At 42.7% G+C, this 60,948-nt stretch overlaps 1 protein-coding gene across 1 annotated transcript; it reads right to left on the reverse strand.

Annotated features, from left to right (window-relative positions):
- Positions 1-27,627: 27,627 nt before the first annotated feature.
- KIFBP (kinesin family binding protein) lies at positions 27,628-60,741 on the reverse strand. The gene is made up of 7 exons (XM_032841543.1): positions 60,242-60,741; positions 53,117-53,215; positions 40,562-40,641; positions 40,062-40,245; positions 37,379-37,463; positions 33,136-33,251; positions 27,628-29,037 (listed from the first exon to the last, which is right to left on the reverse strand). The coding sequence occupies exons 1-7, from the start codon at positions 60,665-60,667 to the stop codon at positions 28,162-28,164; spliced, it is 1,866 nt and encodes a 621-aa protein (XP_032697434.1). The 5' UTR covers positions 60,668-60,741; the 3' UTR covers positions 27,628-28,161.
- Between the last annotated feature and the right edge of the window lie 207 nt (positions 60,742-60,948).

The following is a 60,948-nucleotide window of genomic DNA, read 5'->3' on the forward strand; positions in this document are numbered from 1 at the left end:
ATATCAAGCTTCAGAAATGTGTGAGGAATAGTGACATGTTGCCTTTGAAACTTTTCTTAAAGTGGTCTTCATTAAGGATGAGCTGTTTATTTATATCAAAAAAGGCACAGAATTTGTCTACTGCAAGGAGCAAGGATCCAAAAATACAAGTTTTGGAGATTATATATATATATATTTAAGATTTTATTTGTTCATTTATTTTAAGGTAGAGGGTGGGCGGGGGGGGGGGGGCCGGGGGGGGGGGCAGAGAGAGAGAGAGGGAATCCCAAACTCTGCTGACTTCAGAGGCTGACTAGGGCTGATCCCACAACCCGAGATCACCACCAGAGCCAAAACCAAGAGTTGGATGCTCAACTGACTGAGCCACCCAGGCGCGCCTTTATATATATTATCTTATAAATGGTTTCTCATTTTTTCCCATGGCAATTCCAAGAGGCAGCACCTATGTGGGGAGGGTTATTGTCCCTGCAATCTCGTGTTACCTGAACTTCTTGGGGTGTCAAAAAGAGGCCCCGCCAGCCACAAACTTCATGCCCATTTTATATTCAGAGGCACTTATAAACCAGGAGAATTTTGCACAGAAGGAACGCCCAAATGTAATTTTCGACTCAGAGAAATCTCCCATTTTGGTAGGAGAAGATATGAAGTTCAAGTTTACTTAGCAAACCCCTGAGATAGAGTGAATGAACTGTGCAAACAAGGTCAAGTGTGTGTGCTGTGTGGGGGGCGGGGATGGCGAGGGTGAGGTCGGGAGGGCTTTATGATTTAAGAAAACTTTTTTTTTTTAAAGATTTTATTTATTTATTTGATAGAGAGGAGGGGATCACAAAGTAGGGAGAGAGTCAGGCAGAGAGAGAGGTGGAAGCAGGCTCTCTGCTGAGCAGGGATGCGGGGCTCGATCTCAGGACCCTGGGATCATGACCAGAGCCGAAGACAGAGGCTTTAACCCACTGAGCCACCCAGGCGCCCCTGACTGATGAAAACTTGAGAACAAACTCTTCTAAGACCCCAGTATGGTCAAGGCACAGGCCAATTATAAACCATTCTTATCTAGATTCTCTTTTTCAAATATTCTCTCAGACTCTTCACTAATCCGTGTTTTGCCCCAAATTGGTCAAATTTGACCATGAAATAAAAAATTGGTTGGAGGCAGGAAAAAGGAATTGGCTTCCCTTTGGCAGTGGCTTGAATTGGGCAACACAGAAAGAAGGAGATAAGAAAGAGAGAAAGCAGAGAAGAGGAATACTGTGGTCCACACTGAGCTGGTATTAAAGGGAAACCAATCAGCCCCGAGAGTGAAAGCTGGGGACTGAACTCTGGAATCCATGCTCTCCTGAGCCCTGCCCACACCGGACACCCCAGGGCTTTGCCCCCAGACTTTCTGAACCAATAACCGAAGGGGAACAGCATATTTGAAATGCACACCGACTCAGATCACCAGAGCCTGTAGGCACAGCTCTTTCAAACCCCAGCCTCGGATGTCTGCAGCCTGATTCGCTCTTAATCCCTTTGGGGACAAGGGTCTGCCCTGATTTCAGCTCACTAGAAGTACACTCCCCACCGTTCCTCCTTATTTGTAGGTAACGGCAGTCGGGAGGTTGTGGGTCACCCTATCCTTATTTCCAGTAGCTTCCTTCTGTCATCAGCAGCTTCTCCACCACTGCCAAGGGGTAACTGGGGTGAGGGGTCTGTCCTGAGCGGCTCAGCTCGTGCCGGGAAGACACCACTTCCAGGCAGTCTGGATGCAAAAGCCTTTGGCCTACTTTCCTTTCAGATTTCAGCGAGGGTGAACACTCTGGGTTTCTGTGGTTTGGCTCTTTTTCTTTTTTTTTTTTTTTTCCCTTAAATATTTTATTTATTTATTTAACAGAGAGAGAGAACAAGCACAAGCAGGGGAGCAGCAAGCAGAGGGAGAGGGAGAAGCAGACTCACTGCTGAGCAAGGAGCCCGAAGCTCCATCCCAGGACCCTGAGTTCATGACCAGAGTGGAAGGCAGACGTTTAACCAACTGAGCCACCCAGGCGCCCCTCTGTGGTTTGGTTCTTGTTAAAATCCTGAACCTTTTCTCTGCTTGAGGAGGAAGGTCTTTGATACTGAAGAGGCTAGAAAACTCTGTAACTCCCCCAGGGTATGAAACCTGCTCTTTAGCAGTAGAATCAAGAACTGAGAGGGAGGGTGAGAACTGGAGAGAATTCGAGGCCTCTGCCGCCTTCCGTACCTGTGGTATCCTGTGCTCATTTCTACCAATTAGTGTCTCCGGTTTGGTTTGGAACCGGAAGTGTAGCCTACCCTCCGTCCCACTTCCTCCCCTCCAGGGTTGCTGCTGACAAGGAGGGGAGAGGGCATCCGACTCAGCCAGCAGGGACCTGGAGGCCTGGCTCTGCCACCAGCTGTGCGATGGGTAGTGGAGGATTCATTGCACATTTCTAGCTTTATATTTTTCTCCCCCAGACACAAGGTTTCTACCCTCCGGGTGAGAACCTCTGAAACGGTGTGTAGAATTTCAATGATACACACGCATTCTCCTGGGGAGAAGAGTCTGTGGCTTTTGCCAGTGGCCGAAGGAGTTCCCTGACCCCATGAGGATAAAAGGTCATGTCTGAGGAGCCTGTTCTCTGACCAAGGGGGTCATTTCCTGGGCTTGCCCTCTGTCGAGTTTTATGCAGGCTCTTACCTCAGTGACTTCCCACTCAGATGTCCGCCCAGAGCCCTCTGATCCCCTCGGGACTCCTGCCTCCCACAGCCGCTATTCCTTTTGTTTAACAAAGCCTTGTTTATGGCTGCTGAGTGGGGAAGTCAAGTTCCCCGAGTGACAGGGCAACCTCTCACCAGCAGGTCACCAGTGAGTGTGTCCATGGGGTGGGGGCTGGGTCCCAGGGTCACTGCTGAGCTCTGGGCAGCTCACACCCTAGGCTGTGCTCCACCCAAGGCTTTCCTCCTCAAGCAGGGAGAAGGTTCCAGGATTTTAACAAGAACCAAACCACCATGACCTGGAGTGTTCGCTCTCACTGAACTCTGAAAGGAAAGTAGGCCAAAAGTTTTTGCATCCAGGCTGCCTGGAACAGGTGTCTTCCCGGCATGAGCTGAGCCACCCAGGAAGTGGGCCCAGACTCCTTGCCCCAGCCCTTCCCTGAATTCCTACTTCCTGTTTCCTCTAAACAGGCTCAATGCTCTGGTCAACCCACTGAGAGCCCAGGAGCCGGTGGGGGAACTTGGAAGCATCATTTAAAATGAACCCAGTTGTTTCTGATTTGCTCTACACTCCGATACCAGGCCCAGCCCCAAACCTTCCTAAGGTTTTGTTCATTCTCATCCTCCTCTGAGTTTTAAGCTCTGCTTCCCTCTCCTCAACGGTGAGCTCCCCAGGGCAGGGACCATGTCTGGGCCATGCTGCCATTCCCCTGAGCCTGTCAAGTTGAAGAAGAGATCTAAATGAGCACGGATGGGAATCCACCAGTCTCCTGTTTCCTTCTCTGATAGTGGGGGCAGGGTGGGGGAGATGGGCCAGAAGGCACTGGGAGCCAGTGGCCTGCACCAGCCCCCACAGGCTCCAGCACTGTCACTCCTCCAGTCCCAGTGACACAGGAGGGCCTTCCCCAGGCTGCCAAGGGGCCGGAGGGGCACTTTTACCAAGAGATGGGAATCAGAGTGAGTGACCCACCACAAAAAGAGGCCAGACAACCCTAACTATAAACGGTGTGACCTTTGTCTGCAGATCACATGGGACAAGAGAGAGAGTTGCTATTTCTACTAGATGTCACTTGTCTTCTCTTGGGGGTCAGCAGGGAACAGCAAGGTATATCTTCACCTCAGTTGGGGATCATTTTGGCCATCAGGGAAAGTCTGTAGACCCCTCCTCAGAATTCTATTTTAAAATACATAAAAGGGGGCTCTTCCCATAGTTTGGCTATTGTGGACACTGCTGCTATAAACATTGGGGGGCAGGTGTCTGGCATCCTGTTTTGCTTTGGTTGTTAATTCCCCAGAGTCTACCATCAGCCAGGGTGAAGAGCCAGTGGCTAGAGTATAGAGTCAGGGGAGTGAACCCCACTGGGTTAAAGAGCTGGGCCTGAGAGAAGCCTGAACTTCTGGCCCCAGGACTCGAGCTGCCCACTCATCAAGTCTGGCATAGAGAACATCATGGCGGCCATCCTGGACCCGCACTCCCCCCAGCCTTGGCTGCTGATGCTCTTTCTTGGGTTGGGCTCTCCCTCTGAGCTGCCACACCCTGCATGGTTGTGTCCACTCTCTCTTTAAGCTCCCTACCCTGGTCCGTCCACAGTCTCTCCCCACCTATCTCACCCCTAGGCCACCACCTTAAACAATCCCAGGGGCACCATATGCTTTCTGTTCTATGAGAATGACACCCCTTGGAGTTGTGCACAGAGGGAAACTGCCTGCCCAGGTCTGTCCCCAGCTCTATTCCGCGCTGCCTCTCTGTTTCCTGCACCAAGCCTGGCATACTCTAGAGGTCCTCTAAAGAATTCCTTTCGGGGGGCGCCTGGGTGACTCAGTTAGTTAAATGTCTGCCTTCGACTCAAGTCACGATCCCAGGGTCCTGGAATCAAGGTCCTGGGATGGAGCCCCATGTTGGGCTCCCTGCTCAACAGGGAGACTGCTGCTCCCACGGGCAGCTCGCGTGCTCTCTTTCTCGCTCTCAAATAAATAAATAAAATCTTAAAAAAAAAAAAAAAAAAGAACTCCTTTTTGTTCTCTGCATCTCAGGGCCCATGTCCAGGAAGACACAGAGGAGTAATCAGTCATTCTGGGCTCTCCAGTTCAACCGTCTAATTATTCTCCACAACTACTCGCTTTGGTTCATTCATTTCAGTTTGTAAATACCTGAGTACCTACTATGTGCAAGGGGCTATTCCAGGTGCTTGGGCTACCTCAGTGAAGAAAAGGTACAAATCTTTGCCCTTGTGGAGGTTAGGATTTAGTGGGCTGGGGGTAGGGTCAGGGAAAACACTGAGCAGTACGCGATGCTTCGGGAACTCCCCCGCGTGCTGTGGGAGGCGGAAGTGGACAAAAGTGAAGAGGGAGGGCAGCTGGAAGTGGGAGGCTCTCCTCTTAAATAAGGTGGTCGGGGAGCTCACCGGAGAAGGGCACATCTGAGTGAACACTTGAAGGAGGGGACGGAGTCAGCCGGATGGAGAGCCCACCGACGCCGGGGCCTGGGGGTTACTTGCCCCCCTTTCCGAGAAAAGCAGACACCAGCCTCAAACTCTGGTGAGACAGAGTGTAAAGTCTCAGGCCTGTTGCTGCAAGAAACAGGGAAGAAATGGAAGAAGAGGTTTTAGGACCTTGAGCTTCAAGATTAAGTAGCAAAGAAAAAACCAAATTCCATTCTTATTGTCTGGAAAAGAAAATATGACAAGAACGTGGGATCACTGTGGCAATAGCCAGGGATAACCAGCCTCCGCCCAGTCAAACAATGGGGGAAGTGGGGCTGGAGGAAGTGAAACCCTTGAACTAGAAGCCTTGGAAGGCCCCTCCCCACGGCCACCCCCACCAAAGGCCGGCAGCTCCGGATGGAGAGGCCGGATGCCCTGCCCTCAGCCCAGGCCTCTCTGCTCGGCCTGAGCCCCAGCAGCTTGGGTGGGTGACCCATATCACTTGTGCCCTCCCTGTGTTCCTTGAACTCATCAAGCACTGTCCTAATTTGGGGGGAGAGGAGGCTTGTGTCTGCTCTTGTCTCTGCCCTGAATCTCTGACCCCACATGCTTCTGTAAATCTCTGTTCTGTTCTCAAGTGTTGCCTCAGAATGGTCTTCCCTGCCCATCCTATCCAATCAAAAACAGCCCACCACCTCCACCACCCACTCCCCTCCGTCCCTCCTCACACACTGCTTACCATAACCCAACATTATATCATATACCAGTGTACTGATCATCTATGTCCATCACTAGAAAGTGAGTTCCATGGGGACAAAGACTGTGTCATATTCATCATTGTGTGCCTAGAGTCTAGACCAGTGCCTGGCATACACTCAGCACTCCGAGTTTCCTGGCGTTAAGAGATGTTACGGAAACTACCCAAGAACTAATCAGATTCTTTGGAAATACTTTCCTCACAAAAGATACCCTCCAACTGCACTGGATTGAATAGTGTCCCCCCCCAAAAAAAAAAAAATTCGTGTCCACTGAAAGGTCAGAATGTGACCTTGCTTGAAAATAGGATCTTTGCAGATGTAATCAAGTTCAAATAAAGTCATGCTGGATATGGATGAGCTCTAATCCAACTGTCCCTACAAGAAGAGGAAATTTTGAACACAGAGGAAAGAAGATGTGAGACAGAGGGAGAAGGCCATGTGTTCACGGTATCAAAGATTGGACTGATGCATCTAGAGGCCAAAGATTGCCAGCCACCGCCAGAAGCTAGGGAAAGGGAAAGAAGGATCCTCTCCTAGAGCCTTCAAAGGGAGCAGGCCCTGCTGACACCTGATTTCTGACTTCAGGTCTTCAGAACGGTGAAAGGATACACTTCTTTTAGCCAACCAGCTCATGGAGCTTTGGAAAATGAGCACACCAATGTTACCTGGAGCTCTGATTTCAAAAGTGGCATTCCATTTGCTGGGTGTCCATCCCTGGAGGGATCCAGAAGCATTAGACGTGCCCCTGCCCTCAAAGAGCTTTCAGTCTAGTTTTGGGAAGACACGATTTATAGCTTTTTCTTGCCAAGATTCCCCTGCCCGTTCTGGTAACTGCTTCCTACAGAAAGAGGAAGGGTTGGGCTTGCAGTGAACCACAGGGGAGTTGTAAAGAGCTCCTGCCTGCTGGCTGACTCAGGGGAGAGGTCCGTGAGTCTCGGCCAACAGGACCTCATCACAAAGCAGTGCTGTCCAATAGATACATCGCTCCAGCCACATATGTCATTTCAAATGTTCTGGCTGCATTTTGATTTTATTTATTAATTTTTAAACTAGGCTCCATCCCGACGGTGGAGCCCAACCAGGGTGTGAGCTCACAACCCTGAGATCAAGACCTGAGCTGAGACCACGGCCAGCCACTTAACCCACTGAGCCACCCAGGTGCCCGTCTAACCACAGTTTCACAAAACAGAAAGAAACAGGTAAAAGCAATTTTCATCAAATATTCTATTTCACCCCAAATATCCAACATATGTTTTAATACATAATCAACATAAAAATTACTAATGAGAGATTTTCTTTCACTCATACTCAATCCAGGGTGCACTTCTCACTTAGAACCCATCTGAATTTAGACCCGCCACAGTTCAAGTGCTCAGTGACCACACGCGGCCAGCAGTTGCCTCAGCCTAGCCGAACAATGGCCAGCACAGTCACAGAAGCTCCAGACTGACCAGCGGTGTTTCACGTGGGGCCCACGGACCCCCTAGGGCTTCATGAATGCACTTTGGGAAGTCCATTCATTTCCCTGAAACCGTCAGCCAAAATCTGAGTGTCTGTGCTTCTCTCTCCAATCCCCCTCCCCGCCCTCGCCACCGCCCCTCGCCAGCTCAGCATTGCAAAGGGGCCCCAAGCCGGTTAGGAAGCGCCGTAGTTTGTGTTGACCTCAAGGCCCGAGCCCAGGCCGGCCCCTTCCTGCAGCCCCGGAGTGTGCGGGCGGGAATGGGGCGTCTCGGCCCAGGCAGCCACGCCGCCCTGGCCGGCGGGGACCCGGCTGACCGCCCCCAGCCCGGGCTCTCGCCCCCGGCCCTCGCTCCCGCCCCCGCGCCGGTGACGTCAGCAGCGGGGGTGGGGCGCGGGCCGGAGGTGAAGTCAGCAGGCGGCAGTTTCCCGGTCTCTTGCGACACCTGTGACACACTCCTCCGCGCTCGTCCTAGTTCTCACACAACTTTCCACGGAAAGAACGGCTTCCTCTTTCTTTGCTCTGGCCTCCTCTTCCTCCTTAAGAGCCTGTCCTCCGTCTCCGCCCGGAAGGGACCCCAGCCCACCACCCCCAGGCCGACCTACAGGGAGGGTTCTTTACAGTGAGGGGTCGGTCGCCAAATCAGAATCACCTGGGGGCGGGGTGGGGGATGGGGAGGGGAATGTCTGTGCCTGGCCCGCGGCCCCATCAAAGCCGGTGTATGGGGAAAGGGGCCAGGGAGGGGTCCTCCACGATGCGGACTTGTGCCAGGGCCGCTGCTCCTGTTTGCCTTCGGCCTTGCTTCTTTCTGCTGAGGAAGGTGGCTGGCAGGGTGAGAGCCGGCCTTTGCAGACACCTGAGTTTTGAAGCGGGACGCCTGTCGCTGTCCAGCTCCGTGAATTTCCGCAAGCGGTTTCTAACCTCTCTGCCTCTCCATGTCCTTACACGAAGAAGGAAGATACCATGAGATTAAATCATCCACACCTGTAGAAGTCCTGCCCAGTCCTGCGATGCCAGCTTCCAGGTCCCGCTCTCCACCCCTGGCCTCCCCACCCCCACCTCACCCCTGTCTTCACCCCAGACGTCCTGCTCTTCCCCACCTAACTGGGAAGTTACTTTCAAGCCCACACCAGCACATTTACGGTCAAGCTACTTCCTCGAGTTCCTCCAAAGATATCAAAAGAAAGATAACCCTACTTATTTTCCCCCAAAGGATGGGAAAAGAATATTCTTGCGACCAATGCCATAGTCTTGACATGACCCCAAACAACACCACACTACAGATTTCCCACAAAGCCAAGGTCTGGGATACTACCATTTCCATCAACAGAAATGTTACCTTTGACCATCAGCCACAATTAGGGATGATTTCTTTTTAAAGTTCAATAAATTCCCAAGTTTCAGAAAGATCCTCTGAGGGGCTTTATATGAGGGATAAGCATGGATTCCGCCCTTGCTGGGTGGAGGATGAGGGGACAGGGAACAGCTCTAGCAGGCTTGGCCTCCTGGAACATCCCGACATCCCCACTCTCTTCCCCTTCCCCCTTCGTGGACCTTCACTCCAAGTGGGCTGGGCTCTTCCTGGTGCCCAAGCACTGCTGGACCATCCTAGCCTGAGCCCTCATCACCACCCATCCCCCTTTTCCTCTTTGTCCTGTCTCAGCCTCCAGTCCCACCTCCTCCAGGAAGTTTTCAGGCTTCTCCAGCTCTCAAGTTTGTAGGCTCCCTCCTTAGACTTTCCAAAGCCTGGAATACCTACCTGCACCTCCTCCTTGGCTTCTGTGCAGAAAGCTAGAAGCCTGGGTTCCCAAGCAGGGCCAGTGGAGGTAGGGGTGTTGCACAAAAGAAATACCCAACATGGTTTTATTTATCACTACTCGATATGCTGCCTCAAGGGCTAGAAGTGAACATTCAAATAACTTGGGGCCTAGACATAAATTATATCAGCCTAAGAACTGGGTCTGTATGACTCATGTTTACATCCAGGCCTACTGAACTTGAAGTTGCAAAAGAGAGGAAACAGGTTACTACAAAACAGCCTAACCACAGCGTGCACTCATCTTGTTTGTAATCTGCATGTGACACCTTTGGTTTCAGGAACACAGGCCTGTTGCAAGATTGGTACTCTGGGCCAGGAACTAGGTCTTCTCTATTGGATCAGCTGGGGGCAGTGAGGGGTGGGCCTCTCTAAGGGTTAGGACTTTTGTCACACTCAGAAACACTTTTCTATAAAAGGGCTTCCCTTCAGTAAAATGTATCACAAAGTCAAGGAGGAAACATAATGAGAAGGGAAAAATCCTGCCCAGGGTGTGTTTTTCCTGTCATCAGTTTGTTTTACTTCTTGGACCTGGTATGGAACTGTGTAACTGATCTAGTTTCCCTTTTCTCATTGGCTCCTAGGAAGCTCAGGATCCATCACGTGACCCACCAAAGCAAGGATGTCCATTTCTGTATTAGTCTCTTCTCTGGCTCCTTTTCATGTTCCCACATTCATTTTTCCTCCATTTTTCTCATTAACCTGCTGAAAATTGCCTTTAGTCCTATTTAGAATAAGGAGGAGGGGGAGGGGGGGCGGAAATGGTCCTTACCCTTGAGGAATCAAGAATAAAAACATAAGTAACAATAATGAAATTATTACAGAAGTTAACATTTATGTAGCATGTATGCAAGGCATTATGGTACATATCATCTCACTAAATTACCAGATAGAACCAGCAGGTAAGTATAGAAGTATTATTTTCCCTAAATTAGTATGGATGAGGAATGGGCAACTGAGAGAGGTCAGGATCAGATCACTGGGGAAGGGTGTGACGTCAAAGCTTGGGCTCATAGGCACCAAGTCTACAAATCACATGTAAGTGAAGGAGCCATAGGTGTTCACAGAAAGTCTGTGGAATTAAGGGTTAGGAAGGTTGCTTCTGGCCAGCCCACTCTAAAAACTGCCAGGATCTTTAACTCTCGTGGAGAATATCATTAGGTTCTTGGTACCAGCATTCTAATGACGAATAGCTAAGATCGAAAGAGCCTGTGGGTCCCACCTCTAACGCCACGCATTCCTCCCAAATCCAGACCTGGGGGTGACTGGAACTGCACAGCCCCTGAGGGCAAGACCTGCGTCTTGTTCCTATGGGTCCCCAGAGCCCAGCATGGTGCCTGGCCCAAAGAAGGCCCTCCTAATAGGTGTTAAACTAATAAACGAATAAGCAAGTTCACAGATGCTCCGCAAGCACGCGAAGACAGCTACACCCGAGCCCACACAAATGTATTCTGATCACTTACTTGACACAGACACACACACTTTCAGACCATGGGTTCCAACAGAGGCCCTACCTTTTCCAATAGAGCCGTGCTTACATAAGTGCTACACAGCGAAATAGGAAAAAATAGTAAGCTGGCCACTTTGCATCCAGGATGAAGTAGAAGATTCACACTTAGATGACTGGAACATTGGAATCCGCCAGCAGGGAAAGCTGGAGCCGCCATGGAATCAAGACATGGGGGTCCGCACCCAGGGTGCCTCTCACCAGGCAAGGCCATGGGAGTCTCTAGACTTTCTACTCCCAGCATTTTTGCTCAGTTGAGGCCTAGATTACTCTTTCAGTCAATAAGCACTATCAGCAATTGGAAGGCGGAATGGGATAGTGAGTAAACTCCAGGGCACTGGCATCCACACTGCGCTCGGGTCCCTTCTCAGGTACGGTACTAGTCAAGGTTCTCCAGAGAAACAAATTCCTTCCTCCTGGTGGACCTTGGTTTTTTCTTAAGACCTGAACTGGTTGGTTGAGACCCACACACATTATGGAAGGGAATCTGCTTTCTGCAAAGTCTACTGATTTAAGTATTAATCTCATCTGCAATCAACCAGTTATGTACCCGTCAAAAGTCAGATGTTGAAACCCTAATCCCAGTGTGATGGTACAAGAGTATTAGGAGGGGGATACTTTGGGAGGTAAGGAAATCATGATGGCGGAGCCCTCATGAATGGAGACCAGAGAGCAGCTCGCTCTGGGGATGAAGCCAGAAAATGGAGGCCTGCAACCTGGAAGAAGGCTCTCACAGCCTCCTCTCAGACTTCCAGCCTCCAGACCTTTGAGAAATCAATTTCTACATCTCAAAGGCCCCCCATGCTGTGCTACTTTGTTACAGCAGCCCCAGGTGACTAAGGCATCATCTAAAAAGTACTATACCAGGCGCCTGGCTGGGTCGGCCATTAATCATCTGCCTTCGGCTCAGGTAGTGATCCCACAGTCCTGGGATGGAGCCCCGCCTTGGGCTCCCTGCTTGGCAGGGAGTCTGCTTCTCCCTTTGCCCCTCCTCCAGCTTGTGCTCTTTCTCTCTCTCACAGAAGTAAGTAAATAAAATCTTAAAAAAAAAAAAAAACCACAAACATTTTATATCCCCTGAAAATCCAGAGTTAAATTTATTTGTTCAAAGTGAATCATGTGTAAGGGACCCCGGAGAGCTACACAACAGAGAACCCTCTAAAAGACAGCGGTTCTCAGATCTGAGATGGCATTAGAGTCCCCTGGGGGGCTGGTGAAAATTGACATTGCAGCCCCCTTCCGCCCCTAGAATTTCTGATTGAGCAGACCTGGGTGGGGCCTAGGAGTCTGCATTTCCAAGTTCCCGGAGCTCCTGCTGCTGCTGATCCAGGGAACACACTTTGAGAAACCAATGTTTTTAGGACCTAACACCCAATTTTTAAAAACAATTTTATTTATTCATTTATTTATTTGAGAGGGAGAGAGAGTGTGTGTGCACAAGTAGGCAGAGGAGCAAAGGGAAAGAGAGAAGCAGACTCTCCACTGAGTCGGGAGCCCAATGTGGGGCTCTATCCCAGGACCCTGGGACTGTGACCTGAGCTGAAGGCAGACGCTTAACGACTGAGCCACGCAAGCACCCTGACACCCAACTTATATTTTCTATATAATTGAATCTCCCCATACAGAGTTTGCTTCACACGAGCTTCATGTGCACAGCGATTCACATCTTTTCATTCAAGGTGGGCATAGGGACCTGGGAAGCTTAGCGAGAACACTTGGGTAGCTCAGATAGGTCAGTGACTGAGAGTTGATGTCCTCCTCTGTGGGCGTGGTATAAGAGAGTCCTTTTGTGGGGAGGCAGGAGAGGGGCAGAGGGAGAGAGAGTCTCAAGCAGACTCCATATTAAGCGGGCAGCCCGATGTGGGGCTCAATCTTACAACCCTGAGATCAAGACCTGAGCCAAAACCAAGAGTCAGATGTTTAACCGACTGAGCCACCCAGGTGCCCCTAAAGTCTGCACTCTTAATTATCAATGACAGATACTCGAATGGATCTAAGCAGAAGAGGTGATGTGTTGGGTGAGTCAGGGTTTCAGGAACACCTGGGTCCAGGTGTCACCACCACCATCAGGAATCTGACTGTATCTTTGGGCTCCGCTTTCCTCCTGCCACCTCTGCCCTCTGGAAGTTTCTCTAACCACAAGGGGACAGGGCAGCCCTAGCAGCTCCACGTGAGGCTCAGACCAGCCTAGCAATCTCTGTGGAGACCAAGCTCATCTGTGCCCCCAAACTGGCCAAGTCCACGAAATCAGAGGTTTGCCCAGAACAGGGTGTGTCTCTCAGGCCCAACAGTAAAATGAGGTCTGTGCATGTCCTCTTCCCCTGCACCCTTTATTGCTTGAATGACAGATGCTTAAGGAACTTTGCAAACTGGGGGTGATCTTTCTTTCCTCCTGAGTCCCACAACACCACTGATCCCAGAACAAAGCTGGAGTGAGAGTGACTTGGGAGGACCGGAGCTCTTCCCTGGGCCTGGGTTTTCCCATCTGTAGAGTAAGGAGCTTGTGCTGCTGTGTTCAACCTCACAGCTTTGTCAGAAAAATGCAAATTAAATTAACAATGAGATCCCCTTTTGATCCATCAGGTAAGCAAAAAGTTGCAAAAGTGACCTCCAAAGCTAGAGAGGACGTGGGGACACTAATAACGCATTTGTGCATTTCCTGTGGGAATGTGAATTGCTACAACTCTTGTAGCTAGAGCTGGCAATATCTTAAAATGAAAGTACGTGCCTTGTTAGAAATAGGGATAGAGGCAGCTTTGGGAGGGTACCCCAGGGGCATGAGGCAGGCTCCTCCAGGGCTGGCCATGTTCTGAGGGTTTGTTTTATTTTTGAAGTAGAGTTGACACAATGTTACATTAGTTTCAGGCGTACAACCTAGTGATTCCACAAGTTCAGATCTTCCGCTGTGCTCGCCACAAGCGTAGCTACCATCTGTCATCAAACAACATTGTTATAATATGACTGACTGTATTCCCTATCTGAACCTTCCATTCCTGTGACTTACTCATTCCCCAAATGGAAGCCTGTACCTCCCACTCCCCTTCACCCATTTTGCCCATCCTCCCACCCGTCAGTGTGTTCTCTGTATTTACAGGTCTGATTCTGCTTTCTGTTATTGCTGTCGTTCATTTGTTTTTGTTTTTGATCCTGCCTATAAGTGAAATCATACTGTATTTGTCTTTTTCTATCTGATTTATTTCACTTAGCATAATAACCTCTAGGTTCATCCATGTTACAAACAGCAAGATCTCCTTCTTTTTATGGTATGTGTATGTGTATGTGTGTGTGTGTGTGTATATATATATATATATATATATATATATATATATACACATCTCACACCTTCCTTGTCCATCCCTCTATCCATGAACACTTAGGTTGCTCCCATGTCCTAGCTACTGTAAATAGCGCCACAATGAACACAGGGGTGCATTTACCCTGTTTTTCTTTTCTTTGGGTAAATACTCAGTAGTGGAATTACTGGATCATAAGGCATTTCTATTTTTAATTTCTTGAGGGACCTCCATACTGTTTTCCACAGTGGCTGCACCAATTTACATTCCCACCCACAGTGCACAAGGATTCCTTTTTACACATCCTTGCCAACACTTGTTATTTCTTGGCTTTTTGATACTAACCATTCTGACAGGTGTGAGGCGATATCTTGTTGTGGTTTTGATTTGCATTTCCCTGATGGTTAGTGATGTTGAACATTTTTTCATGTGTCTCTTGGCCACCTGTATGTCTTCTTTGGAAAATGTCTGTTCAGGTTCTCTGCCTGTTTTTAATTGGATTATTTGCTTTTTTTGGTGGTGACTTCTTTATATATTTTGGATATTAACCCCTGACTGGATATATCACTTGCAAATATCTTCTCCCATTCAGTAGGTTGCCTTTTTATTTTGTTGATGGTTTCTTTCACTATGTAAAAGCTTTTTATTTTGGTAAAGTCCCAATAGCTTATTTCTGCTGTTTTTCCTCCCTGCCTAAGGCGACCTATCTAGAAAAATGTTGCTAAGGTTGATGTCAAAGAGATTACTTTCTATGTTTTCTTCCAGAAGCTTTATGGTTTCAGGTCTTACATTCAAGTCTCACATATGTTGATTTAATATTTGTGTATGATGTAAGATTAGTGATGTATGTGACATATGATGTAATATTTGTGTATGATGTAAGATGTAAGATTGTGTATGATGTAAGTTTCATTCTTTTGCACGTGACTGTCCAGTTTTCCCAACACCATTTGTTGAAGAGACTCCATTTTCCCCATTGAATGTTCTTGCCTCCTTTGTCATAGATTAGTTGACCACACAAGCAGAAGTTTATTTCTGGGCCCTATTCCATTACATTAATGTATGTGTCCATTTTTGTGTTGGTACCATACTGTGTTGATTATTATAGCTTTGTAGTATATCTTGAAATCTGAGGTAGTGATACCTGCAGTTTTATTCTTCTTTCCTAAGATTTGCTTTGGCTAACCGGATCTTTTGTGGTTCCATACAAATTTTAAGATTATTTATTCCAGTTGTGTAAAAAATACTACTGGTATTTTGAAAGGGATTGCATTGAATCAATGTTCTGTTTCTTGACCTGAGTTCTGATCACACTTTTGTGTTCTATTTGTGATTATTTATTAAACAGTACATTTTTAAAATTAATGTACAATGTATTATTTGTTTCAGGGGTACAGGTCTGTGAATCATCAGTCTTACACAATTCACAGCACTCACCATAGCACATACCCTCCCCAGTGTCCAACCCCCAGCCACCCCATCCCTCCCGCCCCCACTCCTAATCAGTACATTTTTTATGACGCACCTTTTGATACATATGTTGTATTTCAATAGTAAGTTAAAATTATATATGCAATTCCTTTGATCTGGTCATTTTAGTTTTAGCAGTCTATCCTATAAACGTAAAAGCAACATTATGTATCGATAAGTAAGGATTTATTCACAAGCATGTTTATTGGTTTATAGTCACATAAAAACTGAAAATAACATGACTGTTCATCAGTGGAAATAAGTGAATAGACTATAGCGTTAGAAGCTGCTTATTAAAAAAGTTGTATCAGGTATGCCTGGGCGGCTCAGTTGGTCAGGTGTCTGGCTCTTAGTTTCGGCTGGGGTCATGATCTCAGGGTTGTGCAATCCATCCCTGCATCCGGCTGCCTGCTCAGTGGAGAACTGACTTGGGATTCTCTCTCTCTCCCTCTGCCCCTTCCCCTGCTCACTCTCTAAAATAAATAAATCTCTAAAAAAAAAAAAAAAAAGTCATACCAATCTGTATTGAGCTGGAGAAAGGTTTATGATAAATTATTAAATTGGGGAGAGAAGCAAGTTGCTGAGTAAGATTTTGAGTCCGTTTTTGCAGAAGAAAAAAAAAAGGAACTCGTATCTGTGTTCACATGTTTAAATATATGTATTTAAGAATAGATAAAGGTGAAGAAGGGGACCTCCCATACAGTTAACTTAGATTCTGCAATGCAAGGGTGGAGAAAAATGAGGGGAGATTTTCGTATGTCTCCATACTTGACTGGTTATAACAAGCATCTATTATTACTTTAATTTAAAAATTTAATAAACCAAGAAGAAGCAGATATAGGACCTAAGAAACAGGGACTCCACCCTGAAAATGCACCAAAAGGAAGTCCTGGGAAGAGACCTGAGCATGACATCTGGAGAAGCACCTGTGCGGGACCGAGGCAGGAAGCAGGGCTCCTGGACGGAGGGCTTTGAGGGGGAAGAGGAGGAATATGGGATCATGAAAGTGAGTTTGACAAGCAGAACAATAAGGGCAGATACAGAAGGAGGGACAAGGCAGTTAGAAACTCCCAAAAGGACAGAAATCTGCACCCCCCCAAAATGAATATTATCATGGTCTATTTTACTTAATTCTGCAGTGGATGATATTTACGTAATCACTGCAATGTAGTTTATTTACCGGCTTTTAGAGTCTTTTTTTTTTTAAAGATTTTATTTATTTATTTGACAGAGAGAGATCACAAGTAGAGAGGCAGGCAGAGAGAGAGAGAGAGGGAAGCAGGCTCCCCGCTGAGCAGAGAGCCTGATGTGGGACTCGATCCCAAGACCCTGAGATCATGACCCGAGCCGAAGGCAGCAGCTTAACCCACTGAGCCACCCAAGCGCCCCCAGCTTTTAGAGTCTTAAAAAGATAGGGGCGCGTGTATGGCTCAGTTGGTTAAGCATCCAACTCTTGGTTTCAGCTCAAGTAATCATCTGAGGATCTTGGGATCTAGCTCCATGTTGGGCTCCTCACTCAGGGGCAGTCTGTTTAAGATTCTCTCTCTCTCCCTCTGCCCCTCCTCCCACTTGTTCTCTCAATCTCTCAGTCTCTCTCTCTCTTTCTCAAATAACAAATAAATAAAATCTTAAAAAAAAAATACATTTCTTAAGGCTATAGCTGCCATAATAGTGATTTCTCTGATGGATCTGGGCACAGTCAATTGAAAAGTACTGGAAAGGATTCGCCATTCTAGATGCTATTAAGAACATTCATGATGAAGAACTGGCTGTCTCAGTCCGTAGAGCATGTGACTCTCGACCTCGGGGTTTGTAAGTTCGAGCCCCAAATTGGGTGTAGAGGTCACTTAAAAATTTTTTTTTATATCTCAAAAATAAAAAAGAATATTCACGGGGCACCTGGGTGGCTCAGTGGGTTAAGCCTCTGCCTTTGGCTCAAGTCATGATCTCAGGGTCCTGGGATCGAGCCCCGCATCGGGCTCTCTGCTCAGTAGGAAGCCTGCTCCCCCCCCCCCCCCCCCTGTCTCTGTGCCTACTTGTGATCTCTGTCAAATAAATAATAAAATCTTTGAAAAAAAAAAAAGAATATTCATGACTCATGGGAAGTGGTCAAAATATCAACATGTACAGGAGTGTGGAAGCAGTTGATGCCAGCCCTCATGGAGGACTTCGTGGGGTTGGAGACCTCGGTGGAGGAAGTAACTGCAGATGTGGTGGAAACAGCAAGAGAACTAGAATGAGAACTAGAACTAGAACCAGAACTAGAACTGGAACTAGAAGGAGAGCCTGGAGCTGAGGCTTCGTGGCTACAAACTCATGACCAAACCTGAACAGCTGGGGAGTTGCTTCTTCTGGATCAGCAGACAAAGTGGTTTCTGGGGATGGGAACTAGTCCTGGTGAAGACGCCGTGAAGGCGGCTGAAATGACAACTAAGGACTTAGAATATTACATCCACTCAGAGCAGGGGCAGGGCTTGAGAGGACGGACCCCAGTTTTGAAAGAAGTTCTACTGTGGAAAAAATGCTATCCAACAGCATCCCACGCAACAGAGACATCATCCATGAAAAGGACAGTCAATCAGTGAGGCAACATGCGTTGTGTCTTCAGAAATCCCTGCAGCCGCCCCAACCTTCAGCAGCCACCATCCCCGTCGGTCATCCGCCATTGATACTGAAGCAAGACCCTCCACCAGCAGAAAGATGACTCGAAGAAAGCTCAGCTGATGGCTAGATTTTTTTTTTTAAAGCAATCAAATATTGTTCAATTAAGATGTGGCATTTTTTTTTACATAATGCTACTGCACACTTAACAGACTATGGGACAGTATAAACATCACTCTTACATGCACTGGGAAACCAAAAAATTCATTTGACTCACTTGATGGCTACATTCACTTTATTGTGGGGGTCTGGAACTGAACCCATGAAATGTCTGAGCTTTATCTGTACTACATATATAGTCTAACCAAAAACAGTATCAGTATTGAGACATATTAAAGAGGCAAGGAGGGGAAGTAGGGGACTGTAAGTGGAAGAAGCCAAGACGAGGCTAAAAATTGATAAATCAAGAAACAGTGATATGAAGGTATTAGTATCACGTATCTGAGTAGCCACCAAAAGACAGTTACACAGGTTCCCTCTTGGGAGTGGCTGAAGGGGTGTGTGGGGAAGACCAGTACCAGGATTGCTACTTTCCATTTTAAACTCCTTGAAACTATTTTTATTTTTGTTAGATTTTATTTATTTGAGAGAGAGAGAGCACACGTTGGGGTGGGGGGGCGGCAGTGGGAGAGGGAGAAGCAGGCTCCCTACTGAGCAGGGAGCTCGATGCAGGACTCAAACCCAGGACCCTGAGATCATGACTTGAACCGAAGGCAGAGACTTAAGACTGAGCCAACCAGAAAACCCCCTTGAAACCATTTTTAAATGAAGCATGTTTCTTACATAGATTTTTAAAAAATAGTATTTAAAGTAACTTTTTAAAAATACTAATTCAAGGGGATACATGCACCTGGTGTTTATTGCAGTATTATTTATAGTAGCCAAATTATGGAAACAGCCCAAGTGTCCATCAACCGACCAATGGATAAATGGCATAATACAAATGGAATATTACTCAGTCATAAAAAGAATGACATCTTGCCATTTGCAACAATGAGGATGGAGCTGGAGAGTATTATGCTAAGCGAAATAAGTCAGAGAAAGACAAATACCGTATGATTGCACTCGTCTCTGGAATTTAGGAAACATAATAAGCAAAGGAAAAAAGAAAAAGAGAAAAAGGCAAACCAAGAAACGGGCTCTTAACTATAAAGAACAAACTGATGGTCACCACAGGGGAGGTGGGCAGGGGGGTGAGTGAAACAGGTGATGGGGATTAAGGAGGGCACTTGTGATGAGCACTGGGTGTTGTATGGAAGTGATGAATCACTAAATTCTACTCCTGAAACTAATATTGCACTGTATGTTAACTAACTGGAATTTAAATAAACACTTGAAAAAGAAAATAAATTAACTTTGTAAAAAAAGATTTTATGTATTTATTTATCAGAGAGAGAGAGAGAGCACAAGGAGGGGGAGGTGCAGGCAGGAGAAGCAGGGTCCCCACTGAGCAAGGAGCCCGATGTGGGACTCAGATCCCAGGACCCCGGGATCATGACCTCGGCCAAAGGCAGATGCTTAACCGACTGAGCCACCCAGGTGTCCCTAAATTATTTTTTTTTAAAGGAAATGAATGCAATTGTGTGTGTGTCTAAGTAACATTTGGCAATTAGTGAACTTACACACTGATGATAATTAGTACCTTAGAAACGGATGACATTGCCCCAGGGAGCCTGGAGAGACTGAGAACCTAGGTCAAATCCCAAGTATCATCATATTTAAGTGACAGATTGAAAGGCTATTAAAGAAAACATAAGAGGCTGGCAAGGTAGAAGTAGTGCAGTGTGGTGGAAGGACGGGCAGGAGTGACAAGGACTGACAGATTTCCACTGTGCATGGAACCTCCTTAGCTGCATGGAGGTCCTAGGACTTCCGGGCAGTGGCTCAGTCGACATGCGCATGTACAGGTACATTAGATTATATGCCCTATACATACGTATACTGGTATCTTGGACTGACTGACTACAGAATTACGAAGGGATGACTGTATTTTTCTCATTCACAGAGTTCAAGTTCTCGTCCACCTGGCATGTGACTCTCCTCCCCTCCAAAAAGAAGGCAGTATTAATGGCAGGTCCAAGTACAAACCTGTCTCCATTCTGCAAGTTGGGGGTTTCCCAAGGGAAGGGCCACAATCTCTACTACTGGAGGAAGGACTGCATCTTCATAAGCATGCACTCAATTTTTCTTCTAACCAGAAGTTGCCAGAACACAGTCTTTCTTAGGGTGTGAGAGCGAAGAAACCTGTGTATTTGTTTCACCCTAAACTTGTCAGTTTCCTGAGCCACAGGCCTGGCTCTATATGCAGAGTAGCTAGTACCACACCACTGGGGAAATGATTTGGGTATTTCCATTCAAATCTTCCAAGAACTGCTGCTTGGCAAACAACCTTTCCTTTTTTTTTTGCCACCCTTGAGGCATTCTAGAATATTCTTTAGGGGTCATTAGAAAGTCCCTCTCATCCTGGAGGCTTCCCCTTGGGCCCCAAGAGACCTGCAGCTGTGGTTACCAGGCTGGGCACCTCACTGGCATGCACCCGGCAGAATTCTGCTGGTGAAGGGGGATGCTTAGGGAAGCTGGACGAGACAGTCGCAGCTTCTTGGCCACCTAAAATTGCTGAGAATGTTCATTTTGTCCCTCTATCCCCAGGCTGGGTTTTCTTGGGAACCAAAGGCACAGAGTAGTTTTCTGGTTCTGGAAGCTTCTCTCTAAAAAGCTGTTCCAGTCCATTCTAGCTCACCTTCCTTCTCTTAATTCTAAGAGCAGGGGTTCTTGTATTTATTATACGTAAGAATCACACTGGGGTTGTACTAAAATGTAGATTCCTGGATCCCATCCCCAGAGTTTCTCATTTGTTCTGAGCCAGAGCCTGGGAATCTACATTTTACTAGGTGCCTATAAATGATGCTGAAGCAGGTTGTGCTGGGACTTTAGGAAACACTGTCCTATAGCTTGTGCTAATGCAACCAGTTATTAAAAATATGATCTTAAGTATAATTACCCTAATTATCCAATAGTCATGAACCATCATTAAAAATTAAATTCCTGCTGCTGGTCCTGGAACAACACAGTAGCCCATGTGAGAAGCAGTTTAATTACCAATCAGTACCTGAATTGGGAGTTCTTATTTGCAACCTAGTGATTTTGTCTCTGGCAGCTTAGACCCATCTCTGCTGAACAGCTTCACCCAAGCCTCTCCTACCTTATCAGCTGCCCTGGAGGGCGTCTGCCTAGTTCTTGAAGCATCCCCAAGGACTCCCAAAGTGACATTTATAATGCATAATCATAGATCATTCCAATCATACCTTCCATGTTTGGTATACGTGCTCCATTAACTTCACAAGGTAAGATAATGCGTATTATTTTCAAATTAAGGAGGTAAAAGCGGGCCCATTAATTACAAGTTAGAACACTCTTGCACATACTCAGGGAATGAAACTTAAGCTCTCTTCCAGAGGAGCCTGGGAATCATCTCTCCGTACTTGTTAATGAAAGGTAATGAGATTCTATGGTCTCTGTGCACAGAAAATCATAAGAAGGATTAAATACTCAGAAGCAGAGTTTAAAACTCTTGGGTCTAAAAGGACAAGTTCCTAATGTAAAGCCAGCCCACGGTTTTGCATAATCAGTAGAGCAGATTGAAATTATTCCGTTCTCATTGTTAGGATTTCTTACGTGACTGTACCATTTTCTCAGTGTCCAAGCAATAGATTTCGGCTGAAAATTAAAAGCATAAAAAGCATCCGAATGAGATAATAGATGACTTTCAAGGGTGATGAGTCTCTTGATAACCAAATCTGCCTGAGGGTGCTAACAGGAAAGGCAAATGATTAAGATAACCAGTGGAGAAAAAGTGAGTGAGATAATTCAGAAGGAAGTGGGGGGAAAGAGCTCTGTGCTGATAGCTGGTATGTGGTTGTGTGGGTCATGCCAGACTGAGAAACTCATTATTATCCAGCAGGTTCTTTGGCCTTCTTTTTTTAAAGACATTTATTTATTTATTTATTTATTTATTTATTTGAGAGGGCAAGCACGCACACACAAATGGGGGGAGGGGCAGCGGGGAAGGGAGAGGGAAAGAGAGAATCCCAAGCAGACTCCTCACAGGGTGGATAGCCCAATGTGCAGCTCGATCTCACAACTCTGATATCATGACCTGAGCTGAAACCGAGAGTTGAATGGATGCTTAACAGACTGAACCACCCAGAGACCCCTTAAAGACTTTAAGTCACCTCGACGCCCAACATGGGGCTTGAACCTAAATCCCAAGATCGAGAGTCATGTGCTCTACCAGCTGAGTCAGCCATGCACCCTGGTTTTTTTAATTTTCTTAACTGTAATTTTGAACCCTATTTTCATATAGGCATGATCAAGGCCTTCTTGTTACTTCCTGTAGATAAAAAATTAATATTAGGTCATGGCCTTTCTGAAAAAGAAGTTACTGCCTTAGAGTCTGGTTGGATTACATGTGTTGTGTGGGTTATCTGGGTGAGTTCATGAGAACTATATTTTTTCTGAGATTCCTCCTTGACACATAGTTCCTGACTGCCTTCTTGAATTTTTTCCCATTCTAGGTTTTCCCCAAGTCTAATAATAATAAAAAGTCATGATAAAAACAATTTGAATGGATACTATGGCTTCCAATTGGTTTTTTTTTTTTCTTCCTCCCTAAGATTCCATGTCTCTAGAGTACAAAATGACCAAAGGCCCATTTATGTATGGCCTCCTACAACAAGGGTACATCTATACCTACTAGGCCATTTAGAAAATATTGCTGTCCTGACATCTTTGAGTTTTCTCTCTTCATATCTCCTAACTAGTAGCTAACTGTGATAATCAAAAGCAGACATGCAGTGTGGGTAGCTATGAAAAGTTTGGAAATACTGCAACAGATACTTGGGTACAAAATAATCCTTTAAAAATATATATAGATATAATTATGGTTTGGACAATATGTGATTTTTGGTTAATCTGGCTAACTTGATGGCTTGTCAGCAATTTTACTCGAAGTGTAGTTGTCCACTGAAACTAAAAGTCCTAGAACTAGCGGCTTGTGAACTTTATAAAAGATGTGAATATTGACCTTAGTTCAAGTTAATAGCTCTGCCACTGGCAAGCCACGTGACCTTGGGTACATCACAGAAGCTTACTCTCCAAGCCTGTTTCACATTCTGGAAAAGGGGTGTAATTGTACACATGTCCTAAAGTTTTTGAGGCAAATATGTGAAATTACATATGTAAAGTACTTAGTAGAGTGCCTGGAGTACATTAGTGCTAAGTAACACTAGCTTCTGTAGGTATGTTATATATAACATATGAAGAAACTCCAAAAGTAAACAGTAAAAGCAAGAGTTGGCAAACCACGCCCACCTGGTTGCCCCATTTCTGTGAGTGAGGGTTTATTAGAGCAGAGCTCCATTTATTCTTGTCTTGTCTACAGCAGGATCGAAGAATTGCAACCGACCATATGATCCAGAAAGTCTAAAATAATGATCGTCCTTTACAGAAAGCCCTTTACAGAAAGCCTGCCAACCCCTGAGTAGAAGAAATTTAACTGTCCAAAACAAATAGCCTTGGGAGTGTGGACAGGTTGCAGAGCCTGGCCGGCTGCTTATGGGACATGCGACTTGATCTCGAGGTCGTGGAGTTCAAGCTCCACGCCGGGTGTAGACAGTACTTAAATAATTAAATCATTCTTTGAAGTGTGGGCAGGTCTATTTTCAAGTCAAAAACCAAAAAGAAAAATACACATCAAGCCCCTCCTCTCACATCATCATGGGAGAAACTGAAAGCATCGCCTCAAGCTGTGACCTGAGAAGCAGAGATGAATGACATGTGCATGACCCAGAACACTCCACTAGGTTACAGACAACTGCGAAAACTTTCTCTGAGGACTTGCAAGGGAAGAGGAAGAGTCTTCCTGAGAGTAACAGCAAAGGAGCAAGAACAGCATTTAAACAAACCTGTTTCCATGCTTAGCATCACTCACCTTCACGGAGATGCAAATCGAAACCACAGCGAGACATCACCTCACAGCTGTCAGAATGGCTACAACTCAGAAACTGAAGAAACAAGTGTTGGCAAGGATGTGGAGAGGGAACCCTCTCGCACTGTTGGGAATGCAAACTGGTGCAGCCACTGTGGAAAAGTATATGGATGTTCCTCAAAAAAACTAGAATTATTCTATGAGCCACTTATTCCACTGCTGGGTATTTACCCAAAGAATTTGAAAATTTACACACCTGTATGTTTACTGCAGCACTGTCAACAACAGCCATGGGAGGAAGCGGCCCAAGTGTCCATCAGTTGATGAATGAGAAAGATGTGACAGAGAAAGAATGAGAGAGAGAGAGAGAGAGAGAGAGAGAGAGAGAAAATGAATATGGAATATTACTCAGCCATTAAAAAGGGTGACGTTGGGGGAGCCTGACTGATCAGTCAGTGGAGCGTGCAACTCTTGATCTCGTAGTCGTGAGTTTGAGCCCCACTCTAGGTGTGGAGATTACTTAAAAATAAATTTTTTTTAAGATTTTATTTATTTGACAGAGAGAGATCACAAGCAGGCAGAGAAGTAGGCAGAGAGAGAGGAGGAAGCAGGCTCCCCGCTGAGCAGAGAGCCCGACGCAGGGCTCGATCCCAGGACCCTGAGATCACAACCTGAGCCGAAGGCAGCTGCTTAACCCACTGAGCCACCCAGGCGCCCTAAAAATAATTTTTTAAATCTTAAAAAACAAAAACAAAAACAGGTGAAGTTTTGCCATTTGCAAGAGTATGGATGGATCTGGAGAGTTTAATGCTGAGTAGAGTAAGTTGGTCAGAGGACAGGTGCCTTATGATTTCATTCACATGTGGAATGTAAGAAACAAAACACTCAAACAAATTAAAGAGAAACCAAGAAACAGACCCTTAAGTCTAATGAACAAACACGGCTGCCAGAGGGCAGGTGTATGGAGGCGTGAAAAAGGTGAAGGGGATTTAGAGCACGCTCATCTTGATGAGCACTGGCTATACAGAACTGCTGAATCACTGTACTGTACACCTGAAACGAATGTAACACTATGTTAAGGATACTGGAATTAAAAAGATATTTGCGAAAATATAAAATATGCCACTTTTGGGGGGGAAAAACTTCAATTTTCATAAAAGTTTGTTTCAATCCTATGGGTTTAATTGCCATTTTAACATACACTGCTAACATCTTCTTAATTTGAATTTTCAATGGGACAAATACAGAAAGTTATACTATATATAAACAATAGCCTTTTGGCGTCCTCAATAATTTTAAGTGCAAAGAGGTCTTGAGACCACAAAGTTTGAGAACTACTATAGAGAAGCAACGCAGGGTTGGAGGACAGCTGTCTCTGGGAAGCAAGGCTCAGGAAAAGCCGTCTGTAGAGTCAGGTATGCAAACAGAATGCAGGACTGCGAGACAGCCGGTCAGCTGCTCTGCTGATAACCAAAGACACAGTCTTAAAATATGAACAGTCACCACAGACAGCAAACAATAAACAGCAGAGTATGTGGACGGTTCTAAGGATAAAGACTGGTTTCAAGACCAGTGCCTGTGATACCTGAATATTATCGTTTGAACTCAAGTTGAATAACACAGTTGGGAGGAAAAAAGTGCTCAAGGTTCACAAGGCTGTGTCTTACAAACCATCTTCGCAGAGATTAAAACAATGATTAGCAAACAGAAGGAGCTCAGCAGTTGTTAAAGGAATAGTGAATGACTAGATAAATGCAGTTATGAAACTGAGTCAGTTGGTAGCAGAACAGCTCTATCAAGAAAGGCTTATAACAGGGGGATTTGTTCTAGAATCAGTTTTCAAAAGACAGCTGAAGAAATGAAAGCAGCTGAGATGCAGTCATTATCACTTGTCCCCAAGAACACTCCCTCCCATCTCGAGCCCCTTCACTTTTAAAGTCAGATTACTGGATTTATTAGCCATCATTTCATCTCAAGCATCTTAACATCCTAAACAAAACTCTTAACTCTAACCCCTCATTCCTTCATAACAACACATTTCTCCTGCGCACTCCAACTTAATATGGCTCCTGATTCTTCTCTTCCGCTCATGCCTTCCATTTAATCCTTTAACATGTCCTGTCATTCTGTTTGCAAAGCACATATGGAATTTATCCACTCCTCTCCATCCCTCCTCTATCATTCTAGTTCAAACCACTAAGATTAATTTTAATGGAACCAGCTTGTCTCCCTGTTACCTTCCCCCCAGCCCTGTGCCCGCCCCTTCCCTTCCAATCTACTCTCTCCCTCGGAGCCAGAGTGGTTTCTTATAAATGCCAATCAGATCATGCCACTCTCCTTTTAAAATTCTACAAAGGTGGGGCGCCTGGGTGGCTCAGTGGGTTAAAGCCTCTGCCTTGGGCTCGGGTCATGATCTCAGGGTCCTGGGATCCAGCCCCGCATCGGGCTTTCTGCTCAGCAGGGAGACTGCTTCCTCCTCTCTGCCTGCCTCTCTGCCTACTTGTGATCTCTGTCAAATAAATAAATAAAACCTTAGAAAAAAAAAATTCTACAAAGGTTTCCCACTGTACGTAGAATAAAATGCAAACTCCTTCTCCTCCTCTACAAAACCTTCTCTGTCTGGACTCTCTGTCCGTGCCTGACTGACCCCATTCCACAATCCTCATCTGCTGCAGCCACACCAGCCTTTCCTATCTTCTAAAGCCAAATGGCTTCCTCCACTTCTTCCAGCCTGAGCGCCCAGCACGCTCCAGAATACGCCACCACAGGATCTTGACCGCCTTTTTCCCCCGTCTGGTTCTCAATGTCACCTTCTACATTTTCAGAGGCCTCTCCAGATGACCGTAGCTAAATCAGGCACCCCTTCCTATTAAATGTTTACCGTATCACTCTGGTTCCTTCCTTAACAGCACTCCTGACCCGACATCACTCTGCTCGTTGGTTCAGTTGCTCCGTGACGGCAGGACCTTGTTGATCTTGTTCATCACGGTGTCCTCTATGCTAACAGCAGCGAGAACAGTACCTGACCCACAGCCAACACCTAACAATCAATATTAAATATGGAGTGAGTTATACATGGCTGTCATGCTGATTCTTTTTTCTTCTGAAAAATTGATGTCAGAGGAAAAGCAGGGTGTTTATCACACATATAGTCGACTGAATCCTAGGCTTTCTGAAGCAAATTAATAGGCAAGCCAACAGACACAGCGATTCTCTGTATCAAACCTTACAATCGATCTTGATTTTTGTGCTTCACAGGGACTCCATTTCAATTCTTCATTTCTTGAATTGACTAACGTATATTAATGATGTTATTTTGAAGTACATATTCTTTTTCAAAAGTGCTTCAAGGTTTATAAATACACCAAAATGCTCTTGTAAGAAACTCAGCCAGTAGATTTTTCCAGCACAGAGACGATCTGGAATGAGGTTTTAATGTTTTCTAACTGTGAGATGAGGCCCAAGAAATATTCTTCTCTGGCTTCAAGTAGAGCAATACATTCGAAGTGCCAAAAATAAAATGAATTCTTACAAGAAAACAAAAGAGTAAATGGAAGCTTTTATTAGTGAAACAAGTCAATTTATTTCCAACAAGGCCTTTTCCTCTATAAATGAGATAAACTACAGTACTTTACAACAATATAACTTAGTTTTTTGATGTTTTCAGAAAAGGAGCGATTTCTCCGGGAATTAGGAAAGTAAGTATTTTGGGAAGAATAACTACAAGAAGTTACTTTTTAATTAACAGGCTTATCTACCAGGTATGTAACTCCGGAGTTGTTCCTCTTAACAAATCTATCAAGTACTAGCCAACAAAGAACCTACCTTTTGAAACTGAGGTAGGAAAGGTTTCTACTTAAATAGGAAACAAGCAATCTAACATACCAATCACATGTCACCTTAACAAGGCAATTTACATAATTAGGTATAAATTATCTTTATGTTGATTAAGGTCCTAGCAAAGACAATTGGTCTGTTATGTCAAGTTCAAACTGCACTCATCTGGCTAGAAAGGTAAACATCACAATGGAATGGGGTTTGTTTGACTAAGGGGAAATCTCTCTTTAATATTGCACTTTCATTAAAAACAAGGATTATTAAGTCAAGGCCATCTTGGTTCTAAATCTCTCCATTTTTGTTGGAAGAAGACTCACCATCTCTTTACTAAGTTCTAACTCAACTTCTATTTCCTGGGCAGCCTCAGGGTGCTTTTCACAGTAATCAACAATAAATTTGTAATGTTCCAACGATGTTGCCAAATTTTCTAGCTCTTTCTTGGGATCTGCAGTGATGATTTTGCCATAGAGACGGGCAACTCGAAACTTAGCTAACATGGCAGGGCGAAGAACATCTTCCCCTATGTGCTCAGGAAAGACTTTATTTGGGTCTCTCAGGGAGTCTAGGAAGAGCTGGTAGTACTTCAACGCTGACTTATTGAGATTATTTATTTTTTTTACAATGTGTGAATCGGGGTCCCTCAGCTTGTCGGCAATGGCAACCTTCAAATCCATCATGTCATAGTACGCATGTGCAATCTCAAACTGAATCTGCCTGTTGACCAACAGGTAATACTGTGGATTCAGATCCACAATGAGGGGCTCTAGCATGGCTATTCTCCGTTTATGCATTTTGCACCGTCTCTCCATATCAGTTTCAAAGAAGGCGAGCACCTTAAACAAAGCACTGTGGTCTTGGACCACTTCGATATGGTCAGTGACATAACCATCAATCTGAAAGAACTCTTTTGCCTCAAAGACATAGTGTTGACCCAGTAAGAAAAGTTCTCGGGCTTCTTCAAAATCTAAAGGTCTCAGATAGCTCACTTTCTCTTCCACCGCGGAGATGGCGTCACACAGCTCACCGGTTCCAAACTGTACAGCTTTCTTCCTCACCCTTTCTTCCTCATCTAATTCTTTCTTCCTTAAAGCTCTAAGTTCAGATTGTTTATCAAGATCAAGCTCTCCTATGTTGTCCTGAAAGAAAAAAATACATTATGGTGAGACAGCACACTGATCTCCTGCTGTCAAATAATATTATGGCAAACTAAAGAAGAAAGAAAAGAAAGCCCTCTTTCTCAGCTGGGTTTATGGAGGTACCATAATCTTACACATCTTTTAAAACTCCTTTCTTCTAATTATATTTCAATTGTATTAAAAATGTAAGAACAAGAAAAAGATATTTAAATCAAATAAGCTGCTTATACATGACTTTCCTCTTCAGGGAGCTAAAACTCATTTATAGTTTCTCTTTTCAGGTAAGATAAATACGTATGAAAGAACCTTAGAGACTGTGAAACATTATACACATGCAATATTAATATTTTAATATTAGAACGCGACTGTAATCTATATCCTAAAAATACTGCACCGAGATGCCATTAAGATTAATGATATGGTGTCTATGCTAGAAGTTATTTAGAGAAATACAGAGAAATGTCCTAGGTCTCAAAGACACTCAAGTGAAGACACAGTTAAATCTACTGTCAAAGATATCTCCCCCTACCTCTCAGGACAGGAAAAAGAAAAAAAAAAAAGGTAAAATGGTTTAAAAAATAGACTAAGCAGAGTGCCTTGCTAGCTCAACTGGTTAGGTGTCTGCCTTCAGCTGGGGTCATTATCCCACGGTCCTGGGATCAAGCCCCACATCTGACTCCTTGCTCGGTAGGAAGCCTGCTTCTCCCTCTCACTCTGCCTGCTGCTCCCCTGCTTGTGCGTACATGCTTTCTCTCTCATTCTCTCAAATAAAATCTTTAAAAAAAAAAAAAAAAGAGAGAGAGAGAGATTAAAGCTCAGGGTGTCTGCATGGTTCAGTTGGTGAAGCGTCCTGCTCTTGGTTTCAGCTGACGTCATTATCTCATGTGTCCTGGGATCAAGCCCTGCGGTAGGCTCCTAGCTCAGCACAGAATCTGCTTGAGATTCTCTCTCTCCCTCCCTTTTTGCCCCTCCTCCCACTCATACTTCCACCACTCTCTTTCTCTCTCAAATAAATCTTAAAAAAAAAAAAAAAATACTAAACTCATCTTCCTCTTCCTGGCCAATAAAACTGAACATCAGATCCCTCTATGCTCCCCCCGCCCAAGCCTTTTCTTCCTGTCACTCAACATTGTCTCTTCATCTGCACTGTTCAAAACAATAGCCAGTGGCCACACGTGGATGACTCCTGGGCACTGGAAATGCAGCAAGTTCAAACTGAAATGTGGGCTGTATCCACATGATATACCCAATTCTAAGACTTAATTCAAAAATAATTTTAAATCTCTTTAATATCAGTGACAATTTTTAAAATATAATCTGGGTAATAAAAGGTATAAAGTTAATTCACCCTTCCTCCTTTTCTAATGTGGCCATTAGAAAACTGAAAATTACATACACGGCTGGTATTCGATTTCTACTGGACGGCGCTGCCCTCCAGGTGACTGTGAGCACCCACGGCTGCAACCGTTACCCATGTGAGGATGCCTCACAGCGCTACAGCTACAGCCCACACCCCTTCACGAGCTGCAGCCCCGTAGCCAAAGCCCCCCACAGACCTCTCCTGTCAGAACACCCAAAGGCAACTCATCCGCAGGATGTCCGCAGCAGAACTCCTGTTCTTCTTCCGCTGCTTCCTACCCTAGTACTGTCTGAGTGAAGAAGCCTCCGTCTACCTGGACAGTCAACAGCCCGGAAATCATCCTTGAGCTGTCCCTCCTTGCTCCCCTTTACCCCACACTTTCAGTCTGTCTCCAAGTCCTTTACATTTGCTTCCCGAAGAGCTCTGGAATCCATTCTTTCCTCTTCCATCTGTCCTGACACCACCCCAGACCAAGCTCCCTTCACCTCCCACCCGGACTGTCACAGTGCTCTTCTACCTAATCTCCCTCCTCTCCCGGTACTTCCCCTCAATTCGCCCCCCAAGCGACTGTTCCAAAACACTTCAAGCCTCCACTCCTCAAAGGCCCTGCTTATGCCAGCCCCCTTCTGACTCTGTCTTAGCTCACGTGCTCTCCCACTCTGCCCAGCCTCACAGGCCTTTGTCCACCCCATCTAATACTACGCTCCCTGTGCTGCTTCCGCTCGTGGGAATGCTGAACTTCCATTTTTCCAGTCCAGCTAATTCCGACTCATTCCCAGAGCATCCTTCACATGCCACTTCCCCTTACATGTCCTCTGGCATGGTGTCTCTCCTTTGTGGAACTGACCCAAGGTACACTTCTACATGAAGGAAAACCCCAAGTCTACTCGTCTTCCTCCTTGGACAACGACCAGCACAAAGCTGGCGTAAGTACATCTGTGTAGGTCTTAAACTTGAGTTGAAGAAAGTTTTTCAGGGGAACAGATAATCAAAGGAGGAAGTTAAAGTAGCAAAGTCAGATTAAGAAGAATCGGAGTCATTTCAGAGCAGGCGACTATTTAACGTAGTTTCAAGCAATCAGGTGTAAGTCCTGGTGCCCAGTCTGGGAAGCATCAAGTAAGTGATGGGTAGGAGTTAAATGACAGTCTATTTCGCTTGGCACAATTACTTCAAATGCAGGCCCTAAGTCTCCCAAATCTTACTTACTTACTTGCTCCCCGGCTGTTTGCTTATTTACATGCTTTCCTGGCTGCTTTCTGAGCAGAAGCAAGTTGATGGCTTTTCCTAGCTCCAGCTTCTCTAGACTTAAAACTATCTAGCTCTCCCTATTTCCTTTCTTTCCCAAATATGCCTCACCTTTACCCTCTACCTCTAAAATGTTCTCATCCTTGCACGATATATGCTTCTGGGGTTTTGTGGTTTGGTTTTCTTTTGTTTAGTAATTTCTTAAGTTCTATATTATCACTAGTAAAAATTATTGTATTTAATGCATGTCCAAAAAAAAAAAAGCCTAACTCCTCCAGGAAAGTTTTCTATGTATCTATGTTTAGTATACTGCATCCAAATGATTTACTTTCCTCCTTAGTGGTTAGAAGATGGGATTCAGGGGCGCCTGGGTGGCTCAGTGGGTTAAAGCCTCTGCCTTCAGCTCAGGTCATGATCGCAGAGTCCTGGGATCAAGCCCCCCATCGGGCTCTCTGCTTAGCAGGGAGCGTGCTTCCTTCTCTCTCTCTCTCTCTGCCTGCCTCTCTGCCTACTTGTGATCTCTGTCAAATAAATGAATAAAATCTTTATTAAAAAAAAAAAAGAAAGTAGGATTCAGTATGGATTAGCATATATATGTTAATTTAACTCTGATAACAATAACATTATTAGGTTAAGTACTGTTATCAACTCCACCTCCTTTGTGAGAAAATTGAGACAAAGAGAGATTAAGTAAAATGCCATAAACATACAACTACTATAAACTGGCAGGGCTATTTCCAGATACTGATTTTTATAAAATAAATATAAATATATGTACTGTATAAAGTATATAAAGATTAGGTTGCTTATCGTCTAAAAAGATGTAAAGGAAAAAGATAAGAATAAGAATATAAAGAGATAATAGAAAGCAAAATCTAAGTGATTTAGGATGGGCAAGGAAAGTTTTATGGTGTTTAAAGAAGGGAAATGGTAGGGGCGCCTGGGTGGCTCAGTGGGTTAAAGCCTCTGCCTTCAGCTCAGGTCATCATCCCAGGGTCCTGGGATCGAGCCCCGCATCGGACTCTCTGCTCAGCGGGGAGCCTGCTCCCTCCTCTCTCTCTGCCTGTCTCTCTGCCTACTTGTGATCTCTGTCAAATAAAATAAATAAAATCTTAAAAAAAAAAAAAAAGAAGGGAAATGGTACATCTAGGCTATGAAGAATTGCACACTGAACAAATAATATATTGAGAATCTACTGTGCCTGATGATAATAATATGAATATGATGCAACCCCTACCTCTCCAGGAATTTATAGTCTATCCAAAGGAAAGTCTTTAAGGAAGAAGTGGTATTTGGGATGGACCTTAAACAAGTAAGATTCTAAAAAGCAGATGGGAGAGCAAGAAATATTTGAGAGCATTCTGCACGTCGTGCATAATAAACATGCAGTGAGCCCAACAAACATAACTACCATTTTAAGCTTTTACTTCCTTCCTGCTTATTTAAGGAAAAAAAAAAAAAAAAAAAAAAAAGGCAACTTCTGACTACATTACCTGCATGGAAAGCTGGGCATTCTGCAGGAGAGTCAAACAATATTTGATCCAGCATCGTGCTATCTCTCCTTTTCTTTGATGGTAAAGCTCTGGTACATCTCCTTCAGCTTCAGTAGCTAAAATCACAGAACGTTATTTATTTAATGGTCACCATCACAATTTTCACTGTGTACTACATTCTTCTTAAAGCACTTTTTCCTGAATTTAAGAGTAACAGATTCTCACCGAAGCAATGGGGGGGAAACCCACCCAAAATTCCAACCACCCAGAGGCACTCATGTTATTATTTTTGTAGATTTCCTTCTAGTTTTTTTCTTGTGTGTTGTCTGTAAAAACTAAGGTCACAATGTATACTCAATTTTGAATACAGGTTTTTCTTTTACATATTCTACCACTAACACTTCACTCATATCATTATCAACTCTTTAACATTTTTTAAGTATAGCATTACATATGATTAAATAGATGTTCCCTGGGTTATATAACCATTCTTGTAATATAACCATCTTCTAATTCTGTTGTTTCCACTTCTTCTATAAGAAACAAATCTACACAAAGTCAGGTCATGATCTCGAGGTTGTGGGATCAAGCCTGACATCAGGCTCTGCATGGAGTCTGATTCAGATTCTCTCTACCTCTCCCTCTCGCTCATTCTCTCTCTCTCCAAATAAATAAATAAAATCTAAAATAAAGAGAAACATTCTTTCTCTCTGCCTCTGCCCCTCCCCTAAGTTTGTGCACGCATATATGGTCTCTCTCTCAAGAAAAGAAGAGAAATATGTCAAACAAGGTGAAAGTTAGCATAACTATTAACCAATTTGTCAAAAATTCCAATTTAGTGAAATTCAAAATGAAATGGAGTTCTCATTAATTAAAAGTTAGTCCTGGGTGCAAAGCTTCCCCCAAACTAACGTTCAGAATGATGGAGGCAATTTAGTGAAGGCCCAATTATTTCATTTTGTAATGCAAGTCCCATATCCAGTTTTACCAAAATACTTAAGTTACACCTGTGGAGGGCATTCCTTTTTGCAAAAAAATTTATCTTAAGAATTTGCATGATTTGGGGCACCTGGGTAGCTCAGTCTGTTAAGCATCCAACTCTTGATCTCAGCTCAGGTCTTGATCTCCAGGTCGTGAGTTCAAGCCCCATACTGGTCTCCACACTGGGCATGGAGAATACTTAAAAAATAAATAAAATGACAATGTAAATAAGTAAATAACTTTCATCATTTAAATTATTTTGGTTTTCACTATTTGAGAAAAAATCCTTAGTAACATGAAATAACACCTTCCATCACCCTATCAGATTTAATGAAGTACTGCTATTAATCCATGTAAACCTTCCTCTGTAGGCTACCTTTTCCATCATCATAGGTGTACCACCAACACCAAGTATAACAGACACAGTGCCCAGCTCTACAGGGAGAGAATCAAGTCATTAGCCTCCCAAACAACACAGAAGCATGGCACTGAAGCAAGTCACTGGTGGGTTTGATGGTCTCCTTTAGATGAACATTTGTTTCAGTAGAAAAAGTGGGTTTGTTATTCCTTCTTAAGATTTATTTACTTATTTGAGAGAGAAAGTGGGGGGTGGAACGGGGACGGGGGAGAGAATCTCAAGCAGACCCTCCACTGAGCAGGGAGCCCAACGTGGGGCTCAATCCCACAACCTTGAGATCATGACCTCAGGTGAAATCAAGAGTCAGACACCTGACCAACTAAACCACCTCGGTGCCCCCAAAAGGTGGATTTTTTATCTCCAACAGTAAAACTAAAGAAACAACATACAGTTGATTCTCATTATCCGTGATAGTTATGTTCTTTCTATAGTCACCGTGAACATGGAATTATCAGCAAATGCTGAAACAACTTGGAAAAATACAGGGTTAGATTGCCATGAGTTTCTGGTCACATTTTCATCACCTGATCAATATGTGTAACTTTATTTTGTGTGTGTTTCTATTTAACGATCCCTTACTTAGTATCTACTGTTGGCTTATTAACACTGAGCTCAGGACCAACATCACTATAACCTGTGCCTGAATGAAGCATATCCTGCACTGTCATTTCTCCATAAGGCACGTCACGGCCGTCACCTGTTTACACTGGACAGCACTTCAGCACTACACTCGGGGGCCATTTTAAACAATGAAATTGCCAACAAAAAACACAAAAATGTGAAGAATAGGGTACTAAATAAACCAAAAAAGGGCACTTATTCACTCTATGGGAGCTGAAACAAGAAGGCGAGTGTTGCCTTGTTCAACATCAGCTGGAAACGTGTACCTCAGGTGACCCAACTTCTTTTCTGTTCTGAACAAATGACGACAGAAGTGCCTAGCGTACGAAGTTTGGGGTCACAAGTAAATGGTAGCAATAGGTGAATCCACAAATATAGAATCCACAAATAATGGACTCTACTTTGGAACCTGTACTTAGATATGAAGTCCTTTTTTTCTCTTTCAGAAATAGCTGGTGGAACTGGGTACTTGACCTCCTTAAGGTTTGGAAGCAAAAGTTATTGGGTTGATACCTTTGTAAAATGTGTTCAGGGACCCCATGTAGATATGTTACTGATTTGATAATAATAAAAAGCTCCAACTGTTTTTTAAAATTGAGGTACAACTGACATTATAGTTGACCCTGAACAACATGGGTTTGAACTGCACAGGTTCACTGACACATGAATTTTTTACAGTACAGCACTGTAAATGTATTTTCTCTTCCTTGTGATTTTCCCAACATTGTCTTTTAGCTGGCTTATTTCATTGTAAGGATAGAATATTAATAGATATAACATACAAAATATGTGTTGTTATGGTAAGGCATCTGGTCCACAGTAAGCTCTTGGTAATTAAGTTTTAGGGAGTCAAAATTTATACATGGATTTTTAACTACACAGGGGATAGTGACCCCTAACCCCACCACATTACTAAGGATCAACTATACACTAGTTTTTTTATGCACAACATAATGAGTTGATATTTGTATATATTACTATTACAAAATGATCATCACAGGAAGTCTAGTTAATATTTATGACCATATGCAGTTTAATTTTTCTTGCAATGAGCTGTAAAGATATACCCTCTTAGCAACTTTCAAATATGCAATACAGTATTTACTACAATCACCATGCTGTACATTACATCCCACAACTTAATTATAACTGCAAGTTTATACCTCCCCTAAAAAAGATTTCTCTTTTTCTCCTTTTTTTCCTGCATAATAATCCATTGACATATACACCATATTTTCTACTACTCATCCAGCAATGGATACTTAAGTTGTTTTCATATCTTGGTGACTGTAAATAATACTGCAATGAACATGGGGATGCATATATCTTTCGGTTTAGTGTTTTCTTTTTCTCTGGGAAAATACCCAGAAGTGGAATTACTGAACTATATATTATTTCTATTTTTAATTTTTTAGAAACCTCCATACTGTTTTCCACAGTGGCTGTGAGAGAATTTACATTCTCACCAACAGTGCACGAGGGTTCCCTTTTCTTCACATCCTCACCAACACTTGTTATTTCTTATCCTTTTCATAAAAGCCATGAGAATGAGATGATACCTCACCGTGGTTTTGATTTTCTCAAATATACATGTTAACTGTGATTTTTAAAAACCAAATAAAACACTGTAATTAAAAACTAGACATTTGGACACATCACTTATGCAGTATTCCAACCAAAAATGTGTCATCTGATTCTTAGCTTAAGGAAACATCAAACACCAATTGATGGAAATCTAATTTAATAACTGGCTTAGATTTTTCAAAAATGTCTATGTGGTGAAAGAGAAAGAATGGCTGGGGAACTGTCCCAGATTAAAGGACAGTAAAGAGATGTGACAAGTAAATGCAGTAGGAAATCATGAACTGGATACTCTAGTACTCGAAAAGACATTATGGGAATAATTAATGAAACAGAAATATGCATTATAGATAAAGAATTGTATCAATGTTACATTTCCTGTTCTATGATATATAAGAAAATATTCTTGGGAAATATGCACTGAAGTACTAAAGGGATAAAGGAGTCTAGCGTTCACAATCTTCTCTCAAATGCTCCTGAAGAACAATAAAATGTGATTGCAAATGAGGCAATTATTAAAAGTTGGTGAATTGAAAAGGGCTATAGTAGTTCCTTGTTCTGTTCGTGAATTTTCTAAAATTTAAAAGGATTTGAAAATGTTTTCTAAAAGCTATGTAATAAAACATGCACATACAAACTTACTGTCTTCTGTTGTTGAGATCTTTCCAGTTTGACCAAAAATGACGTTAGCAGTAGATAAACAGTGCCTGGCCTCCATGAAACATAGCTGTGGAGGAAATAAACAAGAGTAAGTGCAATCATCACCCAGCCTTATTTGCAGTCAACACTTTTACATAAAGACTTCTAGTATGAGAAAAGCTATAAAATTGGGTAAAAACCACTAAGGAGACCCTGTACAGTTGCTGAACATTAAGAAGGTATATGACACGTATACTCTAGTTAAAAAGCTACCTCACAGATTAAAATGACAATCCCCCCAAACTCTTCATAATAATCCAAACTGGTTGAGAGACAACTACTGACTGAACTGAAAGCTCTCTTCGGGTTATCACTCAGGATGCTTCAAGAACGGCGATCATCCTAGACTGAGAGCGCTTCCCATAGGCTTTTAGGTTCAGTCCACATAGCCAAAATGCCATCTGGGATAAATGTGTCCCCTGTCCGAGGACTTGGAAGATTTAATTTTCAGAGATCTCTCTATATATCCTACTTCAAAGGCAAAAAGGGTAAATATAGATAGGAAGAGACTCCTGTCTTCTGGAATTTGGGGAATTCACATATCATGAATGAGGATTCCCATCAACTTTTGAAGCTAACAGATTTTCACAGATGAACTTTATGGAACTGCTTTACCGATACACTCGAAGACTTCCTAATTCAAATTTGGGGATGGCAAAGTTATCGCAAACACTTTGCGTTTATCATGTAAGTCATAGGAACAACCCAGCAGAGATACAAAGTTAAAGTCCAACTTTTAGTTGGAAGCCACCCTCATTAGTTAAATGTCTAGTTCATATTAATAATACCTCATTTCGTTGAGAAGATTTTTCATGGTTGGCTATGACTTCAAAATCTCAGCACTAAATGTATCTCTCCATGACAGCAAATTCAGAAGCCACCTCGAGACTAGCTAGGTACTGTGTACAGTATTAGCCCAGCAACATCTACAGATCAGAATGTTGGTGTTAAACCTCAGAAGCCCAAAGAAAGTTAGTTTACATAAAGTCCCCCTGCAATCCCTTACCCCTCATCTTTCAGTTTTATTTGGCTTTGTTGCCCGCAAGCAGCCACCGCTACAGCAGTGAGTGCCCTGTGCCCTCTAGGTGGCTGGTAAATGTGGGACTTTAGCATCTGCCAGGTAGGGACACATCGAGTAGCAAAACCTCATCATTGGAACCAGATGGAAGATGAGAATGATATAAAAATGACAACTGCATTGCTTAAAAAAAAAAAAATGGTTCAAATCTCTATTTGCAATATAACTAAGCTAGTTGTAACAAAAACTTAGAAAACATTTCAGTTTAAAAAAAAAAAGGCACAAGGTGGGGGAGATACTCATGAAAATTACTGCATGCTCCACATAAGCAATGCTTAACAACTTTAAATTTTTTATTATACTTTAAATTAATATCTAAATATCTTAGTACTATTAATATCGATGGAGTTTTAAGCATTAGTTAAAATCACAGTGAATATGTGGCTTTAAAGTTGCTAAACAAAACAAATAAGGGGCCTCTGGAAGCTATAAAAAAAGGTGCCACAAACAGAGGCCCCGGGTAACACTTCTGATGATGACCACAATGGAATGGATTCATGAGTCAGGTTTAACTGAATGCTCCAAGAGACGCGACAGCGTTACTTACACGCTTGATCTTAGACCAAAGTCCTAGAAGCGATGCTGCAGTCACCACAGCCCTTTCTCGCCTGCTAATAGCTTTTCTGAATGAAATTCTGTGGGACAATACTTTAAACATAGGGCGCATTTACAGAACCAGCACTAACAAAAAGCTTAGAAAGGATAAAGGCCCAGGAAGCATACAGCAGCAGGTAACCAAAGAGATTTAAAGAAGGAACTCTGATCAGCAAAGAAGTACCAAAATTTCAGAGCGAATCAGAAATACAAATAGAAGTAATTTCTATTGCTGAGTATCTTACTGAGGATTAATAGAAAATCTGGCCGGGAAAGGTGGCTGAAAGGGTTTAAGCATTAAAACTCTTAGGAACTAAAGGAATAAATGGGTTAATTAAAAATATACCAACGTGATTCTGAATAACTGTGATCAACAACTGAGAAGCTCAAGGTTATTCTGTGTAATCCTCCAGAAGAAGTGTATCATAGAGAGTCACAGCTCAGGAACTGAGCAGAGACATTTCCAACAGAGAAAAATTACTATGGAGGAGTTAATTCTAAAGAATAACTGAAATGCATCACATGCTTTTATCGAAGCCCACATTTAACAGTCAACTTCCTCAGACAAATCCTCATAGTTACAGATTACCACTGCATAAAGATAAAGCTGTGTCTATAAGATAAACTCCGCAATTTAAGGTAACATCTCCCTAGAATGAATGATCATGTTCTGTATTAACGAATTGGTCTTAGGTAACTAACATGTAATTTTAGGGGAGAGCAGCATGTAAGACAAGGACGAAATTCAGCATCTTACCATTCAAAAGGATTAATGCAATAAAAAGCTACATAAGTCTAGTATACTGGCAAACTGGGCTGCATTTTTCTGTCCAGTTTACATCATAAAATACAAGCTACCTGTTTTTAAAAGATGACATTTTCAAGGTACTCCTGGTTCTATTTTTATACACATGTACAGTAACTTTTGGTTAGATAACTATTTGAGAAGCTTACCTTATTGATGTAAAACTGCGACAAGGTAGCAGCATTAATAGCCCACTCTATGGGATGGTAGGCATTGTGTTCAAGCTGGCGTTTTAGGGTACTGTGACAATAATGAGCAGCTTTCTCAAACATTTCCATATGTTGGTAGACTTGAGCCAGGTAATAGAGGTTATGAGTATAAACCTTCTCAAATCTGTGAAGAAGAAGTGAATATTTGTATAGGTTTACAATTGATATGGAACTTTCATATAGCTCGGTCCTCTCACCAGCCCTTGGAGTTGGGTATGGCTATGGTAGCTATCTGAGAGATGAGGAAAACAGAGCCTCAGATTTGAACAGGGTCACATTTCTAGTAAGTGGCAAACGGACATTTTTAAATCTATGTCAGAATCCACATTCTACAACTTTAGGAGCATCTCAAAAGAGAAAATACTGTGCCTTTTGGAACAATCATCTTACCTACACTACGTGGAATTTACCTGTGAGAGCAGATTTCTGTACTTACTCACCTTTTTGATCTTTCCTGTTCAGCAAGTTTCTCTTCTTCAGGAAGAAAATGCTCAGTAGGATCAAGAGGAGGACTCCCAATCTACAATCAAAGAAAAACAGAACTCTAAAAATTTAACAGAACTCTAAAATTTTAAACTGTAAACACCAAGCGCCCTCCTCTGGAGAAACTGGACAAAACAAATTTTTAAAGCTCAGTATACCTCATTTTTTACTAGCTCATTTTCATGTTACCCAAGAAGTAATTTTCTCTTTTTTTAAAATTTTAATTATTTGTCAGAGAGAGCAAGTACAAGTAGGGGAAGCTGCAGGCAGAGGAAGAAGCAGATTCCCCACTGAGAAAGGAGCCTGACGTGGGGCTCAGTCCCAGGGTCCTTGGATCATGACCTGAGCCAAAGGCAGACACTTAACCAACTGAGCCACCCATGCATCCCAAGAAGTAATTTTCTTAACCATAAGTTTTTAAAGAGTCAAACAATGAAAGGAGATTGCCTAGAAACTGACAGAATCTTAACTGCTGTGGAAAGTGAACCTCAAATACACTAAAAAAAAAAAAAAAAAAAAAAACCTACCAATTTGCCTTCAAGTCTTAATTTTGTCCAGTAAAAAGAAAATCTTTTCAAAACCTACATAAGTGGGGCACCTGGCTGGTTAGTTGGTAGAGCACTCAACTCTTGATCTGGGGGTTGTGAGTTCAAGCCCCATGTTAAGTGTAGATATTACTTAAAAATAAAATCTTACAGGGAGCATGCCTCCCCACGCCCTGCCTGCCTCTCTGCCTACTTGTGATTTCTGTCTGTCAAATAAATAAATGAAATCTTAAAAAATAAAAAAAAAATCAATAAAAATTAAAAAAAAATCTTAGGGGCACCTGGGTGGCTCAGTGGGTTAAGCTTCTGCCTTCGGCTCAGGTCATGGTCTCAGGGTCCTGGGATCAAGCCCCACATCGGGCTCTCTGCTATGTGGGGAGCCTGCTTCCCCCTCCTCCTCTGTCTGCCTCTCTGCCTACTTGTGAATTCTCTATCAATAAATAAATAAAACCCTTTTAAAAAAATACATAAAATAAAAAATAAAATCTTTTTTTTCAAAGATTGCATTTATTTATTTGTCAGAGAGAGAGAGAGAGAAAGAGAGTGCACAAGCAGGGGGGAGTGTAAGAGGAGAGAGAGAGCAGTAGCAGCAGGGGAGAGAGAGGAGAAACAGGCTCCCTGCTGAGCAGGGAGCTTGATGTGGGACTTGATCCCAGGACCCTGGGATCATGACCTGAGCCAAAGGTAGACATTTAACGGAGTCACCCAGGCATCCCTTAAAAATAAAATCTTAGGGGCGCCTGGGTGGCTCAGTGGGTTAAGCCGCTGCCTTCGGCTCAGGTCATGAGCTCAGAGTCCTGGGATCGAGCCCTGCATCGGGATCTCTGCTCAGCAGGGAGCCTGCTTTCTCCTCTCTCTCTGCCTGCCTCTCTGCCTGCTTGTGATCTGTCAAATAAATAAATAAAATCTTAAAAAAAATAAAATAAAATAAAAAAATAAAATCTTAAAAAATAAAAAAACCTACATAATTATGACAAATAAAAAGGTATGTTCATCCTTAGAGTGATATTGTTCTAAACTGACCACTAGTGAAAATCAAATCAAAGTTTTAAATATTAAATATTTAAATTTAAAATATTTAAAACATTTAAAATATTCAAATATTTGCTCCAATACTTTTTTTTTTAAAGATTTTATTTATTTATTTGATAGAGCGCAAGCATAGGCAGACAGAGTGGTAGACAGAGGCAAAGGGAGAAGCAGGCTCCCTGCCGAGCGAGGAGCCCGATGTGGGACTCGATCCCAGGAGGCTGGGATCATGACCTGAGCCGAAGGCAGCTGCTTAACCAACTAAGCCACCCAGGCGTCCCTGCTCCAATAATTTTTTTCTCAACGTAACAAGAAAAGCATATAGCTTACCCCCTTTTAATACAGAGGCAATAAAATCAGTGATTCTATTGTGCATTACTATGGCCAATTCACCCAATCTCTTGCACTTCTGTTTTCTCGTTGATAAAATTACTTCATAAGATTGTTAATGAGGATTCAGTAAGTTAATACATGTAAATCACTTATGATACCATCTTCAGCCCTCCAAAACAGCACCACTGTCCATCTACTTCTACGAGGACAGACACATCTGCAAGACCAGCCTTGCTTTAAAGTGAATTCCCTGGACTTCAAATAGCAAAAATCCCTCTTCTGTTTTTAAAAAATGTGATCTTACATTCTGGATGTAAATGCTAAAAGCATCACAACTTGGATTCCTAGAATTTACAGAAAGTAAAAATGACTAAGACAGGAAGCAATGCCCAAGGCAAACACAACAGATAAGTAATTCTTTCAAGATCTCAATAATTTTGATGGCTGTTTATATGCTTACTCTTTATTTTATGATTTTATTTATTTATTTGACAGACAGAGAGATCACAAGTAGGCAGAGAGGCAGGCAGACAGAGAGAGGGGGAAGCAGGCTCCCTGCTGAGCAAAGAGCCCGATGCGGGGCTCGATTCCAGGACCCTGAGATCATGACCTGAGCCAAAGGCAGAGGCTTTAACCCACTGAGCCACCCAGACGCCCCTATGCTTACTCTTTAAAAAAAAAAAAAAAAAAAAAAAAAAAAAAATATATATATATATATATATATATATATACTTACTCTTTTTTGAAGAAGGGAATTAATCAATGTATTATTTTCTATACATACTTCATCGTTACAGCTACCACGTCATAAATGACCCTAAATCAAACCACTCTCTTCTCTGAACTAAAACACAGGTATGACTCAGTACAAAATGTTTGATATGTTTTATGTTTCCATATTAATACTAATTTTTAATGAAATATCATAGGTTTTTGGTATTACACATTTCTGAGGGAGGAGGGGCAGAGAGAGAGAGAGAATCTTAAGCAGACTCCATGTCAAGTGCAGAGCCCAACATGGGCTCAATTTCATGAACCTGAGATCATGACCTACGCTGAAATCAAGAGTCAGATGCTTAACCAACCGAGCCACCCAGGCAGTCTGTATCTTAACATTTTAAATGAAGAATTCCATGTATAAGAGTGTGAGCCTAAAATCATGAAAGGAGGGTGGTCCATATGGATAGCTGTTTCTGTGATTTGTCCCACATAAGTGACCACCTAGACCTGCATATACACAGGCAGGCTAATGTTTTTGAGACTCATGCTGTGAGGACAACCTTGAGAGCCTTGTTGATTAAAATATATTATCTGACCTCCAGATCAGAATTGGCCCTTCTGTTCTGTTTTGTTCTATAAATCTTGTCTCACATCCCCTCCTGCTCCAGGCTGGGCTGGCTTCCTGGAATAGAACCCGGGAGGGGAGGCAGATGCACAGAGCCCTGGCTCCTTGAAAATATAAAAACATGATAACACAGAAATGCAGCTCACTCCAAGCTTCATGTAAGCAAACAATGTTTAACTTTAAACCCCATCATTTGCTCTATAAATATGGCCCTTCTGGGGACAGTCAGTTCGAAGTCTCATCTAAGGGGAGGACACTCCTCCAGGCCTCCCCATCGGGATCCCACCTGGCTGTTTCCCCGGGGCTTCCCCAGCTAAGGAGGTTGGATGTTCTAAGCACCCAGTGTGATATAATTTTCCTTCATTCTCACTTATTGCCTATTACCTTCATCTATGTAGAGATTCCTTTCCTCTTCTGTTTCTATTAGGTTTCTATAATAATTAATAAAGCTCTCTTTACTTTTCAAAACCTAAACATTGGCTGTTGTGAATCTTTTGTTCAGAACAGAGAGTAACATCTCCTTTGGCTTTGTGGTGCTCTGCTCCTCTTAGTTCATTTGGAGGAAAGTTAAAACACCAAGAAGAAGCACCATGACTTTTAAAATGTACAATCCAAGGACGCCTGGGTGGCTCAAATGGCCGAGGGTCTGCCTTAGGCTCAGGTCATGATCCCAGGCCCCTGGGATGGAGTCCCACATCAGGCTCCTTGCTCAGGGGGGAGCCTGCTTCTTCCTCTGCCTGCTGCTCCCCCTGCCTGTGCACTTTCTAACAAATAAATAAAATCTTTTTTTTTTAAGATTTTATTTATTTATTTGACAGACAGAGATCACAAGTAGGCAGAGAGGCAGGCAGAGAGAGGAGCAGATGCAGGCTCCCCGCCAAGCAGAGAGTACGATGTGGGGCTCGATCCCAGGACCCTGGGATCATGACCTGAGCCAAAGGCAGAGGCTTTAACCCACTGAGCCACCCAGGCGCCCCCTAAAATCCTTTTTTTAAAAAAATGTACATTCTAAAATTCCTTGATAGGGAGCGTGGGTGGCAGAGAGGGAGGGTGTCTGGGTGGCTCAGTCAGTTAAGTGTCTGCCTTCTGCCTTCAGCTCAGGTCATGATCTCAGGGTCCAGGGTCTCTGCTCGGCAGGGAGCCTGCTTCCTCCTCTCTCTCTCTCTCTCTCTCTCTCTGCCTGCCTTTCTGCCTACTTGTGATCTCTCTGTGTCAAAAAAATAAATAAAATATTTTTTAAAAATTCCTTGGGGGTATAATTAACATGCTGATTTGCTCCAATCTTTATACTCTAGGGGTAGCTTGTTATGGTTAGGGAACATATTTTATTCCTTCCTATTTGATTCCCTAGCATTCTGTACAATATCTGTCACATAGTAAAAACAATAAATGTCTAGTGAATTAAACTGACAAAGCAAACAGAAATGTTCCATCTGTGCATTATGCTCACAGCACACTCCTTTTACTTATTATCATTTTGGTATAGATACGGAAGTCCTCTCTATACTACACAGTTGTTTGTTTGTTTTTTTAAAGATTTTATTTAGTTATTTGTCAGAAAGAGAGAGAGAGAGCACAAGCATGGGAGAGTGGCAGGCAGAGGGAGAAGCAGACTCCCAATGAGCAAGGAGCCTGATGTGGGACTTGATACCAGGACTCTGGATCATGGCCTGAGCTGAAGGCAGATGCTTAACCGACTGAGTCATCCAGGCATCCCCTTCTTCTTTTTTTTTTTTTTTTAAACATTTTTAAAATTTATGTATTTGAGACAGAGAGATACAAAGAGAAAGAGGGAGCACGAGCAGGGGGAGAGACAAATGGAGAGGGAGAAGAAGACTCCCCGCTGAGCAAGGAGCCAGATGCGGGGCTCGATCCCAGGACCCAGAGATCTGACCTGAGCCGAGGGCAGACACTTAACCATCAGAGCCACCCAGGTGCCCCTACGCTACACAGTTCTATTTTTTTTTAATTTTTTATTTGACAGAGATAACAAGTAGGCAGAGAGGCAGGCAGAGAGAGAGGGGGAAGCAGGCTCCCCGCTGAGCAGAGAACCCGATGTGGGGCTCGATCCCAGGACCCTGGGATGATGACCTGAGCCGAAGGCAGAGGCTTTAACCCACTGAGTCACCCAGGCACCCCTACACTACACAGTTCTTAAAGGAGCACCTCAAACTTGTATTTTAGACTAAGTCCAACTACTGAGACAATGGAGTATAGTGGATTCTGGAATCAGATCATGTGGGTCAGAACCCCAACTTCACCACTTACTAGTGTGTGGCCTTGGGTGAGTCACAATCTAGTGTGCTTCTTTTTCTTCATCTATATAATAGGAATAATAAAAGTATCTACCTTATGAGTTGTCATGAAGATTAAGTGAGTTAAAATTGGTAATATTTATAACAATGCCTGAAGGTACTGTAAGTGTTATAAATGTTTGTTAAATAAGTAAAATATGAACAGTGGGAAAATAACAAATAAAAAGCTTCTAAACAGCAAAGGAACCCAACAACAAAATGAAAAGGCAACCTACCAAATAGGAGAAAGTTTCTGCAAATCATGTATTGAGAAGGGGTTAATATTCAAAATGTATAAAGAATTCATGAAACTCAGTACCAAAAAAACCCAAACAACCCAATTAAAAAATGGGCAGAGGTCCTAAACAGACATTATTCAAAGGAAGACATACAGATGGCCAACAAATACAAGAGAAGATGCTTAGCATCACTAATCATCAGGGAGATGCAAATCAAAACTATAATGAGAAATGACCTCACACCTGTCAGAATGGCTATTACCAAAAAAGACAAGAAATAACAAGTGTTGGCAAAGTTAGAGAAAAGGGAACCCCTGTGCACTGTTGGTAGAAATGTAAATTAGGCAGCCTCTATGGAAAACAGTATGGAGATTTCTCAAAAAATTAAAAATAAAACTACCATAAGACTAGCAATTCCACTTCTGGGTATTTAGCCAAAGGAAATAAAAACACTAACTCGAAAAGATAAAAGCACCTCCATGTTCACTGGAGAACTATTTACAACAGCCAAGACAAGGAAACAACCTAGGTGTCCATCAGGGGATAAATGGATAAAAAAATACGCATACATACAGGAAATTATTTAGCCATTAAAAAAAAAAAAAAGAAGGAAATCCTGCCACTTGTAATATGGATGGACTCTGAGGACATTATGGAAAATGAGGTAAGTCAGAGAAAGACAAATACCATGTGGGATCACTTATATGTGGAATTTTAAAAAGAAAAAGAAAAAAAGAAAAAGCAAAAACGCACAAGAAAAAAGAATGCCTAGAAGCAGAGAGCAAACTAGTTGTTTCCAGAGGTGGCGATAGTGGAGAAAAGGCTGAAGGTGGTCAAGAGACAAAAACCTCACATTACAAAACAAATAAATCCTGGGGATGTACTATACAACATGGTGCCTTCAGTTACTACTATTGTACTCTACATCTGAATTTTGCTAAAAGAATAGATCTTAAAAGATCTCACCACAAAAAAAAAAAAAAACCATAAATGTATGTGGTGACAGACGTTAACTAGACTCGTGATGACCACTTCACAATATATACATATATTGAAACATTACATGGTACATCCTATACTAGCATAATGTTATATTTCAATATCACAGTTTAAAATAAAAATTTAATATAAATGAGCAAACAAATCAGCCAGAAAACACAAACTTAAATAAATATACGTAAAAAGGCATGAAGTAAATGCTTTCAAAAGAAAAGATAAAAATAGAATATAAACACTTAAAAATAATCAAAGAAATTCAAGTTAAAACAAGACCATTTCGCCTGCAATAACAGCACAGATTTTTTTAAAAGCTATGAAAAATAACTTCTGAAGGAGATGAGAACTCTCATATACTAGTGAAATAAGAGTACATTGCTAGTGGGGTGCCTGGGTGGCTCAGTGGGTTAAAGCCTCTGCCTTCGGCTCAGGTCATGATCTCAGGGTCCTGGGATCGAGCCCTGGGTCAGACTCTGTGCTCAACGCTGAGTCTGCTTAAGATTCTTACTGCCTCTCCCTCTGCCCCTCCCCACTTCAAATAAATAAAGAAGTCTTAAAAAAATTACAGAAGTAAGGATAGCCAAATAAGATACTGAACTTGTAGTCTTTATAAGGTTTTTGGGGTCTACTCTGAGCGCAGAGCCCCAGGGAAGCAGTGGTGTGATGTGATCTGCCTTTGAACAGGCTACAAACAGGCCGAAGGGGGCATGAGAGCAGGAAGGCCAGCTCAGAGACTACAGCACTAACCTCAGCAAGAGGGGGTGGCAGCCTGCACCAGGGGATAGCAGTGGTCCGAGTCTAGATATAATTTAAAGGTGAAGCCAACTGTAAGTAAGATACAGTGTGAGGAGTCTCCAAGGCTTTAGGCCTCAGCAACTAAAGAAAGAAGTTGGTGTTTACCGTAAGAGAGGTGGGGAGAGGAAGGTTATCAGAAGCTCAGTGTTAGACAGTGGTTTTAGAGACACCTACTCCTTAAAAAGTGCAAATATCACAGCAGCAGTGGGACAGACAGGTCTGGAATTTGAGAGGTAGAGACCGGAGATATAACTGGGAGCCATCGCGAAGAGATGTCATTTAGAACAAGGGAATGAATGCAGATGGAAAGAGGAGACGCCCAGAGACCACTCTGGGTATTCCCGTGTTCAGAGGCTAGGGAACCACAGAAGGCGCACCACAGAGAAGTGGGAGGTGGAAGCTAAGTTAAAGAAGTGTTTTAGGAAGAAAGACTAACAACCTGCCAAATGCTAATGAGAAGTCTAATAAGATGAGGACTAAAAACTTACCAGTGATTTTAGCAACATATAAAACACTGGTGAACTTAGTAAGACATTGATTTTTTTCTTTTTCTTTTTTAAGAATTTTTTTCAGAAAACACACATTTATTTCTAGTTCCTAGGAGGTTAAAAAAAATACCAGACACCGATGCTTTATGCTCACTCAGGGCCAGCTTATAAATATTCCACATTTGTACTGGTGAAGAGAAACTAGCAAAATCCACTGCTTGCCACTCAACTTGTCAGATGGTGAAGACCAAAACAGAATGTTCCATCATTAAAATTCAAAGATTTTAATTATTTATTTGAGAGAACAAGAACGAGCCTGGGCACATGTTGGGGGAGGGAGGGGCAGAGAGAGAAGCAGACTTCCCACCGAGCAGGGAACCCAACATGGCTGGATCCCAGGACCCTGGGATCATGACCTGAGCCAAAGGTAGATGCTTAACCGACTGAGCCACCCAGGCATCCTCAGTTTTAATTTTTAAATACGACTGTCACATTGGAAAAATGAAATAAATACTGTACAAAGGCAAAGTAGAATAACAAAAAATACTTTACTAAAACATAAGATTACAGAAGTTTCCAGACAAGCCATACAAAATGGTCATTAGCTTCTTCTTGAAGGAAGGATTCTACACTTGACAGCAAAGTCATAATGTTTATCAGTGAGGGCTATGATGTTTGTTTAATGTTCCCACTTTGGTTCAATCAAGCTTGCCCATCTGTAGCATCTAAATAAAGTTAGACTTGGCTAGAGAGCATATTCTAAAGAACTGGTTAGCTGCTGTTATCCAAGGCAATTAGACCACCATAAAAGAGGGAAAGGAACCCATAAAATTAGAACTACTTTTCTGCCCCCCCCCAAAAAAGTGAAAACACCCACTCCCCTAGAGCTAATCCTGACAACTTCATCCACAGTGCTTTACACTTAGACCATGATGGGGGAAATGAATAAAAGCAGAGAGGACTGCTTTTAAACAATTCACAACAATTCAGATGGTATTTCTAGCCCCTGCTCCTGCTTTACAACAGTGAAAGAGGACAAGACATAGATCTGCTAATGTGCATTTAATCACCAAAGGACTGAAGATGTCCGGGCTTTTATTCCGTAAGGACTCTAAGACTGTGTCCATTAAGTGCAAACAAAAAAGGAAGAAGTCTTGGCAGAAAAGGAGAAGTGATGCACGCTTAACGATCAGATCGACTTTAAGAATTACTCATGGTATACAGCCTAGTGCATGGGGCTTCACTGGTCTTCTGCTGCTCCGCTTCGTCACCATGGGTCAAACTACACTCAGTAAAACCTGGATCGGTAGCAAAACTGTGCAGACTCTCAGTGCTGGGGACCAACTGTCTTTCTAAACATCTAAACATACTCTTCCCAACATGTTTACATTATAATGATAAGTTTTGGTCTTGAAACATAGTTTAAGGGCTACCATCAAGTATTTTTCTGGAAGGAGTATTCAAGTTTAAAAGTCCCCCTCCCTCAAAAAAAAAAAATTAAAATCAAAATAAAATAAAATAAAATAAAATAAAATTCCCTCCCTCAAAGGGAAATCTTGTGGGCCAGCAACGACCACATGAAAATAATGCCCACTGCTCTCATCTGGTTCTGCTTGGATGCCAGGAACTTCTTCTGCCAGCAAATGCTGGGTTCCCTTGATAATCCTGTGGGGCAGCCAGGCCATCATGTCTTGACTCTGGCTCTGCTTGCTTCACACACGAGTGCTAAGATTTTGTTTTTAAGTAATCTCTTCACACAACATGGGGCTTAAATGCACAACCCTGAGATCAAGAGTCACGTATTCTACTGGCTGAGCTGGCCAGGTGCCCAAGTAAGGCATTGCTTCTGAACTCTGCATATGAGAAATCTCAAAATACCTGGTTATTTAAAGGAGTGCTACACATAGCCTCGATACAGAATTAACTAAAATCCACTGTAATTTTAGAAGACTGACAACATTTAAAAGAAAGAAAAGTTAAGCTGACAATACAGAAATAGCTTATCCCCCCCTTGCCTGCACACATGGGTAATCTCCTTATAAACTGCCAATTTTTAGTAAGTAAAATTTGTTAAGAAATGGATGGCGGGGCACCTGGGTGGCTTAGTGGGTTAAAGCCTCTGCCTTTGGCTCAGGTCATGATCCCAGGATTCTGGGATCGAGCCCCGTATCAGGCTCTCTGCTCAGCGGGGAGCCTGCTTCCCTTCCTCTCTCCCTGCCTGCTTCTCTGCCTACTTGTGATCTCTCTCTCTGTCAAATAAATAAATAAAATCTTTTAAAAAAAATAAAAATTAAAAAATTTTTAAAAAATTAAGAAATGGATGGTAACAGTGATCTGCCACCTTTTCAAGGTTGTGAACCTCTAAAGTTGAAATTTTGGATCTAAGCTCCCTACAGCCCTAGAAAGATCTATGGCACGTCTTTTGTACTACCAAGGTGGGGTGGGAAGAAGGTGTCTAGAGGATTGGGCTGAATGGATTCTGACCTGCTTAACCACAGTGGCTCAGTTTTTACAAACTATATTTCAAAGGGATTTCACAAGTGGAAAAAAAAAAATCACTGAAAATCCTTTCTCTGAGGCAGTGGTTCTCAAAATGTAGTACCTGGACCAGCAGCATCGACATCACCTGGCATCTTGTTAAAAAGGCAAATTCTTGGGCCCCAACCAAGACTTACTGAAAGGTCTGGGGTGAGCATTCTGTTGGGGTTTTTGTTTGTTTGTTTGTTTTTAAGATTTTATTTTATTTACTTATTTGATGGAGAGAAAGAAACAGCCAGAGAGGGAATACAAGCAGAGGGAGTGGGAGAGGGAGAAGCAGGCTTCCCGCTGAGCCCAATGTGCGGATCAACCCCAGCACCCTGGGATCACGACCTGCCCCGAAGGCAGAGGCTTAATGACTGAGCCACCCAGGTGCCCTGTGAGCATTCTGGTTTGGTTTTTTTTTTTTAAGATTTTATTTATTTATTTGACAAAGAGAGACACAGCAAGAGAGGGAACACAAGCAGAGTGAGTCGGAGAGTGAGAAGCAGGCGTCCTGCTGAATAGGGAGCCCGATGCAGGACTCAATCCCAGGACCCTGGGACCAAGACCTGTTGCTTAACGACTGAGCCACCCAAGCGCCCCAAGCATTCTGTTTTAACAAGCTCCCCAGGGCCCTCCAGATTGATAATGCTGAAATTTGAGAACCATGACTCAAAAACATCAGATATTTTGCTAAAGCAGCTGTTTGCTTTCCTGTAAGCACTGCTATTCTCATGGAAATCAAAATAAAATTTTTATTTTTATTTATTTTTATAATACAATTTTTATTTTAATTTTTTTATTTTTTTTAAAGATTTTATTTATTTACAAGAGAAAAAGAGAGAGAGCTCACGCATGAGTAGGGGGGAGAGAGGGAGAAGGAGACTCCCCACGGAGCAGAGAGCCCGATCCAGAGCTCGATCCCAGCACCCAGGAATCACAATCTGAGCCAAAGACATATTTTTTTTTTTTTAAAGATTGTATTTATTTATTTGTCATAGAAAGAGAAGCGAGAGCGAGCACAGGCAGACAGAGTGGCAGGCAGAGGCAGAGGGAGAAGCAGGCTCCCTGCCAAGCAAGGAGCCCGATGTGGGACTCGATCCCAGGACGCTGGGATCATGACCTGAGCCAAAGGCAGCTGCTTAACCAACTGAGCCACCCAGGCGTCCCCAAAGACATATTCTTAACCAACTGAGGCACCCAGGCATGCTCAAAATACAATTTTTAGATTATAAATGAAAATATGCCAATATCAGTATTTTAGGATAGTATCAGAATATTTTTCTATATAATTATATTTGGACTAAGATTATATAATTATATTTGGACTAAGATCGACCTTAGGCCCCATTTGAGGATTATTTTTAAGAACCCTATTAGGTAAACACCTAGACAGCCCCCTATCAACAGATTCCTCACTATAACTAAAGAGTCATGTACTAACATTGTAAATGACAAATCAGAGCCTTCATATCTTGACTAGTTTTTTTTTTTTTTTAACATTTTATTTATTTTAGAGAGAGAGGGAGAGTGCGTGTGCATAAGTAGGGGAAAGGCAGAGGAAGGGAAGCAGGCTCCCCACTAAGCAGGGAGTCTGATGAGGGGCTCAATCCCAGGACCCCGGGATTATGACCTGAGCCCAAGGCAGATGCTTAACCAATTGAGCTACCCAGGTACTTGACTCATTTCAATAAAAATTTAAAATCTGGGATGCGGAGTCGATTAAGCGTCTGCCCTGGGCTCGGATCATGATCCCAGGGTCCTAGGATCAAGCCCTGTATTGGGCTCCTTGTTTAGTGGTGAGCCTGCTTTTCCCTCTCCCTCTGCCCTTCCCCCTGCTTGTGCACGCACGCGGTCTCTCTCTTTCTCTGTAAAATAAATAAAATCTTCAAAAAAAAATTTTTAAATGTATCTGACATCCAACATACCTCTTTCATATACTGGTTATACAGTGCTTCTGATGATTCTAGGTAAGCCTGTGCCGTTTCAATTTCTTCTCTTTCAGACCACAAGATGCCCAGGTTATTCTGGAAAATAAAGAAAAGAGAAATAAATAATGACAATATAAATCTTCCAGTAAAGGTAACTTTCAGGGGCGCCTCACTGGCTCAGTTCATTGAGTATCCGACTCTTGATTTCAGCTCCAGTCATGATCTCAGGGTCATGAGAGCAAGCCCTGTTTCGGGCTCCAGTCCCAGCAGGGAGTCTGCTTGAGATTTCCTTTCCCTGTGCCACCCCTTAAATAAATAAATAAATCTTTTAAGCAAACATTTCGATAAACCTCTATATTATTGGTTTCTTTTCTAATCCTTTACATTTTCTATTATACATTTAAAATAATCTTGTTTTATAAAATACAGGCTGCAAAAAAAATACAGGCACAGGCACAAAAATGTTTAGAAATCCTACAGTTTAAAGCTGACCCGATCATTCCTCTGAAACACAGACCTCTGGTCTTCTGGTTTCACATAATGTTTCTATCATTTTTTTAAGTTAAGTGATCAGTCCTCAGTAGGGACTGTAGGTCATAAGGATAATGTACAGAGATGGGACAGTTGTCTCCTTTTTAATTATGAGGGTTCTTTGCAGGACCCTGGGGAAACCTGAAGGGCTCTGGCCCACGACCAACTTACTGATTATTCTGCCCACCAGGCTCGAGGAATATAATCTCCCTTAATATTCATTTCCTGATCTTAGAAATGGATCCACAAGTCACCTCGTCTCACTCTCTAGTTCAATTTATTTTTCCTGACAACAGTCCCTGAGAAGCTCCACTTAGCCATGACACCAATAAGCTCAACCCGAGAATACTGTATCTAGCCTACAGAGTCTAGAGATTTCCCTAGTATCAGGAACTGGTTGGCACATTTGCTCTATTTTGATAGTATGGTGATATATTTAACCTGCTAGATCCAGGGTAGCCTGTGCTACAGAAATCAACGACTGCAGTGTACGATAAATGTTAAACCAAGGAGAGAACCCTAAAGCATGTCTAGAAATTACTAATATTTTTCTTTTGAACCATAACCTATTGAGGTCTTAAAGGTAAAGACTATGCAACAGATCTAGAATTCATTTGATTTTTAAAAATCAATAATGTTTTGTTTTTTAGTTTTGTAATTCTTTTTACTGAGATATAACTGACACATAATGTTACTGGTTCTTTAAAATGTTCACTCCACAAAAATAACTACTACTGACAATATACATAAATTATGCTTAAATATAATATAAATCCTAAAATACACCAGAAACTATTATATCATTCACAGAGCATCATCATGTACTTGCCCTCAGAAACCAGACTAGGTAGGAAAAAAATTAAATATAAAATAAAAACATTTGGGGCACCTGGGTGGCTCAGTCAGTTAAGCATCTGACTCTTGGTTTCAGCTCAGGTCATGATTTCAGGGCCATGAGATCAAGCCCTGCATCAGGCTCCATGCTCAGCACAGAGTCTGCTTCAGATTCTCTATAATAAATAAATCTTTTTAAAAAAGATTTTATTTATTTATTTAAGAAAGAGAGAACACAAGTGGAGGGGAAAGGCAGATGGAGAGGGAGAAGCAGGCTCCCCACCGAGCAGGGAGCCCAACACAGGGCTCGATCCCAAGACCCCAGGATCATGACCTGAGCCAAAGGCAGACACTTAACCGACCGAGCCACCCAGGTGCCATAATAACTAAGTCTTTAAAAAAAGTAAAAAATAAAAATCAAAACAGCAGGGCACCTGGGTGGCTCAGTGCGTTAAGCCTCTGCCTTCAGCTCAGGTCATGATCTCAGGGTCCTGGAATCGAGCCCTGCATCAGGCTCTCTGCTCAGCAGGGAGCCTGCTTCTCCCACCCCCCCCCCTCCGTGGGCCTCTCTGCCTACTTGTGATCCCTTTCTCTCTGTCAAACAAATAAATAAAATCTTTTAAAAAATAAAAAATAAAAACAGCTAAAAAGGTATTACTAGCGAATTCTACCAAACACATAAGAAATAATACCAACTCTGTACAACTTATTCCAGTAGAGGAAAGAAGGCTTTCCATCTCATTCTAAACCAAAGACAATAACAAGGAAATCATAGCCTAATACGCTTCATGAACATAGATATGAAAAAAATGTTAAAATTTTAGCAAACTGAGTTCAACAATATATAGAAAGGGTAATACTTCACCCAAGTTTTTATGTGGTAAAAACACCAAGTGTATTTTACCACAGGAAGGAAAGGTTGGTTTAACACTGGAAAATCAATCAAGGTTATTCACTATATTAACAGACTAAAAAAGAAAAAAACATGAATGTCTCAGATGCAGCAATGAAATGATGCTGCTGAGTGAAACAAGTCAGACCAAAATAAGAGATACACTGAATGATTCCATTATGAAATTCTAGAAAATGTGGAGGAGGGACTAAGAAGAAGGGAGAGAGAAAGGGAGGGAGAAAGAGACTACAGAGGAGCACAGGAAGCCTGTAGTGGTAATTAATGGATATGGTCAATACCTTGATTGGAGTGATTGTTTCATGGGTATATAAATTCATCAAATCATGTACTTTAGACATACAGTTTACTGTATGCCAGTTATACCTCAATAAAGCTATAAAGACACACAAAAGCTACTCTTCATACATATATATCCAGGGAGTGGGGAGAATAATCTACTAATCTTTTTTATATATAATTTTTTTATTTTTTTATTAACATATAATGTATTATTAGCCCCAGGGGTACAGGTCTGTGAATCGCCAGGTTTACACACTTCACAGCACTCACCATAGCACATACCTTCCCCAGTGTCCATTACCCCACCATCACCCTCTCCCTCCCCTCCCCTCCCCGCCAGCAACCCTCAATAATCTACTAATTTGTGTGGAAATTTACTAAGGTGAAGCAGTTAAATTTCACTCAAAATGAAAGGAACCTGGCTCGCTCAGTGGGTAGAGCCCGCAATTCTTGATCTCAGGGTTATGAGTACAAGCCCCAAACTGGGTGTGGAGCCTACTTAACATATTCTTAATTAAAAAAAAAACAACAAGATGATAATGCAAGTGTATCTTGCTGAAAGCAAAAATTGGTAAGAACACTGGAGAAAAATAGTTCCTTTTTTTTTTTTTTAATGAGAGAGCTCATGCTCAAGATGGGGAAATGTGAGGAGAGGGAGAGGATCTTAAGCAGGCTCCACATCCAGCACACAGCCTGATCTCATCATTCTGAGATCAAGACCTGAGCTGAAATCAACAGTCGATACTTAACTGACTCAGTCACCCAGGTGCCCCAAGAAGAAAAATCATTCTTAAGGCCATGAGCCTCTAATGTGGATCCAGTTTTGTATTTTTATAATTTCCCAAGAAGGAAACACCATATTGAGATAAAGCAGTCAGAATATCATAAATTCCCATGAGCTGTTACTTTCAAATTTTTTCCTACACATACACAGTCTTTTACAAAACAGAATCATTCTACCTAATTCCAAACCTGCCTTAGGGTCTTCCGTCTCCCCCTTAATATTGATATTTTTGGTTAACAAATATAAATCATTATTTTTTAGTGGCTGCACACTGTTTTTCTGAATGGATGTTATCAGTATTTATTTAACCATGTATCTACTGACTGATATTTATTTCAATGGTTTTTGAAGATATCCACGTTGAAGTACCTTTGCATACCTGTCCCAATATTATTTTAGGATATTGATATGGAATTTTAAAGTCAAAGTCTTGACTCCAGAATTCTGACACCTACGGATCTTCAGAAAAGTTCTGTGAATTTGTATTTCAAATACAAATTTTGGTAGTATCTGTCTCTCCAATAACAAGTATAAGCAATATCTTTAATAATCTCTGCCAATCTGATACAATTTTTCTAATTCTTTTAGTTTGTTTTATTATTAGTGAGATCAACTCTCTCATCACTGGAGCACCAGGGTGGCTCAGTTGGTTAACCTTCAGACTCTTGGTTTTGGTGGTGGTCACAGTCTCAGGGTTGTGAGATGAAGCCCCATACTCTACACTTGGCACTGAGTCTGCTTAAAATTCTTTTTCCCTTCCTCTCCCTCCCATTCTGCCCCACCCCTGCTTGCATGTTCTCTCTCTAAAATAAACAAATCAATACAATCTTTTAAAAAAAAACTCTTGGGGGGCGCCTGGGTGGCTCAGTGGGTTAAAGCCTCTGCCTTCGGCTCAGGTCGTGATCCCAGGGTCCTGGGATCGAGCCCCGCATCGCATCGGGCTCTCTGCTCAGCAGGGAGCCTGCTTCCCTTCCTCTCTCTCTGCCTGCCTCTCTGCCTACTTGTGATCTCTGTCAAATAAATAAACAAAATCTTTTAAAAAAAATAAATAAAAATAAAAAAAATAAAAATAAAAAAAAGCTCTTGGGGCACCTGGGTGGCTCAGTGGGTTAAAGCCTCTGCCTTCAGCTCGGGTCATGATCCCAGGGTCTTGGGATGGAGCCCTGCATCGGGCTCTCTGCTCAGCAGGGAGCCTGCTTCCTCCGCTCTCTGCCTGCTTCTCTGCCTACTTGTGATCTCTGTCTGTCAAATAAATAAATAAAATCTTTAAAAAAATTTTTTAAATAAATAAATAAATAAATAATAAACTCTCATCCTGTATGGCAAATATTAAATGTAATAAAATTCTAGTACGGTAATGCCACTGGAAACAACAGATCAACAGAACAGTAGAGTTAGAAACACATTAGCACAGGGGCGCCTGGATGGCTCAGTGGGTTAAAACCTCTGCCTTTGGCTCAGCTCACGATCCCAGCGTCCTGGGATTGAGCCCCTGCTTCCCCCACTTCTCTCTGCCTGACTCTCTGCCTACCTGTGATCTCTGTCAAATAAATAAATAAAATCTTAAAAAAAAAAAAACAAAGAAACACATTAGCACAAATAGACAAATTATTATTGCTGTATAGTTTGGGTATCTGGTAAGCTAGGTACTAGCTAATTAAATTAAATTACTATTTAATCTAATCTAATTAAATTACTATTGCTGTATAGTTTTAATACCTGGTAAGCTAGTCTCAGTGCATTTTTCTTTTTCCTATGTTCACTTTTCTTTATTCTTTCAGATACACATATTTATTCTGTCAAGCTCCAGAAAAACTATTACGATTTCAGCAGAAACTTCATCAAACCTACAAACGAATATCAGAATATGACACTTATGTTTAATTCTTGCCACCCAGGAAACTGTTATATCTTTCCTTTTAGGATTATCAGTTCTATTATCCCTAATATTGCTGTTGTGAAAGTAATTTCTAAAAATAGTATTTTTAACCAGTATTGCTTAGATACATGAATACTACTGATTAAATAAATACATTTATTTATATCTTCCCACTTTATTGAACTGATCACAGTTCTATTAGTTTTTCAGCTGATGCCTTCAGTTTTTAGTTATACCAGGATCACATATGCAAATAGTTACTTTTAGAAATTATTTTATTTTTTCCCAAAATTAGTAACTCTTATTGGCTTTCTATACTATTTAACAGCCAAAACTTTTTTTTTTTTTAAGATTCACCCATTCATTTTATTTTATTTTAAAGATTTTATTTATTCATTTGAAAGAAGGAGAATGAGCAGTGGGTAAGGACAGAGGGGGGGAAGAAAGAAAGAAGCAGACTCCCTGCTGAGCATGAAGCCCAACACCTCGGTTGGATCCCTTGACCCACCCTGAGATCATGACCTGAGCCAAAAGCAAGAGTCAGCCACTAAACCAACTGAGCCACCCAGATGCCCCTGCAATGGTCAGAACTTCTAATCAAGGTTTTGTTCCTGATTTTGGTAAGAATACCTAAAATAATTCACCATTCAGAAAACGCTGGCTGCTTGAAATACTGTATTTCAAGATGTAAGATGTCCTATCTGTAAGACACAATTATTTTACCTATCACCAAGAAAACACTGCCAAGTAAATTATGACACAGCTGTAAGATGCATCCTGATTTTAGAAATATTAAGATATGAAACAATGTGCACATTAAAATCAAAATACAGTAAATACTGGACATTCTATATCACATTTAGAAAGGTTGCTAATTCTATTCTTGAGATGTTGAAATTATTAAGATTTCAGGCAACCATATGGTTAAAGAAAATTTCAAGTAACTGAGGTTTTGTTTGAGTTCAGCATTCTATGAATTTCATTAGACTATTCATCCACTGGACAAATATTTGGAATGGCCTAATATGCAGGAGGTACGGAGGTTATAAACAGTGTGCAAAAAGAGATATAGTTCCTGTTATTGTGTAGCTTTTAATTTTATTGGATCATGATTAAAAAAAATGACCTATACAATTTTCTTTTTAGTTCTGAGGTTTTTCTTTGAGGCCTACGTATCATAGGATCAATTTTGGTAAATGTTCCCTGGATCACATGTATTAAAAACTGGAACTACTGGATGTAAAGGTTTGTGAGCTTATGCCAAGTTCCTGGCCCATACAAGGAGTTCATACAAATCTGTATTTTGAAGTGTTATGTTCTGGAAGGGAATGTCAGATTTATTTCTTAATAAACCAGGGGCCCTATAAATGGGAAACAATAAGCACTATAAGAATTCAAAGATACAAGTTCAAAACAAAATGATCCAAAGAAAGTCACTAAAAGTATGAAGTTTGTTTTGAGACGGGTTTGAAGAATGAGCAGGAATTCCCTAGGGAGCAAACGTACACATACATATAGGGTAAAAACAGCAACTGAAGATTTTCAAACAACCTTGTTTTAAATTAAGCATGCACTCGGATCATCCTCCGTAATTTCCTCGAGACCTTAAATTCAGATTTAAATTACTGTGGGTTTCTTAATGAAATGAAAGGAGCTGGACTGGTGGAGAAGAGCTGGAAAAGGTATTTACGATGTAACAGGGTGTCACGAAACCAACGCGTTGACCATGACCGAGAGAAACAGCAAGTGATGTTGTCGGAGCTGGCAAGCTGTTTATTCCAAAGCTTCAAAAACACGGGGCCAAACTGTGCCTGATAACATCTGCCTTCGCCCTTGGCGAGAGTGGGGACCCTCTCCACCCCTCGCCTCTGGCCTACACCCGTGGGCCGGGCTCGCTCTCACCTGCGCCTGGATGTAGAGGGAGACGCAGTCCTGCGACAGCCGGTACTTGCGCAGCAGCCTGAGGCATTTCACCAGATGCTCCTCCCCCGCCGACAGCTCCTCGGTGTCGATGTGGTTCACCCCGAGGTGGAACTCGATCACCGCCAGCCTCACTGCCCCCTGGGCGATGGGCCCCTCGGCCTCCACCACATCGGCCGGGAGCCCCAGGGTGTGGTCCCCCGCGCCCAAGCCGTCCTCCGCCTGAGGCCGGTCATCCTCGTCCTCAGGCGCGGGGCCCAGCAGCGCCTTGACCTCTTCCAGCAGTGCTCGGGCGCCGTATTTGGACTTATAGGGTTCTTTCTCCGGGTTTTTATGCAATTCTACCCGTGACAGTGCCAGCGCGGCCTGGAATTTCTCACGAATCTCGGCCCACGGAGGATTCGCCATAACGGCCTCTACAGCCTGGGCGTCCTCAATACTTGCAATCGGGACTCGCGCCTTCGTTCTGCTTTGCGACACTTCACTTACGGCCCCGGGCAGATTTCCGACACTGCAGAACCGTAACCAATCAGGTCAGCCAGAGGACCGGCAATGGGCTCGGCCGTAACCAATGGAAAGGCGTGGAAGGCGCCACAGCAACCGTTGTCACGGAAACGAAGCGCTCCATAAGGGTGGTCCCACTGCCAGCCCCACCCTCTGCGGTGATTAATTGTTCTCTTGCGGGACCC

The sequence above is a fragment of the Lontra canadensis genome, unplaced genomic scaffold (assembly GCF_010015895.1).
Source record: "Lontra canadensis isolate GAN:19392208 unplaced genomic scaffold, GSC_riverotter_1.0 scaffold3, whole genome shotgun sequence".
NCBI lineage: Eukaryota > Metazoa > Chordata > Mammalia > Carnivora > Mustelidae > Lontra > Lontra canadensis.

What these genes read in the sequence shown, in the direction of transcription:
- KIFBP (XM_032841543.1), bottom strand. Translation starts at nt 60,667, where the DNA reads ATGGCGAATCCTCCGTGGGCCGAGATTCGTGAGAAATTCCAGGCCGCG. An exon ending in ATAACCAGTATATGAAAGAG is followed by an intron (nt 40,642 to 53,116) that starts GTATGTTGGATG and finishes CTTTGATTGTAG; the next exon opens with ATTGGGAGTCCTCCTCTTGA. An exon ending in GATCTCAACAACAGAAGACA is followed by an intron (nt 33,252 to 37,378) that starts GTAAGTTTGTAT and finishes CTGTGATTTTAG; the next exon opens with CTACTGAAGCTGAAGGAGAT.